The 57,859-nt window shown below is 37.4% G+C and overlaps 1 protein-coding gene across 2 annotated transcripts; it reads left to right on the forward strand.

Moving 5' to 3' along the window:
• Positions 1-18,737: 18,737 nt before the first annotated feature.
• On the forward strand, positions 18,738-53,625 carry LOC142350714 (4-galactosyl-N-acetylglucosaminide 3-alpha-L-fucosyltransferase 9-like). Of its 2 annotated transcripts, XM_075402657.1 has the most exons (5): positions 18,738-18,940; positions 24,965-25,095; positions 31,405-31,714; positions 33,746-33,916; positions 53,238-53,625. In XM_075402657.1, exons 2-5 carry the CDS (start codon positions 25,090-25,092, stop codon positions 53,570-53,572), a joined length of 822 nt encoding a protein of 273 aa, XP_075258772.1. In that variant the 5' UTR covers positions 18,738-18,940; positions 24,965-25,089; the 3' UTR covers positions 53,573-53,625. The 2 variants fall into 2 exon arrangements, with proteins under 2 accessions (XP_075258772.1, XP_075258771.1); XM_075402656.1 differs by lacking the exon at positions 18,738-18,940 and having other exon boundaries at positions 24,686-25,095.
• Positions 53,626-57,859: the final 4,234 nt, after the last annotated feature.

The following is a 57,859-nucleotide window of genomic DNA, read 5'->3' on the forward strand; positions in this document are numbered from 1 at the left end:
TCACATTTTACGCTCAATTGCATTTTGTTTTTTTTTTGGAATTTTCAATTGCTTCAAGTTTATGGTATACACTATTTATAAATGGTGAATCTGTGTATATGCGTGGGTTTTTTTAGCTCAATTATTAAGTGTAGACTTTTTTGCAAACATTAGGTCGAGGTAAAATCCAGCCCTAATTTTGGGTCGAGCTAAAGTCTTCTAAAAACTTTTAAGTCGAGCTTAAGTCTTTCATAAACTTTTAGGTCGAGCTAAAGTCTTTTGTTAAAAATCTCTGTCGAGCTAAAGTCCAGCGTGTCTTAAAGTCCAGGTAAAGTCTTTTCATAGCTCAAATGAGTCGAGTACGGTCTTTTCATAGTACATTTTGGTCGAGCATTGTCTTTTCATAAGTCTGTACCTAAACCTGGGCTACGAGTTTACAAATGCTACACCCTCCCGTTCCGTCAGCTTTTCATCAGTTTATTCTGGAATATAAGAAAATTTTGTCTGTCACGAAATTGATCTTACAGTCCCCGAATGCAATTTTTGGTGTCATCACTTTGAATAGAATCTAAAAACTCAGTACCTTGTATTAAATAATAATTAACTAATTTTAAAAGCCTCTAATTTCACCCAAAACAGCTAATTTTATGTCTATAATTTAAAAGAGTTGTTCAATGCATGGGTATTGTCCAAAATAAAATCAAGCATATAAATTCGATCTTGTCAGGTATTTTTACTACTCATGTTTTAAGACCAGAATTGTAAGCGTGCATGGAAATGAGTTGCGCTAAGCTAAGTTAGTTCAGTTTTGCTTCAAGTTTGGATATATGCACTCACTTTCCACGATGCAGGCTTTTGATATCAAAACGTGAAAAAAATTTATTTTGTAAAAAAAAGTGTAAGCCACAATTCGCAAATTTTCACACTATAAGTAACTAATTTCTCTGTCATTTTCAGTTTTTAAATACCGATAGGAGAGAAAAGTCAATCGGTGTGTAATTTGAGAAATCTCCCTCTGATAATGATGAATATCAGTAGTTTTGCACCAATCTTTAACACTATTGACAAGAACCGAATTTGGTCTGAATTAAATACTAATAAAATTGGGACAATGCAGTTTTAGGAAAATTACATGCTTAAAATTGTGGATTTGGGTTACGTTTATCAGTGAATAGTTGTTACAAATTGTAAGCCTTTTTACTAGATGTATTTAACTTTTTTCCGCGTTTTGTGTAACTTTATCCATGAAAGTGAAATTGAAATTGTATATGAAACACGAAAAAAGCTGTTATAAATGTCTGCCAATATTTTAGAACCAATCAGGTTAGAATTTAATCTCACACACCGTTGCTGTTATTTTGAGTTTTGCCATTGTTTCTTGATCCTCGTGTACTCATTCTCTTTTTTGGTTTCAGAAGTAGCGGGTTAAATAGCCTTTCTAAAGGTGGCCACATAAGAAAACATATTTAAGATTTGCAATCTGTAGCTCTTGGTTTTATACTACTTTTCACACTCTTTTCTGACCGAAAAGTGAATTTTGTGTTTTACACATATTTTTTGTTCCTATTGTAGGCCCTAATTTCAATAACGGGATGCCCATTAGTTCTCGATAGAGGTAAATTTCAAGCTTCTAATTGCTTTCCCATCATGGGTAAAACCACAAACGGTACCTCTTGGTTGTAAAAAGTTCAGTAATTTCTATCTTTTTGGTAATGATTTTTGTTTTATTTGTCTGTGTCTATTAATGACTAGTCTTACTGGTTCTTTCTAACAAGGAAAATTTTAAAAGGGTCAGTTTCCACTCAACGGGATTAACGCCTTTGCCACTGCTTGTGTGCCAAAAAATTATTGAAATTTGGGTTTTGCGTGGTACTGCGCTGTCTTTGAGTTGCATTAACGACAGATCTTGTTGTCGCTTTAGTGAAGCATAGTTGAAACTTCTATCTTTTCATTCCATATCTAAATCTTCTCACAATTTTTGCACTGTTTACTTTCGCAAAAATTTGATGATTGTTTGAGATCTGCCAGTTTTTGTGATTCGATATGATGTCCTGCCTCTGAAGCTCAATTCTGACATTTCTGCATGGTTCTCTGAAAAATTAAAAATAAATTTTTGTTTTTTTTTCTATTTTCATTTAACAGTTTGAATAAATTTTACAATTTTTTTTTCGAAAGTGTAATTTTTTTTCTTATACGCCTATCTTTGTTGTTCTTTTTTTGTTTTTTTCCTTGACCTAATTTTTCAAATAATGACTCAGGCACCAATTACTTTCTTTTGAAAGATTTTTTAATTAAAATTTGTTTTTGTATTTCTTTGTTTTTGTTAGATGCATTGTGGACAATAAGGTGCATATAAAACACTCCTCAAGGCAGATACCTATGCCTTTTATTTGCCAACTTTTTTGACTGGTTTTTCTTGATCTGTTTTTATACTTCGTCGGCGTATCCGATGTTCTGTTTTTCTACCCATCTGCAGCTAAAGTGGTGGCCCGAAAAAAATAGACATTGTTTTAGAAATAGTTTTATTTGTAGAGTACAAAGTATTCGTCAGTTACTTTTTGTCCATTCTCGAAAAATATAAAAAAATAATTTTAATGGTTTTTTGTCATCTCTAAAAACAATCCATTAACTTTTAGGTTATCTCACGCATTTTTTTGCCCTTGTTTCCTTATCTTTTTGTATTCTTATTGTTTAGTCTTAGGATTATCAGGTCCCATTGGATTTATAAAGATCAAACAATATAACTTTTTTCTTCGAAGATTCTTACAAGATAGGTTTTTCTTCTACCTGAAAAATTTGCGTTCGGTACCCATTGGTTCGCCAATAATTGATTTGAAATTAAAAACGTCGCATGATGTAATTGTGTGCTTATTTTTGTCGTCACAAGAGAAGGAAGTAGAATAAAAATATCAGAGAAAGTTTCATTTAAATCAATTGAAAAAACTGTCCTTCCGTTAGTTCCTGGATCTCCGTGTTTTTTTTTTCGATTTCGCGTGGTTTTCTTGTTCCTTGATGTTTTTCCTCCCTATTGGTTCCTCTTGGTTAAAAATGGTTCACTATTGAAGAGGGTTCCTTGGCGAAGATGGATTTTTTTTATATTTTTACCAACTAGAACGCAGAGAAATGAGGGTCTGCTTAAGACGGAGGCTAAATATTAATGCAGATTATTTAGCGCTAAGGATCTTTTCAACAATTGCCCCCCCTTTGGTACCTAGTAGAGAATCGCCTCCGCTTTTGTGCTATACTTTACCACAATATTACTTGGCCTACACTTTAGATAGCGGAAAATTAGTTTAAGCGCAATTGCGGACCGCTGTTCATGGCCATGCCTCTCATGCGCTGTGGGATGTAATCCGGAAATCGCGGGTCGGTTATCGCGGCGAAGCCGCGACGCGCGCGAAGCGCGCCCACCGACCCGCCAGTCGGAAATTCTTTTCGCTTTGTATTCAGGTTCGGCTAATTGCTATACCACGGTGTATTTTATTCTATTCAATTTAATAGTATGTGCATGCGTGGAAAGTTAATAGTCGTCTCTGATTGGTTAATAAATAGCTCGCTTAAATTCTACTCAAGAATAGCCCCCCTTTTGCAAAAGGGGGGCAATTGTTTAAAAGATCCAGCGCTAATAACAACTAATATATTCAAAGCCGTCAGCCTTTTCTACGACTTACTGATTTTACTGATTTCTAATTTATAATATAATTTGTAATATAATTTATTTATAATTTACTGATTTATAGTGAAAATCAACTGCTGGCAAGTAAAAAATGTTTTGGATAAACTCCAGAGAAGCTAAAACTGGTGGCAAGCCATATTACCACAAGTCTAATTGGTATTTTCCTAATTTCATAAACTATTTCTATTAATTTGACTGAATCCGTCTAAAAATTAGATCCTACCTATGAAGAATAGGTCTTTTCAGGAATAAGAACAAATGTGTCCAATCAATTTACGACTGCAAGTTGTTAATTTTTGGATAATAATGAAGTAACACTTGGCAGTTTTATTAGATAGAATAGGCCACCACAGCTTATATCTAATTTTTGGATGATGAGTACGTGCTGTTTTTCAGTTTTCCTCGACAACAAATCTCCCAATGATTTCAATTCTATCATGCCTATCTTTTCTTCTTTGAAGTAGTATTTATAGTCCAATTCATGCGGTCGGTCAAATTTGTTTCTCTGATTAATTCATTTCAACTTCTTTTCTTCAACTTTTTAGCACAGATTTTTGTGTTCGGATATTTCTTGTTGATAAATGGCACTGCTGCATTTCATGTTCACTTTTTTCTTAAATTTTTGTGCTCATTTTTCCACTTGCCACGCCAAAAGCATAAATTTTGTCAACTACTTTTTTTAAAAAAAACTCATTCACTATCATTCTATGGTGTTCATAAAATAGTGGTCATTATATTTTTCTCTGTTGTATCGAAAGCTTTCCTCGTATTGTGTTGAATGCTCTTTTTGCTGCCCGATTTAATTGAAACAAAGATGATTTGAAGGTGTTCTTTTATCAGTTCAGTAATAGAGTCAACAGTTTCACGTGCAAGTGAAGGAAACGTCTACCTTAATACTATTTAATGTATTTTACTATAATATAGTCAAGAGCATTTTGTAATGAAAGAAAAAAACAAACTTCCATTATACGTTTGATTTTATAATTTTTCATTGGCAATTATATTTTAATCAACAATTAAATGCTGTTTAGTAGCAATATACAACAAAAGAAAAGTCAAATAGATAAAGATTACCAATATCAGAGAACATTAACATGAAGATCGCCTCATCAAAATTACTAATGTACCAACTCGACTGCATATCTGGCATTCTTCGCACGCTTCTTTTCCAAACATGCTTATTTAAATTTAGTATGCTTCAATAGATAATAATAGCTTCTATCGAATAAAAACCATATAGAATAAAAAGGTTGTATTGAATATTTAAGTCAAGTTTAATCAGAAGAATAAAGAATGAATCTGTTGGATACGAGCTTTGTTTAAAAAAACTCAATTTTTATTCATACGTCTCTAATACGTTGATTTTGTTTGTTTCCTGTCATCATTTAAAATTAAAGTTGTACACAAAAACAGAAGTTATTTATTGTTTTGTTTACACTGCCTTAGGGTGTTTTTTTTTCAAAAATTACTTAAATATGACTTCCATAAACATTAAGCGTTTAAAAATCACTCTTGTTTTTGTCTTCTTTACTTTTGTCTTCAATGTTATTCAGCTTAAAACTTACGTCAACAGACTGTCTCTTTTGATCCCAGACGATTTCAAACGTTCGAAAACAACAACAAAAACTTAGCTTTTAATCTTACAAGCCATTTGATTTCGAATACGATCTTGTTTATGAATATTTGGTGGGGTATGGTTGGGACTCAATTTTGGCGCATTTTCTGTTTAACACTTCTTTTGTAAGAAAAATGTTAAAAGCCAACGAAATAATTGATCAATCTCCTCGTCTTCAGAATCCACTTTTTCAAAAGGGAAAAGCAAGCTCTCTGCATTTTTACTTTTTTCTTTTTTTTCCCTGAGATCAGCAAGTAATCATCGTCTTCTTATGGAAAACCTTCCAGCTCAAAGTTTAAAATTGAAGATTTTGCTTATACCAAAAATCGAAATCTCTGAGGCAATGATTTTTTTAAATTAAAACTTTGCTGTTGAGTGGTTAATTAGTTTGTTCAGATTCGGAGCTAATCATGAATATTGAATATATTTACCTTACCTATAGAAAGGAACGACGGAATCAAGCAGTGAAGTTGGAGTGAAATAGTGTGTAAATTTTTGAAGTAAACAAAAACAAAACGTACTTTGCAAGCTCATTAAGTTGTCAGGAATTCTACAATGAGATAGAAGTACCGAGTGTATCGCATGCAGTGAGAGCAATATGATTAGAACCGAAAATAGGAATGCAATTCATAGTAAAAACTAGGAAAATTTTGATTTGTCAGTTCATCCCTAAATCCTGAAATTGAACTTCTAAATGCCCAATCGTGACCAAAATTTAACAGCGTATTTACTGTCAGCAAACGCTTGCTGGGAGGGATGAAGTTATATTTACCGGTCAAAATGGACAAAATTATTCAACAAAAATTCCACTCAAATGAGGCACAGACAATAAAAATCTACTTCTAATCAACTGGTTGAATAAAGTTAACTGATTGAGTAGTGTAAAGTTAAAGTAAAAAAAATTTAATTCGTCAATTAGATGTAGCATTAAATATTGTTGATAATCTGCAAATCAAATTTTTTGAAGACCTTTCTTTTTGAATTGAAATAATAAATTAAGAAGTTTGTTTGAAGTTTTTGATAGTTATAAATGGAATAGTATTGGTTAGTAGTTTGATAAACTTACAGTACAACAAGATATTAGTTACTTGGGTTGATGAGAGGAAATTTCGATGAAAAAAAACAGATTTACAGAAATTAAATTTAGCCTAATTTTCACAGCCTAAACCCCACCCCTGTAAAATGACACTTTCTATGGTTCAATTGAATTGATTGTGTACCCTACAAACTTGAGCTCAATGGGGAATTTAGCGATTTTTTTAAGTTGGGAAGCTGTTGCTTCTTTTTTAAAAAAAAATATAAAAAACCAATACTGGTAACTCATGTGAACTCTTATGGAAGACAAAACTTTTTATAAAACGCTTGTTAAAATAACAAGGCGGCTCGTTAATGTGCGTTCGCACATGATGTTCCGACCCGAGCTCATCTACATTTTTGACTAAAATGTCAACCAAATCAAGAGATAACAAAAATAGATGTTTGAGTTTAAAACAATCGTTACACATTCTATCTACTAATTGAATTACTAATGCCATGCTTCATTACAGCACCAACGTGACCTGACATTGAAGAGACTAGAAAAAAAATAGCACCAACAAAATTTTGGCGGCAAAAAATGAATATCTAAATTTAAAAGCACCTGGTAACAACGTCAAAATGCAGTCAGATAAAACCTTAACTACACAAGTTTACCTTTTACTAACTATACAGCAGATGAAAAGTTTTCTTAACGAGACTAGGTAACAAGCCGACAAAAAGAACGAACAGTGAGGCGAAACTTAAAAATTAATCAACATTTTTTGCACCAAGAAAATTCAAAAATCTTAAAAAACATTGGTTTTTAATTAAAAAATCCTTGATAAATTACTAAAAAGTCATTACAAAACCAAAAGCACCCGTCTGTGGTCAGACTATGCCATAGAAACAAACTAAAGAGAAACTCAAAAAATTACAAACGATTTGCGAAAACACAAACCTTCGCTACCATTAAAATCAATACCTATCATCTGAATATGTATTTTTAATTCAGTTGTTATTTCTGCTATTTCAGTTGAAGGATTTATACTGAAAGATTAAATAAGTTTACTTGGGCCACATTTAAAAACCATTGGGATCTGTTATTACGCGATTGTTCTGAAGGAAGAGAAAAAGAAACGCAAAAAATGGCCATTCAATAAACGTTCAGAAAAACGAAACAACAGTGGCACATAATATCAATATATATGTTATTTCTTGAAATACACGAAATTCGATGGGACATCTGATTGATGAATAGAAGTTAAATTTGACGAAAGGAACCTATTCGCTATATACTGAATGTTTCGAGCAACATCATTCATTCAGTCCTCAATTACAAGCCTATGAGATCTGTGAGCAATTTACGGCTACCTAAAGAACAAAAACAGCGAATTCAGGAAAAAAAATTGAGCGACAAAAGGGTCGAAGGCATTAAAAAAATGAACTTTTCACTAAACACTCTTCAATTTTAAATTAATTTTTCAGGAGCAATGGGAAAACCTTTTTTATCAATATAATTTCAAAAAATCAACAAATATAAACAAATACATTAGACGCACGAAAATTGCGGGAAAACACGTATTATCAACGCCATTAAATCCATTAGCCTTCAACGGAAGCCAGTATATACAATAAATGATGCCTCGAGGGGACAATAAGTTTTTTTGCCAATCGTATTTCATCAATAAGACCTTACAACAAGTTAATGACTATGAAAACAACAACAGAGAGAGGCAAAAACCACAAATTCAGTAGAAAAGTGCCTGAAGAAAATGTCGAAGCAACTCAAATCATAAGCTCTTCCCTGAAAACTTTATTTATGATCCGTTGAACTTCTTCCCTAAACCAATAGGGACTCTCAGCAGTAAGATGATGTGATAAGATTTCAAAAGGATCGAAAAACAAAATAAAGTACCCAAAAAAAATATGAATTCTCGTGGCATTGATGTTTTAAAACTAATAGGTAGAAGATAAAACCGCTAACCAGATTAATTTTGGCTATAGTAGAACGGAAATGGATTCTGTTAGAACCAACAATGACCAAGAGTATTCACGAAAAAAAATTAGGAATGGTTGAATTTCAAAAAAGTTTCGAAAAATTATTTTTAAACCCTTAACAGCCAGTAAACTCAATCTTTCATCGGAGCTCAATGACGATGCTCAGATATAACCCATAGGGAGGAAAATGATGTCGGTCATGCATAGATAGTTAAAAAGACATCACAATAAGTCTTATGACAGAAAACAATAACAAAAACAGCAAAAACTAAAATTCAGTAGAAAAATGCGAGAAGAAAGTGTCGAAGACAATTAAACCATTAGCTATTCTCTGAAAACTTTCTCTGTGATCCACTGAACGTCCTCTCTAAGCCAATTGGATTACAATAATCTTTGGATAATGTGATAAAGAGTTCAAAAGTGACCAATAATTCAAAAAATCCAAAAAAAAAATTTAAAAAAATTGAAATCTTTGTCATTGAAGTCATATAACCAATAGCTAGAAGATAAAACAGCTAAACAGAATATTTTTAGTCGCAGTAAAAAGCAAGTGGGTCCAGTCAATACTGAAACTCACTAACAGTTCAAGAAAAATTTAGGAATTGTAATTGTTCAAATAAAATTTTCGAAAAATGATTTTTATTTTAACAGACATTAAATTCAATAGCTTTCAACGGAAGTCAATAAAAACGCTCAAAGATGCCCCGGTGGCAGTACATTTATGTTTGTCATGCATAGGTATTCATTATGAGATCACAGTAAGTATAATGACTATTAAAACAACAAAAAAAAACAGGAGAAAACCAAAAAATCAGTAGAAAAGTGCAAGAAGAACGTGTCGAAGCCATTTAAACCATAAATTTTTGTTTAAAATTTTTATTGGTCATCCACAGAACATCGTTTTTAAGCTAATGGGAACTGTCAATATTTGGATAATGTGATAAGATTTCAAAAGTAACCAATAATACGTAAAAATCCAAAAAAAATTTTAAAAAATTGAAATTTTTTGTCATTGAAGTCATATAACCAATAGATAGAAGATAAAACCGCTAACCAGTTTAATTTTGGTTGCAGTAGGAAGGAAGAGGGTGCTCTCACCCCTGGACTGACTTACAATTCACTATAATAAGATTATGATTCTTTAATATTCAAAAAAAAATTCGAAAAATTATTTTTTAAGTCTTAACAGCCATTAGCCGCCCCCTCAATGAAATAGACATGTTCACTTAATGCTCATTATGGAACATATTGCACTGTTAGTCAATGAATCCCTACCATAGGACTCCAAAAAAAATAGTAAAACTTCAAAAAGAAATTCAAAATTTCATTCAAAATTACGAAAACTCAGAATCGAAGCCAAAAAAAAACATGAGCAATTCCTTGAAAACGACGTTTTTTGTTCATTGCGCTTCATTCGACTATAAAGGAGTTTTGTCATTAATAGAACGTCGATATAAAATGTGACTTGTCTCTAGGTGACTTAAAAAAGCAAAAAAGAGAAAAGTTTTATTAAAAAAAGGGCTCTCAATTAGAGTTCGATTTTTTTTTGATAGTGAACTTCCCTATGAGACCAGAACTAGTCTTTCTATCGCCTTGCATTCAACTTTTAGGAACTCAAAATTTATTCTTTTTATAGAAATTTGAATTAATGTTTTCGTAAAAAAGATCTTAGTTTGAAGAAAATTGTACTAAAAGTGAACAATCATGCTAAAGATCCCATTGTTCACACAAAACTTCAATCCTCGATAACTCCTCGAAAAAAACGAAATTCAAAAAAATCTTTTTACTTTTGAATTCTACGCTGGACCAGCTTTTTAATGATACCACTCACATTTCTCTACGACGAATATATCGATCGGCCAAAATTCACTGAACAAAAAAAAAAAAAACCCATTTGAGTATATAGTTCCTTCCCCCACAAGTGGGGTCGGAACAATAAAATTCGCGCACACACAAATATTCAATCTAAGCAGCATTTTACTAACGAAGTATTTGCAGATGAAACAAAGCAGTTGAAAAGCACGCAAGTGCTCGTAAAAAAGTTATGTGCTTAAATATTGTTGAACACCTGTTGTAATCAATGTCTCAATTGAGTTGTTTCGGGAAAAGAATGCTTTTTGCAAAATTTCTAAGATTATCAGGATTGATATACTGGAATTAAATGATTTTGAAACGTACCTCAAACGTTCACATGGCAAGATTGGTCCTGGGTTTATTTCGACATCACCAGATTTTAGTAGGTGGTACATATAAAAATCAAGAAGAACGCTAGAATTTGTATGTTAATACACGTTTTTTGTGGTTACATCTTCTATTGAATTTGAGAATTCGAGAAGCTTATCAAAAATGCCAAGAAAACTGTCCAAATTATTCGCTGAGAGTGTGAATAGTTTTCAAACAAAGTTAACTAGTTTAGCTCGAGGCGGCAATTTGAAATTTGTGAAGGTATTTCAAAAATTTGACGCGGAAAAAAGTGTCTCTAAGTTGGAGAATGGTGGTGACTTTGTTTGCTGATCTTGTCTGCAATAATTAATTTAACCATGAAAAACTTTAGGGATTTCTTTTTTCGAAAGAGGAGTTATACTCCCTTTTTGTCAGATATTCAGGGAAATGCCCCTCTGCGATGAACTGGGTAGTTAGATAACAGATGCGTTCCTCTAACGCGGCTTCTGCATCCTTTTTTTCTCAATGCAAATATTTTTGAATGCAGATGTATTATGACGGTTATTTGATCACATTGGCAGCTTTTACTACAATCTGAGTTCAGCTGTTGGTTTTTCGCGCCCCTATATCTATTCGTCACCGCTGAAAAAGCAACGTCTCTAAATGTTCTTCTCTCAAATTTTTAACTGTCTCAATCGTTTTATAATCTTTGGTTTCTCTCACGTTTTTTGAAATTTTTCTTGGCTTTGTTTTTTCGCGAAATCGTGGGCGAAAAACAATTATCAGAGATCTTTTTGTATTGATTCGGGGGCGGATTGTTGTAGAAGGTAAAGGGATCCAAATACTATCGCAATTAGGTCATCACTCGAGAAAGTGCGACCCAGCACTGTCCGCTCTTGTTAACACACTACATTAAATTAATAATTCGGACAAATTAACTCTCTTAGTTTTAATAAACTTTAGCACTGACGCAAAACGTGGCCTATTACACTTTTAAAAAATTCTAACATAAATTTGACAGACAGTTTTTGGTATTACGTAGTTCTACGAGGTTTTGGAAAACAAAAGCTGCATGAGTTTTAATTAAGACTTTTAGCTTCTCAGAAAGAATTGAAGCCACTACAACTTATTGGCAATATTTGCAGGATATCTATGATCCATTTTAAGACCGAGGTTCTCAAATGGCCTCAAAGAAATGGCCTCAAAGCCAAATCGATCAATAACGTTAGAGTTGCGTTACAAGCAAAATTTTATGCAACACTCAATCAATGCCAAACTGATTTCTTCAATTTGATCAATATATATGCTTAGTAAATATAATTCAAATGTAATTATCATACATGAAGAAAAACTGAAAATAAAAATCGAACTACTTCTATTATCATCAAAACAATATTGCGACTTTTTAGTGACTGCAACAATTCATTGCGCAATTGCGTCAAATTTATTACGATTGATTTCCGCATCAAACTTCTGTTTATACAGAATTTTCGACAACACTTCTATATGATTAATAGATCTCCTCTGAGATCAAAATTAAACAGCAAAATGACTAACAGCAAAAAAGGAGCTTTAATAACTAGCAAGAATCAGTTGAAGATCGTTAAAACTATGTTTTTCAAATGACATGAGATGCAAATTAAAGTTCGGTTCTTGAGCACAGTATTAATTGCTACTCTGTTTTGTTTAAATAAATCAACTCCAATGATTGTACAGCATTAATGCCACTCTGACTTAATGAAAACTGTGTTGACTTTGCATTTCTCAAATAGAGCAATGATTCTTTGAATTTCTCAAATAGAGTTATAGAGCAATGAAACTGTTTTTTTCTTGAATCATTCAATTGTCAAAAGTTTCTGAGATCTTGTTTACAAAGTAACGCAACTTTTTTAAAATTACCAATGCGTAAAGGTTGGGTATAGATTTTGAGTTAGATTTTTAAAGTGGAGCCCATCAATAAAATTTATAATGTTTTGTTTATTCTTGCATTCAAACACTGAACCAGCAAACGTCCACAAAAAATTAGAGTGTTTTTATCAGTTGTGGTTGAGATGCTTTTATCAGTAAGAAATTGTAACTAATTATTTTTTTTGAAATTTCGAGTTATAGGACTGGTTCAAGCCGATTTTTTTGTGATTGAGCAAACTATCAGTTTTTGATACCAACTGAGTATCAAATAGTTCAACGGTAATCTACAGTATAACAGATGATAGAGCTAACAAAATTTAACTTAAAAAACGACCGAAATTAAATTGCTGAAACTAATTGGGCGGTGCGAAGTTTTCCTTGTCTTTTATAGGAGAACCGCCGTTACAATTGACTCGGGTTTATGTGTTGCATTGTCATTTTTGCTCAACCAGGGAAAACGAACGTCGAGTTTAGTTTGATTTTTTGGAATTGTTTAATTTGGATGTTTTACTCGCTTTGTGTTGGTTGCTCTTTTTGCAACCGGATGTACTGAAAACAACGGTGGTTCAAAGATATTCTGCATTCATTTTCGTTACTGAGTTAAATTTTCATTAAAAAGTGAAAGAAAGATCAACATAAAATAATATGCTTTTGTAATGTAAATGAATTGTTTTTAATAAAAGCAAAAAAAAATTGATTCTTTTCTCGGAAACTTGATTTTCCGTTGAGCAATCGAAAAAACGTCGAAGACCATGGCATAAATTCAGTATCATGTTTCTTTTGGTTGAATCTTGATTCCTCAATTTTTCATCAGCACCTACATTAGATTTTGATTAAAAATTCTTTCAAGTTTCAGAGATAAAAACAAAACCTGTTGCTGCAAAGTCTTCCGGCCAAGAAATTTTTTCTGAGCTGTTTCCCTTGACCAATTTTCAACATTCAAATGTTTCAAATCCTTCTTTTTGTGTTCGCTCCAAAGAACCCGAAAAATATCTTAAAAAAGAAATATTGCGTAAAAGCCAATTGTTCAAATCTGTAAACAGAATTATTTATATATTTTGATTACAATAATAGGATAGAAAGTATAATGGATTTCTTGAAATCATGAATTTGATCTCATTTATTTAGTTATACAATGATCTTTCAACAGCGGAAACAGTTTTGTTTTCCATCGATCTGCACTTCATCCAGGGTACAGACAGCATCTACTCTTGCAGAGTTCTGAAAAACAAGATGCACATGCATTCAGGCTTGCACAGTACTGATTTAGTTCTGTACAGGTTAACATCAACAGATTATTTGCACATAGGTTGCGCAACTATTAATGAGAACTCTAAACGAACGCTCTGTATTTGTTTCCGCTGCTATTTGTTTAATCTACTATCAAAGATATAATAGATCAAACACTTGGCATCCATTTTTCTAGTATAAGTATTATCTTTTTATTGTAATTAGGGTAACTTCATAAAGTCGGGGGAAATGAGCAGTTGAAATAAAAGAGAAAACCCAAAAAATTGGGTCCCAATGCCATAGTTAATCCACTTAATTTCTCAAATAGAAAGATCAACTGATGAAATGAGCAAGCGAAATGTAGCAAGTGTATTGGGCTAAAAAGTAGATTTCACAATCTAGGTGAAAATTTCAACTTTAAAAATAGTACAAAAATACCAATAAATCGTACTAACTTTTTAAAAAACGTTAACTGTTTTCAGCTCTTTTGAGGCATTACATTAAAAATGTGTAACCTAAATGAATTTGCGCTTAGTAGAAATTCCTAACATACGAGCAACAGAACCTACAAAACCAAATTCAGATATATTGGAATAAAATTGAGAAGAAAAGAAAAGTCAAGCCGATTGTTTCATTTTATTCCACAAATTCTTTAACTCCTCAAAAATATATCTATAGGTATTCCACAAAACTATATCTAAAATTTTGTAACGCACCACAATTTTTGCATTAATTTTTATGCACTTTCTCGGGGCGCCTGACAACTGATACCAGCTGATGGCAAGTGACACAGGGGGACCCGGGAAGGTCAAATGTGCCAATATTGGATCGTTTTCAGGTGTTTCTGAGCCGTTTTCAGCCATTTTCAGCCGTTTGAAGCCGAATTTTAGCAGAAAATTGACAATTCATTTTTTTTCAGAATTACCAAATGTCAAGCATTCCATTTATATTAGTGATGTTGCATTTTTCAGTTGCTCATAATATTGAACTTAATTTAAGGCTACAATTCTTTTTTATCCCAATTCATTTATTTACACATTTGGTTTGAATGATGGTAAAGGCGAAACTATTTAAATAGACGTTTATCTGGTGAGAAGGACGGTTATTGTAAAGAATTTTACATTGGTATGATTAAGTGTTTATTTGTATAAAATCACTGCAAGAGTCCTGCAAGAATAAAGGAACCTTTTAAGGTAACCGTCCGTTTTGAACGAGTAACGGGGGTAAAAAAGCTGGTGTTCTCCTAGAACTTGTTGTTTTTGAACTAATCCCTCTTCAACAGCAATTGATCTTTTGTCTACGAGCATTACGTCAGTCCACAACCTTTCTGAGGCAGTAACCTTTACGCGTGAAGCTCAACTTCATTTCTCAATCGCAGTTTTATCATCTGAACAAGGCGGTTATCTTGTCAATGCAAAACCAACTTCGGACTTCAGGGAAAAATGCCAAATTCCTTTCCATTGTTTTGTTTACGACCACAGAGCCAAAGATTTCCCAACAGCTTCCATAAACAACTTTTCAGCAATAATTGCATAATTGTAAAATTGCAGCAATAATTGCATTTAAACAATAATTATTATTTAGTCATTTCAAGACTATCACTAGAGACTTTTTATTACGGATGGTTGCTATGTACAAATTGTCACTTTTGAAAACAATGCCACGTTTTTAGAATTGAGATTTCAGTTTCAAAAACGACATTGATTTTCAGCTGGAAAATACTCCAAATTACGAGGTAAAACAGCCTTTTTTGTGTGCAGTAAATGATAGCTTGCAGTAATCTAATGTTAAAGTATGTCGGATTGTACTTACCAAAATGGCCCTTATTTACCTCTCAATTTACTTAGTCCCACATCGAGGTGTGCGTTAATGATCAGACAATTAAAACTCACAGGGGGGGGGGGGGGGTAAAGTGCGTTTTTAATTACATGGTCGAGTGCCATATTAAAGTCTGCCATCATCACTCAGATTGTCTTTTCATATTACAGCCGAGTAGCATTCTCAGTTCCCCCTTTTCGGTAAAAAATACTCAAATACGGCGAGGTTAAAAGCCTTAGCGAAAACAAATTTGATAGGCTCTATCGGCTACACTTGGATACACTTGGATTTAGACTTGCACTTCTTAGCCAAGACTTGTATTTAGACTGGCGAGTGTAAAAGGTGACATGATCATAGCTCTCAATCAGTACTGATATAAGAGTTGTAGTTAGACGTGCCCAAATATTGGTTTGCCGTTAGGTCCGGATAAGGATATAAAAAGTGTTTCGAATGCTAATCTGAGGAAAATTACTGGCCTCTTAAGTTAGACAACCTATACAATGAAACGGTCAGTGTTGTCTGGAATTGATCTCAAAAAACAGGAAAAACTTTTTTTGTTGAGATCGAGTATTTCCGGCTATTGTCATCCAAAAGTCAATCTAATAGCATTTGTGTTCGTCATTGGATAAATTGACACAAAACATTATCTACTGTGAGGGCAAAAACCAACGAGAAGATACCAATTGGGTCAAGATGCCTATTATAGCCAATATTGTACCCTCTTTTCAATTTTGCATTGTGAAATTAGTTCAATGGACCATTTTTGGTTGGCGCGGTCAATTTTTTAAATATATTTTTTTCTGTCTCAAACTTCAACAGAGAAACAATTATATGCATCAAAATTAGTTTTTCTTCTGAGAACGAAAATCATTTATTAACAAATCCGAAGATCCAATAGGGCTCTGTTTGGAACTGTTTCTTGAACTTTCCATTGCCTACTTTTTTGTTCACTCTCTGTAAGGGTTTGAGTGAACAGGAAAGCAGTTTAATTATATTATTCTGATTATAATTTATTATTCTTACTATTACTCTTGCTTATATCGTTTTCCTTATTTTGCTGTACTAGGTACCAGAGCATTCAATATAGTGCATTATGCGATACATCCCATTTGCAGTAACCTCATCATACGTAGTACGTTTTTGAATCATCTGTTAGTCTGCCTGTCAGTCGTCCATTGATTGACTCTCATCATGACAGGTACTTGACCGCGTCTCTGTCTGTTCTGTTAACAGTGAATGCAATAACACCAATCTTAGAACTACTCGTTGGATTAAAGTTGTTCACTGAATATCTCTTTAACTCTCGGAATTGTATAAGTGCTTCATTTAAACATAAGAGGACGCAGATAGTTTTTTAAAGGAAGGATAATTCTATGTCTCCAATCACTTTCGGATAAACAGAGAAGTAACCCACTAATCCAATGGAAACAGTAGAAAAGCAAACACAAAATGGCTCTAGTCGCAAAGACAAACATTAAACTAGAAGAACTCTTGAAAGAAAAGCCAACGGAAGTCATATACTCATCTCAACCTTCGGTGAAGAACCCCTACACAACCAAGCACAGAAAATGGAATGAGATAGACTAACAAGATGTCACCAAGCGATAGCCAAATAGACAAGGTAGGCGTTCTCAAGACTTGAGACATCTCAAGCTAAGTCATTACTCTACCTCAAACTAGGAATCAAAGGACTAAAAATGCATGCACAAAAAATTTCCTTAGAAGAACCTCGAGACAAAAGCAACCTTAGAAATATGGGTAGAACTGGAAATCAGAATTGTTCAACCGCTATCTCCTACGCATCCGCAAACAAATCGAAGCCCAAACGGTTTAAAAAACACGCTTCCAACCTTAGAGCCTTCGCCAAACACTGCTATCTAGGAAAAATTGAGGACGATCGATTGCGTGACATTTCACCCCGCTAAAATGCTAGACCAAGGAAATCAAAAAGAATTACTGAAAAAATTTTGACGCCGGAAAAAAACCACTAAAGACAGTCACAAGCGTAGAGGTCGGTGCTAGAAATCAACTCACAATACAGTCCAAACAAACAACAAACTCGTCAACGGCCCAATTCTTCAGACGGTTGGAATCAGTTATGAGTAACGCTAGTGCTAGAGAGCCAGGTACAGGAGAACAGATAAGACCGGCTTGTGTAACTAACAGAGCAAACAGCCACAATTGCTGGAATTCAGGTCAACCCTGGCAGACAAATCCCCGGAAAAAATGCCACGTCATTGACCAAACATGCAGACAATGCAGTAAGCCCAACAACTAAGCCTATGTCTGCAGGTCGAACATTGGAGAAACACATCAAAGAACAGCCCAAGAATATCAAGAAGAAGATATCACACAGCAGTCACAGGACCACAGGACATCAACCTCAACCCATTAAACTCAGATATACGCTCATCGATTTTGTGGTAAGCCCGGTAACAACTACAGGCGACTCAGGAACAGCATCCAAATTACACATCCAATAAAAAACATTAATTATTGGGTAATGGTGGACTTGGGCAGCTTCGCAAGCCTTGTAACAGAGCAAATGGTCAAAGGAAAAAAGGGAAAGGACAGCTACAATGGATGAAATCGGAAAACATTTTATAGATCAATTATTTGTGCAGTTTCCTTAATACCACATCAAAAACCTAGGGACACAAATTTACGACACACAAAACTAGGTATGGTGCGGTCAATTTCTTAAATATTTTTTTTCTGTATCAAACTTCAACAGAAAAACAATTATATGCATTAAAATTAGTTTATTTTCTGAGAAAGAAAATCATTTATTAACAAATTCAAAGATCCAATAGGGCTCTGTTTGGAACTGTTTCTTGAACTTTCCATTGCCTACTTTTTTGTTCAATCTCTGTAAGGGTTTGAGTGAACAGAAAATCAGTTTAATTATATTATTCTTTTTATAAGTTATTATTCTTACTATTACTTTTGCTTATATCGTTTCCCTTATTATTGCTGTACTAGGTACCAGAGCATTCAATATAGTGCAATCGGCGATGCATCCCATTGGCAGTAACCACATCATACGTAGTACGTCTTTGAATCATCTGTTAGTCTGCCTGTCAGTCGTCCATTGATTGACTCTCATCATGTCAGGTACTTGACCGCGCCTCTATCTGTTCTGTTAACAGTGAATTCACTAACACCAATCTTAGACTTGCTCGTTGGATTAGAAATGCTCACTGAATATCTCTTTAACTCTCGGAATTGTATAAGTGCTTCATTTAAACATAAGAGGACGCAGTTAGTTCTTTAAAGGAAGGATAATTCTATGCCTCCAATCATTTTCGGATAAACAGAGAAATAACCCACTAATCCAATGGAAAAATAGAAAAGCAAACACAAAATGGCTCTAGTTGCAAAGACAAACATTAAACTAGAAGAAATCTTGAAAAAAAAGCCAACGGAAGACATATACTCATCTCAACCTTCGGTGAAGAACCCCTACACAACCAAGCACAGAAAATGGAATGAGATAGACTAACAAGATGTCACCAAGCGATAGCCAAATAGACAAGGTAGGCGTTCTCAAGACTTGAGACATTGCCGACAGAAAAGCTAAGTCATTACTCTACCTCAAACTAGGAATCAAAGGACTAAAAATGCATGCACAAAGTTTCCTTAGAAGAACCTCGAGATAAAAGCAACCTTAGAAATATGGGTAGAACTGGAAATCAGAATTGTTCAACCGCTATCTCCTACGCATCCGCAAACAAATCGAAGCCCAAACGGTTTAAAAAACACGCTTCCAACCTTAGAGCCTTCGCCAAACACTGCTATCTAGGAAAAATTGAGGACGATCAATTGCGTGACATTTCACCCGCTAAGATGTTAGACCAAGGAAATCAAAAAGAATTATTGAGAAAATTTTGACGCCGGAAAAAAACCACTAAAGACAGTCACAAGCGTAGAGGTCGGTGCTAGAAATCAACTCACAATACAGTCCAAACAAACAACAAACTCGTCAATGGCCCTATTCTTCAGACGGTTGGAATCAGTTAGGAGTAACGCTAGTGCTAGAGAGCCAGGTACAGGAGAACAGATAAAACCGGCTTGTGTAACTAACAGAGCAAACAGCCACAATTGCTGGAATTCAGGTCAACCCTGGCAGACAAATCCCCGGAAAAAATGCCACGTCATTGACCAAACATGCAGACAATGCAGTAAGCCCAACAACTAAGCCTATGTCTGCAGGTCGAACATTGGAGAAACACATCAAAGAACAGCCCAAGAATATCAAGAAGAAGATATCACACAGCAGTCACAGGACCACAGGACATCAACCTCAACCCATTAAACTCAGTTATACGCTCATCGATTTTGTGGTAAGCCCGGTAACAACTACAGGCGACTCAGGAACAGCATCCAAATTACACATCCAATAAAAAACAGTAATTATTGGGTAATGGTGGACTTGGGCAGCATCGCAAGCCTTGTAACAGAGCAAAAGGTCAAAGGAAAAAAGGGAAAGGACAGCTACAATGGATGAAATCGGAAAACATTTTATAGATCAATTATTTGTGCAGTTTCCTTAATACCACATCAAAAACCTAGGGACACAAATTGACGACACACAAAACTAGGTATGGAACGCCGCCCAAGCGGCCATAACAGTAGTCCCGAACGAACACTGAGCTGCTATAGGCCGTTGCCTACTCCGGGCACTAGGAGTCTAACAACAACAACAAGATCTCTTATCGTAAGAAAATTAGAATGTATTCTCTGTCGACTAATTACCATCACAAAAATTTAACCAAGAGATAGCAAATATACCTACGACCATACAAGAAGAACAATTCGCTAAAAACACCAGACGTTTTTCTCAAGTTTTAAATCGCAATTTATCCCAGTACGTCAAGACAAGGACGCCCTATACGACTACATCTAAAAAACAGGCTTGGGAAGAACTAAAACCCTCCAAAAGAACGAACATATCAAAAAACTAAAAACATTCGACGATGATTTTGATTTTACCGATACTCATCACAGTAAATCGAGGCAATTGAATTCGAAAACATCTAACAGACTCAAAACACCGCCAAACACTACGAATTCAACACAAAAGGTGGTCAAGCCAAAGAACATACAAGGTCAATACTGGTTTTCACGATCTGGTGGACATAACACCCAAACTCCAAAAAGCAATAGGTGAAACACTAGTAAACATAACAGACGCATTTTGCTTCCTAAATGATATAACAACAGTAAAAGGGGAGGAATCCAAAACCGCAAAGATAAAATAATCATAAGTTTAGACCGACTTGATAAAACAAACATCGCCATAAACCTTGAGAAATGCCCTTTCGCAAAGTCCAGCATCACTTGGTTCTGTTTTAAAATGAACAGTACCGGCAACAAGTCAATACCAACCAAGAGACTAAACGCAAAACCAAAACAAAAGCCACTAACGACACGTTAATAGCTAATGTTTTTCATCGGTATTGTACACCATCGGTCAAAATTCATGCCAAACTTGGCGAGCTGCTGCCGAGGCTTCGGTGATTTACTCAAAAAACGTACCAATTTCATACAGAAGACCAAAAAAATCATGCACCAAAAAAAACTTGAACAAATTGAACACAGTATAGGCAAACTCACAGATACGATGGACTACGACATCACGCTTCCTCAATAAAGCAGCAGAAGCAAGTCAAAATATGAGCATGATTTGTGTAGTATAGCCTACTAATCACGCTTCAGCAATAAAGCAGCAGAAATGAAATAAAATAAGAGCTTGAACTGTGTAATATGGGCGCTCAAGCACTTTAAATTGTATTTATACGGACAGATTTTCTTGGTCCAGGTAGACGATTGCGCCTTACAATGCAACCTATGGGAACATTCAACAAAAACACATCAAATCGGACTCACCCTGTTGCGCGACAGACGCATTTCCTTTCAATTTTCAATATAAGACATTGCCGGCTCAAAATGGGACCAATAGACCATATGTGTAGAAGTCATAACAAGCCACCAAGCAAATACCACAACAAATTCGCCACAACACAAATCATGCGTTGAGATTGAATAGAGATTGAGAGAAAAAACGCAGACCGAGAAAACAAACTACCACAACAGAAATACAGACTGCAAAGCGCAAAGGTAGGCCCAGAAAACAAAACACGCAAATGCCCAACGTTTCCACCAAAGCAAATATGCACTGGAATCTTCGAAAGGCTCAACCAATGACAAAAACCTGCCAAAGAGAACAAGACCTAGATGCAGATCAAACAAAAGCACTGTTCTACCACCCGACAATTCCACATCAAACAGGAAACCAGTTGAAAGGCCTCAATTTATAAACATAATGTTTCCGCACCAAACATTATAACATGCACAACCCACCCAACGATCGATCGTATAGCAAAACTGCACAGAAATTGTTAGCATGACAGATATTCACGTCCCCAACAGACAGAAAAAATTACAACAAACAATGTCTACAACGCATTTGTCAATTCTCTCACATTCCACTCAACATCAACAAGTCTTAATCATTTGTGAACAATTGAATAAAAAAAATGGGCAACTCAAATTCTAAAGTGTAACTACACAACACTGCTCCAACATCCCCAAAATAAACAAATGTTTACCATAACAGGCCATCTAAGCCCTAAGCACAGTACCTCACGCGGAAAACCTAAATACAAAAGCCCACTGAACAAACATATAACCATCCCCAACCCGGAAACCACAAAAATCACGTAACTAATTCAAGTTGTCTTTAGTACCAGCTTCATTGAAGCAATGACCAATCGTGACAGAGCTTTACGGAGTGTAGGAGCCTGTATCCTAACGGGTGAAGCCAAATATACAACAACAAGTAGAGAAACCTAAGCACACACACACAACGGCTGCGTACTAGCTGACACTGAGTTAGCAATCCTCAATTCGACGAAGGAACTGGTCATTGAGTGCTACATGCCACAGATCCAGTAGCATGTGGGATGACTGAACTCGAATAAAGGCTTTGGTGGCCCTTCATAAACAGTTAGCTTGTAACCCAAACGAAAAATTGACGCCAGTATACCGAACTCTCTAACAATTTAAAAAGTATAATACCTAAAATTAAATAGGCACCTCTGCTACCCTCTTCGGAACCAAAAGCAGAAATCTAATTAAACTTTGGTGGTTCGCTTATAGCCAGATATGATTGAGAACTCTACTTCACAGCATGCATTGTTCGCTTCTCTATATTCCCTACACTTAAATTTTACAACAACTTAAATGGACCTAACATGAAAAAATACAAAAAATATATCATCGAACATGGGTTATCACGCAATCAATCAATTTTGCGCAGGCCACAATACTAATATAATTATTAGTAATGACCATTTAAAAAATTAAAAAGTTTCAAAACAATCTATAAGGTGTTATACCTACAACTAAATAGGCACCTCTGCCACCTTGTTCAGAACCAAACGAAGAAATCTAAATAGACTTTGTAGGACCCTCAAAGCTGGTCATTGTTGAGAAGTCTAACATCTAGCATGTATAGATCACTTCTCTAAATTCCCTACACTTAAACTTTACAATAACGCAAAAGAACCCAACATGAAAAAAGTTGAAAAATACACAATTGAACATGGTGTACCACGCAAACGATTAATTTGGCGCACAATTATAATGTAATCTTTGCCCCCGCAAACGAAATCTGTCCGACTGGAGCGCCTTATTAGAGCGCCTTATTAGAGCGCCTTACCCAAACAGTCAAACGACTATTAGGTTGCATTAAATCAGATAATTGTCGGAGATCGTTGAAGGTAAAAAACACACCTTATCAAATATCTTAACTCGTCTGTGGGAAAGAGGTAACTAAAGTGTCGCTATTCAAAGCCCACTTCCGAAGCAAAGCAAACACAACCCTAACTAACCTTACCTCTAAGCCGAACTAAAATAACTTCAATTGAACCAAAAACCTTAAACTGCTATTTGGACGAGAACTTCTTCGGAGAGGACGACGAAAATTGAACAAGGGAGGACCTAGAAAACGATGCCAAAGTCAAACATTACAAAGAAACGAAACTAGCTAAAGCTCGACACTCCAAGCACAAGATTCCATGCACTTTTAAATTGTCTTCTTTATCAATCGAATTACTTCTGGCCAATTCAAGCCCCCGACTACCAATAGCACGCTAGACTCTCGCCGCAGCAAGGGATAAAACGCATTTTGAAGCCATACACGAGGCCATCCCTGAAGGCACATCACTCGATAAAACAACTGTTTCAACCCTCAGAGTACAGGTCCCCAGACAAAGAGACACTGTCCTTAGCAAATCGGAGGTGGCAATGGTTGGCACCACCGATCAACGCAATATCCCACTCATAAACTTTGCAGCACGCAAGACCGTACCTGAAGAGCTACAAAACCAGCAAATCATTGGGGGAAAATCTATCTTTAAGCGAGGTACACATCCATCAGTCCAACCGTAAGTAAGAAGTCCAACCTGTATTACAAAAACTGCACTAACATACTGCCAAAGAGAAAGTACCTTCAATTGCCGAAAAAGCGAACCCACGCAGAAAGAAAGCAGCACAAGAACTGGCCCACCTCATCCCAAGAATCACACAACAAATTCCATGACAATGACAGCGCGAACTCCGACCGAGTTGATCAATCCGATAATACCGCAGCACCCACTGAAGCCCGAACAAGGAGAAGCATCCGAATCAAAAGCGGAGTCAATCGCTTGGGCACCAGCGCAGCAACCCCCGGTGCATACTTGGATTCGTCGGTCGAAGAACAACCAGCAAACAAAAGACGATTCACAGGCGTAGAACCCCCAACAGCAAGCAAGCAGCAGCCTTCGGTAGAAACTACGCCAGCCCCTCCACCCCCCCCCAGAAGCTTACTATTTAGCTAATTCCCCTCAAAACTCTTTCATTTTTTGTCTTTTTTTGGTGCGGGGGTTAATGGGGGTAATTTGGGGGTATGGTGCAAGAGTAGGATGTATTTTTGGGGGGCATAATGATGCATTACCCCCTTACCCGCCTTAACTTACATCGTTTTGCCCCCTTAAAATTATCCCCTAATCTTTTTGGGGGGGGGGGGGAATTTCGACTCGGGTATGCGAATTAAATGTTATGTTGTTATATAGCTCGTTACCACGTACAAAAATAGCACATGCGCATGTTCTGTAAAAAATGTATGCCCACTTAACGTGCTGGGGTGAAAACAAATGCTCCCACGTTATGCTTGTGTAAAATATGTATAAAGTTTTCAGTTTTATACATACTTAAGCAAATGAAAAGTTAGAAGAGGCAAAATCAATTTTAAAATTTTCTTGAAAAAATCTCTTATGTAGAAGCTCAACAAATGTAAAATTTCAGCAAAATTGCGCTCAAGTTCAACTTAGCGTGAAAAACTCGGCATATCAAAAGCATTTCATGCCGTTAGGTACACACAATTTACACAATTTTAGCGCATTGGTCCGTTTTCGAGAGGAGGTAATATTCTGAAATCACAAAACGTATTTCAATATCTCTGAATTGTATAGACATAATTAGTTACAGGTGAATGAGGCTGTTTATTGTTTCAGAGGCTGGTCATACGCGATTTTTGCCGTTTTACAACGAGGTTGGTGGACTGGCTGCTCGGCCCCGAGAACAGTTTTGGATATCAACAGCTCTTGAGAGCAGTGCCCATTTGGGAAACGGAAATCACATGCAGGTACGCAGACCAAGCAAAAACCTAGCACAATTCATCAAGATCATGACTACTTTCGCGCAAATTCAATAGAATTGGTTTAATTGAGGCAAGAACAAGTATCCGATCGTGTTGATTTTTGTCAAAAAAATGCAGGGGCGTGACAAAATTTTGGGCAATTTCAAGTTTTAAAGAAGCAAAGATCCAGATCATTTTGACATGTCAACCCTAGTCGAGACCAGATAGCTATCTTTTAGGCATCGGGCAGACTCTGGCAGATTCCCACAAGAATATGCATCTTCTGGCAGAAATTTCTGGCAGATTCTCACAAGATAAACAGTATTCTGCCAAATTCTTACTCGATAACCATTTTTCTGAAAGATTCTTACAAGACAAACGTTTTTTTGCCAGATTCCTACAAGATAGCTAATTTTTCCTGCAAAGTTTAGCCAATTTCAATCAGATTCTTACGAGATTCTTTCAAGATACGCACATTTTTTTTCTTGAAGTTCCTACGGCAAAATAGTGCTCTAAAGTAGTTTAGGTCTCAAAATAAGGGCAATCAGTAGAAAAACACTTTGACAGTCTAATTTTTAAAAAAATATATCCAGATTTTCAGTTACAAACACAACCAAAATTATCGATGTTCGAACTGTTAGTTAAATATTTGATTTTGAAACAAATAAAGTGTTCACGTTTTTTCAAATAGTTTTGTCAACGAGCAAAAAAATAAATGCAAAAAACTTACACAGTATTTGAAAAAATTCTCTGCAATACAACGCGCGAAGCGCCTGTGAAAAGAACGGTAGCATAACTTTAAATTTCTTACGTTTTTAATTCTAGCAAACCGAATATTTCTTACGCTTAAAACTGATCATACCGACCAAACCAAGATTTCTTAAGCCCAAAACCAAGCGTATCGGACAGCTCTTTAGAAACTTATTGTAACTTTTGTTCAGTATTCTGGAAGCATGTACAAATGGTCTTGTTATCGTAGAGATTTTCCGATGTTCTCAATCTAAAATGACTTCTAAACCTGAATAATGCCAATGTAAAATAGTTATTTGAATTCGAATTTAAAAAAAAACAATCGGTGTTAGATTTAGGACATTCATTTAATGAATCGGGGACAACTCTGGGACACAATTTCACTGCACTGCTTTTGTTGTGATTTTTGCGTAGACATAGAAACTTCCTATGAAAAAAGAGTTTTATTTCGACAGTATTAATGTACAAAAAGTATTCCTGCAGATGGGCTTTTTTTGTGAGAGCTAAATCGAAATCAATTAATTCTTTGAAAGGAAAAGATGAAGGATAGCTACTGCATTTATGTTTTTGAAAAAGATGTATATCGTCCTTCTCTGTTTCTTTTCTAACGTATGGCTTCCGAATAGATGAAAATTGGCACTCTGATATAGCAAAACTTTTTGAAGGTAACATTCTTCATTCTCTAGTAGTTCAATTTGTCTTTTGAAAGATCAAGAAACCAAGTACGCTCACAAAAACTAGTTAATTGCAAGACGTCATTTTGTTCATATCTGTTTATGAAACATGTTACTTTTTTCATTTTAATTTTTTTTTTGAAAAATCGGTTAAAGGTCCATGAATACAAGGCTCTAAATGTTACAATATTATTTCATTTGATATCTGTTTCATAATTATCAAAAGTAAAATCAGACGTTCCGAGAATATTGCAAAAATTTAACAACTTTCCGCTCCATCTGGCGAGATTCCTTAGAGACAAACGTTAGAAAAGCAAAAATCGTGGAACCCAACGATCCAACCACCGAAAGTTCTTATAAACTTTTTCCAGGTTAGCTGGACATCCTGTGTTCCATCACATGATGACCATTTTGATAAATGTCTGAAATGTTCAATAAATTGAGCAATTTTTAAAATGAAATTATGTTAGGCATGTAATTAGCCAAAAAGGCTTACTGCCCAAATTATATCAGTATTTACTTTAGACCAAGTTCAAAGACTTCATTTTGCTTGTAAACAGTGCCCTGGGTAAATGCAAAATTACTAATTGTCTTCTTAATCGACTCAAAGCATCGACTTAGATAATTAGATACTGCATCAGCACAAAAAGGCAATTTTTAAGCAAATTTGAATTTAGTGTAACTAAACTCAAACACTCAGAACTCTACGCTAACAACTCTGTACATGCTTACAACCGTAATCTTAAAACACAAGTCGTGAAATTAGTTGACAAAATCGAGTATGTATACTCAATTTTTAAACAAAGAATTAAAAATCTAGAAACAAGAAAAATTTTCTAAGCAGTATAATTCAAGCGGGTAACTGTGTAGATCTCAGACAAACAAAAAAGAATTAAAAAAAATTAGTGGTTCTCCAGTTGAATTACTATTCATCAAACGAACGTTAAAAATTTATGTGTTTAGCTATCAGTGGTTAAGTATTTTTTTTCCTTTTACGTGTTTTTCTTTCTATCTTTTTCCTAAGAGAGACGCAATTGCAACGCGGAAAATCTGTACGCAGAGTGAAAAATGACGCGCCAGTAAGCCCCATTGAGATCAGAGCTCGACCGGAACGAACTTTTAAGAATCTTGCAAGATTAACCTCGTCTTGCAAGCTCTTGCAAGAGTAACATCCTCTTGCAAGATCGTGCAAGATAATCATCCTTTTGCGTGATCATGCAGAATTAACATCCTCTTGCATGATCGTGAAAGATGAATATTATCTCGCGTGATTGTGCATGATTACATCCTCGTGCATCACCACTTCTTCTTGCAAGAGTCTGACACAATATTTGTGACACATTTATATACTGCCTCGGCCAGGGTAGTCAGATATTCCATTTACAAACTATTTCAATTTAGATATTTTTAACTGAGTACGATTTCGTTGCCACAAGTACGCTTTGCACTAACTCAGTAACAATAAACTGTTGTAGCACCAATTTCACGTTAATGCATAATAAAAATTTTGCTAAATTAGAAACATTTTGCCTTGCATATACCCAGGTCTAGGTACAGACTTATGAAAAGACAATGCTCGACCAAAATGTACTATGAAAAGGCCATACTCGAATCATCTGAGCTATGAAAAGACATTATTGGACTTCAAGATATGCTGGACTTTAGCTCCACTCACACTTTTCACAAAAGATTTTCACTGGACCCAAATTGAGGGATGGCCTTTAGCTCGGCCCAATGTTCCAAAAAAGAATATAGTCCAGGCAAGGTCTTTTTATTGATCCATGTCGAATTTACCATAACCAATTAGAGTCGCACAATTAGACTTGGTTATGAAAAGACTAATTGTGGACCCATGAAAAGACGTTGCTCGACTCTTATTGGTTATGGAAAGATTTTAGCTGGACTCATGGAAAAACCTTAGTTGGACTTTAACTTGTTGCTGGACTTTAAGTTGTTGCATAGTCAACATTGGCCCCAGCCTCTAGATTTTTAAATTCTTTTCGAGAGTCTGTGCCTAGACCTAGGTATTGTTGGTTAAAGATCTTTTTAGTGACTTAAAGACATGATTTCATGGTCTTATTGCTCTGTTTTTGTTGCCATTTCTCAAGGATTAGCTGATTTTTTTTTGTTCACGTGAGACTTGAAACTATTCAGGAAAATTTCACCTGTACTAGGTTTCAGATCAGATTCTGGTGTCTGTGCACCTGGAATTTATCAGAACGGGAAATTCGCGTTAAACTTTTAAAATGGTCGAACGGCGCCAAAGAAACATCCTGGGTTGACGTATCCGCCGATAATAATTGGTGAAAATATTTGACTAAAAGAATCATAAAATACTATTAAATGATTACGGTTAAAAAGTGAATTTGGTTGTTTGCTATTTACATTTGATGGCTGAGCTCTTAGAGGCTCTGAAATCTGGGTTTTAAAAAATAGAACAATTCCTTACACGATTTTCGTAAACGTTAATATATCAAAACTGTCTAGCAGTGTGCTGGCCAAGATTTAACGGTGACATTACAGCTATTTATATAGACCTAAATAAAAGTATATCTTACCTTATTTTACCTCTATTCATAACATGACGTTGCAGACAAACTTATGCTCACAACAATTGCAGATGCCCCATTTATTAGGGGCTTCGGTCGAGAGCCGGGCATTCGCCCAACAGAACATTGGGAAAAGAGACGCGAATTTGTCGTATTAACCTATACACTGCAGCAAGAGACAAAACTTGCTCTGGATTCATCCACCGTTCAAGACGTGGACGAAAAACCGAAGACCAAAGAAATAAAGTAACTATGTAAACATTTGCATTGAATGTCGGCCCGCCAACGACGAAGATATTAGAATCCGACTTCCCGAAGAGAAACCAAGAGAAAAGTCAGCAGCATAGATGACCGACAAGGAGAAAGATAAATGGACAGTTGAACTAGAAAAGGTGAGGACAAAAACAAAAGCCAAAACCAGCGAACAAAAAGAGGGCAAAACACTTCCGGATTTTCGGTTAAACTGCGGTCAGAAGAAACAAAAAGAGAAATTAAAGCAAAATAACATCAAGAATCAGTTAAGTCAAACTTGAAACAATTCATCTCTTCGAGGGACAAAAGAACTAAGTAGTCAAATTTGATCAATACCGTGATTTGAACTAGACATTCGAAGAATCCAGAGACACTTGGACACAACCAGCAACAACTAAAAATTTCGGAAATTTTGGAAATCTAAACTGAACCAATATATAATTTATAAAGCCGAGACATTCTGACAACGCTGAACTACTATAACTGAGGTGAGGAAACACATTCGGCCACAACAAAGCATGCAACGCAATAGACAATAAAGGATCTAAAAGGGGAAAATGGGACAGTTTTACAGAGAATGCAGGAGCAGAAGAACAAGAGAAAATATTTGAAGAAACTTTTTAGCCACCAGAGTCAAATTGTCATAAAAGGTCAGCAGCTTGAACAAGAAACCGCAAACAAGGAAATTATAAAAAACAATAACAACTCAACCTAATACTGGCAATCAATCAACAAGATACATCCTACAATTTGCCAACCAATACCCAACAAAAAAGGAAGAGAAGAGAAACAAGCAATAATTGGAAAAGACTTAAACGACGTCGCAATTGGGGGCAACAAACGAAAAACCAGTTGAGATTTAGCTTGAATTAAAAGAGGGAATTTAATTCATTAGTAAAGTAAAATTAGACACCTGGAATCCATTATCAGTTTTACGAAAAGAGTCGGCGAACCCTTTATCAAGTATCAAAACCATCTTCCACGTATTGCTTTAACAGGACTTCGTAGATTTTGGCCGTAATACAATAAAAACCACCAATTTTAATACTTTTAATCTTTAAAACTACGCAATGGCTGAACCATAGACTTCAATGTCAATCCTCTCATCGACATAATGTGAAACTATTAATTAATAACTTGGTCCATGCATTCAAAAAGACGAAATAATCAAAAAATGTGCTATCAGATGAAAAAAATTTACAGGCCGATAAACAAAATTGAGTGTTGTCCCAATTCAGCTACAGCATAACATGAAAATTGTATTCAACAAACTGGTGAGCTTTGAACACGTTACACAAAAACAGAAGTTGGCGGAGACCATTTCATAAATTTAGTTGACATAACTCATCTGAATGAGGGAACAGTAAATAAATTAGTAGCACATCTGACTTAAGAAAGAACATTGCAAAAAAGACACAACGCTAAAATTACAAGAAATAAAAACTCAATCATCAGCAAATTTGCGAAGAAAAAGGGAAACATCTACCGCTATGGCAATCTTCAATCGAATTGAAATATGACTTTGGACAAATAGAGCTACACTCCAACACTCCGAAGCAATACATAATTACAAATTTAGGTAGCAGAATAATAACAGGTCATTATCGTTGCGTTATAGGTTTCCACGTCTGGGCCGAATTTTCAGTCATAATAGTGAAAATAAAAGACAGAACAGAAAAATCTTAGAAACTGCGGCCTCGCAAAACGATAGATATGTTGTGAATGTGTTTCACCTGAGAATCCCCCCGAGAACAACAATACCAAGATGTGGGAAACATCATTACCTGTTTGTTCTAACGTACATTAGACTATTGTTCCCTTATACTCATCATAAACCGCTAATCTGAATCATTGCATAAATTCGTAAATTTTGATGGAATATTTCAGTAGGGTATGGAACGCCTATTAGTTTGAATTTCTCACATATAATCTAATTTTGAGTAGCTCTGAAACGGTGCTGCAACAGGAAAATTGCCTCTTTGCATTCGTTCGGTACGACGCTTTCTACTCTAATTTGTTTAATTATTCGAAGCTTGAATATTTGGTACTGAAAACAAATTTATTACTATATTTATTGTTATTATTTCCAGGCAGTGAAGCATCTTTTCAACTGGACGGCTACCAGTGGAGAAAACGTTACTTTTCAATTTGATTCTTTCCTTATGAAGAAAAGGGAACAGAAAAAGTTATGGATAGAAGTCGAAAAGGAAGTGAAGCTACATTTCTCTAAGAAGGAAAAGTTGGTCTGCTGGGCTGTCACAAACTGTAGAAACACTTATACTGACAGAATTACTCCGGCGAAGGAACTTGCTAAGCATTTACCAGAGAAGCTTCAGCTTTTTGGATCAGGTTGTATCCGGGGAATGAATGAACACGCAGAAGACCACGGCCGGATTACAGGTGGTGTTGGATTTTTGCGTCCCTTTTTGAGCTTTCATACTGGCCTTTCTATTATGACCACTTCAAAACAATCTATTAAAGGCTGGCTTTGTTTATTGTACAAGGTTGAAAGGTCGATCATATGTCGAGGGAGGACTGGGGGGCGGGGAGGGGGGCAATGAACTTGGGGTAGCGGTCATCATTTTCCAAATGATGCATTATCAGATTAATAATCAACATAAAACATTACATGAACGCGTGGTTATTTTTTAATTTACATTTTTGAGATTTACAAAATCAAAGTCTTTTCATACTCAATATTGATTGGCCATGGCCTTTTCAAAAAGTCGACCAACTAGGGGGGGGGGGGGGGATAGCATACAAGAGCGTTGAGGGATTCAAATGTGGCATATTTGGAATCTATTTGGACGACTACGACGTGTCCCAGGTCCTTTTTGGGGATTCTAAAAAGTTTTCACCATTTTGCTTAGTCGTGCAATCGTGCAATCGTTTGCTGCGAAACCAGTTAAGTTTCTTAAGTTTCAGGTTGACTCAAAAATTTTAATCTTGCACAAGTCCATGGACAATATTTACGGGTGATAAACTCTCGGACCTATTCTGTTTCACTGATTGAGGAAACAAAAATACTTCTTTAGCCCCGGAGAGCTTCCAAATTAAAAAAATAGTTTTTAAAAAAGTCTTCATAAAATTACAGCCTATGAATGTGGAGCTTTAGGGAGTTTAGAAGTTTCTGTAAACACTTATGCGTAGGGATGCTTGATTTGACTGCCCATGAGGGCAGATAATTAGAACAACGTTACACAGTCTACTGGACAGTGTTTGTTGTTCGTAATAAAAAAATTACACCCCGAGGTTTTTTCTGTAGCTATATAGGTTACTGTGATACGAGTACTAATCAAAGAGAAAAAAAAGGTTGAAAACCAATTCTGAAATGTTTATGCTACTTTTTAAAATCCAATGCTGTTTTTACTCTGTACATACATCGTTTTTTGTCAGAATTTACACTATAATAGTTTTAAGAAACAAGTATGAACAGTATGAAACCATATATGAACCTTGTATGAAATAAAAAACTTCGACCCAAGTTTTAACCTAAGGTTTTTGGTGGTCGAAGACTTTACAGTATAAACCCAGAAAACTTTATTTGGTGTTTCTTTAAAAAAAAGAGGAGGAAGTTGATGAGGACATAAACTTACTGAAAATACAGACTAAAAAAAAGTATTGATTCGGCGCTGATTTACTATGGTACTATGATGAGAACATGACAACATAATCATAATGAAAATAGAGACTAGAAAAATATTTTGATTCAGTGCTGATTTTCTATGGTACTATGATGAGAACATGGGAACTTAATCATACTGAAAATACAGACTAGGAAAAAATATTGATTCAGCGTTGATTTACTATGGTACTATGATGAGAACATGAAAACATAATCATACTGAAAATACAGACTAGAAAAAATATCGATTCAGCGCTGATTTACTATGGTACTATGATGAGAACATGAGAACATAAACATACTGAAAATACAGACTAGAAAAAAATATTGATTCAGCGCTCATTTACTATGGTACTATGGTCCGGGTGATAACTGAAAGCGCGTTACATCAGACTTTTTAAGTCTTTGTGACATGCTAAAGAACAACTAAATACCCTCAGAGACTTACAAACATAATTTTACATTCATAGTTTTTACAAAGTTCACTCCTCCATAATTTGAAGAATTCTAAAAATTGAACTTAATAAAATTAACGATCAATAAAATTTTTCTGTTTCTAAGCACTCAAACCGCCAATAACAATGTTGACGGAAAACAATGTTTTCTTTTAAATTTATTTTTTTGCTACGAAAAAAGCCTCGCTTTATTAAACAGTTGGTTCTATTTTAAACATACGGTTCCTGCGAAACACTATATTCTGCAACAAATTCTTTTGTTTTGAATTTTGTAAATTTTTTTTAACATTTGAATTTTGTAAAAATGCTATTTTAAAAGGCTCAAAAAAACCAATGTAATCAAAATTCCAGCTGATTGGACAGAAGGCATTAGGCGAACTATCGACAAGTGCATGTTCTACTTGGCATTTGAGAACTCAAACTGTACAGATTATGTGACAGAGAAATTCAGCAACCCTCTCATCAGTTACGCAATTCCAATTGTCAATGGATTCAAAAAGAGCTACGAAAAACGCTTGCCAGGTAAGAAGAATTCACTAATTATATCTGTTCCCATCGGCACAAACAAAATCACATCCATATATATATATATATATATATATATATATATATATATATATATGTGTGTGTGTGTGTGTGTGTGTGTGTGTGTGTGTGTGTGTGTGTGTGTGTGTGGTGTGTGTGTGTGTGTGTGTTTATATACATATATATATATATATATATATATATATATGTGTGTGTGTGTGTGTGTGTGTGTGTGTGTGTGTGTGTGTGTGTGTGTATCTGTGTGTGTGCATGTGTGTTTGAGAGTGTGTGCGCGCGTGTGTTTGTGGATGTATGTGTTTGTTTGCTGTTTTTACCGTGTTTCCGAGTTACTCTGAACTGAACAGTGTGAATAGTTGATCTGTTTTTTTCTGGACATAATTACCAAGTTTTTGGATGTAAATATGCTGTTTCTTTTCAGTACTGATTTTAGGTTTATATTGAAGTAGGCACTTGTTCCACTACTGAGATACTTTTGGTGGTCAGCCCGCCAATTCACAACAAAAAATATGATTGATGGAAGAATTATACAACAGAGAGTTGAGCTTAAGGAAAGACATTAAGTTTCCAAATAATCACATCTGATTTACATCCGATAATTCAAAAAGTGAAGCAGCTTAAACTTCTAGCTTTCGAGCTGAATCAGACTATGAATGGTTCATATTGACCTTGCATCAGTAAGAAAGTTGTGAGCGTGGTGAACAAAAATGAATAGCAGAAACAACGAAATTATATTGCGCTGTTAAATTACTTTGCTGCAGTTTTAAAATACGTTATTAATATTTCTTGAAACATTTACACATTTTTATAACCTTGGTACTACGAATAAAAGTTTTTAAAGTTTCCTCTCATGCAATCAGTTTGATCGTTTAATTTGTTATTATTGAATCATAGCGAAAATTATTTCAAAATTACGTAGAAAAGAATAAGATCTTTTGAATTTAATTTTAAAACATTTCCTTATTTTTATCTGATTTTTTTATCATTTAAGATTATTACAATTTTGTTTAGATTCCCTTGTTTTCAGGAACATAAAATTTTACACCAATAATTAAAAAGTCAAGTTATTTTTAATACTGCTAATCCAAAAAAATGTTTGCTTACTGAAGTAGATCTCTGTTTACATTGTGCTACAGTTTATTTGCTTCTTGGCCATCTACTTAACAAAAAGTAGATTGTAATTTCAGTAAATTCTTTATTTTTAAATTTTCATCGGTAAAACTATCGTTATGCTGTAATATAGTTATGAAGTCTACATTAACCAGGTCAAGGTACAGACTTATAAAAAGGCAATGCTCGACCCAAATGTACTATGAAAAGACCATACTCGACTCATTTGAGCTATGAAAAGATTTTAGCTGGACTTTAAGACCTTCTGGATATTAGCTCGACTCAGATTTTTTGCAAAAAAAAGTTTAGCTGGATACAAAATTTTACAAAAGACTTTAGCTCGACCCAATATTGGGGCTGGACTTAAGCTCGACTCAACGTTTGCAAACAAAATTGAGGAAAAGTCCTTTCATGGGTCCATCATTGGAATTTTCATAAGAATGCTTTTTTGCCATTAAAATTGTCCGTGCAATATTACATATAACGTAGTCAGCATGTTTGCTCATTCGTTTTTTCGATTCAGAAGAACCACTAATCTCTCAAAAACAAGCATTTTTTAAAAAAAAGACAGTTCATAATTTTTGAGGGGAAAGCAAACTGAATAACGCCGATATTTTGTCATGGCTAATGGGACTAGCACCAATGCACTTAAGTTAGCAGGTTTTATTGAATTAAGTAATGTAGTAGTATACTCGAGCTTACATGTCTCCTTGTCTTAAGATTGGACGAAGATCTTAAGGCTTTTGGCAGTTTTCTAACTGTTTCCTAAGTTAGGTTGTTTTAGTGGGAAGCTATTTAGTTGTGCTCCGGATCGGCTTCTGTATGTACAGAAGCGGAAAAAATGAAAAACATTAGATTTTAAAACAAAACATACAGAAGCAGAAGAAAAATGAAGAACTTTAGATTGTGAAATAAAACAGACTTATCAAAAGACTAATGGTGGACTCAGGAAAAGACCTTTACTCGATTTCATTGGTTATGAAATAAATAATGGTTGACCCATGAAACGACCTTAGCTGAATTTTCTTTGTTATGAAAAGACTTAGGCCCGACGCATGAAAAATATTAGCTCGACTTTAACTAGAATCTCGACTGTGTAATTATAGTCAATATTCCCCCCACTGGACATTTAAAGTCTTTTAATAGGTTGAGGCCTGGGCCTGTGTATGATATAGTGAAGTTAAATTGCGTTAGATAAGTCTCAATACATTCCACAAAAAAAGTAAAAGGTCGAACTGTCATCTCCCCGGTCTGTAGATTTTGACATATATGCACCTCTATATTGGTAAATATGTTTTGCAGTAACTAGTGTTACATTTAATCAGGGTATTGAGATCTTTATGAAGAAATAAATAATGCATTGCCCAGGTTGCTGTGGCCCAGATTGAAGTGACCGCTGACGATCTTCGAGCGCATACATGTTTTATGCACGCTCGAATTGTATGGTCTGGAAAAGGCTTCAAGTACACTTCGGCCTGGTGTCATACGTGTACCTCAATCATTATTTCAGTGCCGTAAAATAAATATCAAAACAGATTTTAGTTCAAATTCTTTTGCCCTTCATTTCGATGTTTTTCTTTTTGATATTGCTTATTAACTGCGGTCTGAGTTTATGTCTGTCCACCCATCGTTGGTTGACAATTACTTGGAACTTTCAATCTTTTGCAATCATCTTTTCAAATTTAGTTTCTTGGTTTTACTCCCCAAAGCTGCAGCCCAAAACAAATAAGTACTTCGCTTTTAATTCTTGTAAAGAAGCCGTCATGTTGCTCCGCGAAAACTGTACTTAATTAGAAAAGTCTGACATGGCGCAGTCAGCAAACAAGCAAACACCTCTGCGGAGTGAATTTGTGGGGACAAACCAACCCCACACCTTCCTCTTCGTTGGCACAAAGGGAGAGTTCGTTATAAAAGAAGTGTCCTTAATTAAAAGAAGAAATTGGTAGATGCGGTAAAAGAAGAGAATCCAACGGGTCGACTCCGTGAAATATGTCCAATCGTCTCCAAGTAACAGATAAAACGAATCAAATTAAAACAGTGGGGATGACATTATGACGGTTGTATTCGGCGCTAGTGTTGAAACGATTACTCCTCTTAACGTGCCAATCAAAATATGGGAAATATCTCCTAACACACTAGTTGATACAGGAAGCCCAAGCAGTATTCCGGACCAGTCAATCGCAACGCCAGGAGTGAAGAGAAACAAATAAGCAATCTTGATGAGCGCAATGAGCAAGCTTCAATTGCGCAGGTTCTCAAATGAATCAATTTAGGTCAAGAAAAAATCGGTACCCCTGTTGGCGCATCGGAGATGCAGAAATCACAAAAGTAGCCGACGGCCTCAGGCAACTAAAGGGCAACGAACTCATTGATCAACTTGCGCTTGTAGTTATGCAAATTCCACCTACAAAAGATAACCAATTAAACAATATTATCACCCGCTGTGCAATAGAAGAACAAGTAGCAAAGCGTTTTCCTAATCCCCTTACTCGCATTGGAAGATCAAGAAATCAAGCGGATATATCAAAACCTCGTAAACACTTTCAACCCAGGCATTGAAAAGGAAGACGCAGTCCAGTTAACTAACCAAATAAATTAAACTTAGAAGTCATTATATTACTATTGAGAAAAATATCATAACACTAACTACTATCAGCATTTTACTTCCCCTATTGTAAACACAGTTCTTAAACACCCTTTAATAAAGTTAGCACTCGACTCACAAAATTTTATTAAAATAACACACAAAAACAAATATCAATTGCCGAGCTTGTAAACGCTAATCAAATTAATAATCCAACAAATTAGTGATCCCGCAAAACAAATCATCATTTACTTTTCAAGTGAAATGCGTGCCGTCTACTGTTAGAACAGTTAACAGGAAACGAATAATAGCCAATAGATTACACGTTCTCATTTCCAATTTCGTGTGATGAACACAACATTGTGAACTAATAGTAACTTTTAGGAGTAATTTGATCTCTTGAATGATTCCAAAAATACATTTATGATCAACATTTTAATGTAATTACTGATCATACAGACCTACTTTGGATACCCAAAGAAAACTTCCCTAATTAATCATAGAATAGCAGTCTAACACGTTGGTTTGACCGACCGTTTCCATTTCAATTTTCGATCAATTATTTACCAGGTGCAAAAAGGGGTCTTGTGGATTATATTTCTGGACAGCTAAACAAAAAGTCAAAAAAATGTCTGTATTTGATGAAGAATTTCCAAATGCTAAATTGGAATTGATTTCTGTATCTGCAAAGTCATTAGATTTAAACTCAATACCATCCGCTACCCAATTGCACACTTTACTAAAATTACATGATAAAAATCTACAGGTTAACATATCAAATAACATTAAACAAAAACTAGTCACTACAAATAACACATTTGCAGCCCATTCAAACAACATACTTTTAACTTGTCACTCGCTCAGCAAATTCGAGCCTAAAATCCCAGCTTTATTTTAACCAATTCTAAACGAGCTAATTCCACGCCGCAAATGCTAACTCACGCAGCATGCGCTCAGCAAAATCTCCCTCAATTCAAAAATTTTAACCAAAATAAGAATAATAGTACATTCGCTAGTCAAGGAACACAATTAGCAAAATCTTCATGACATTGAAACCTCAGAGGAAACGAACCTCAAGCGTCTGATTTGGGGCATCATCCAATAGCGCAAACCCTCCGTCAACCCCAATACCTATTTTGCCGGTCGCATCAACTTATTTGAGTAGACTGCTATCTAACAGCCCCCAATCTCCATATTTGACAATATAGTGAGGAAAATTTTTAATATGAGCTTAATAGCTGCACCTACTAGTTAAATTGGATTCTTAAAAGATTTGTGCGATTGTGTCCTAAACAACAACGAAGAGTGATTGAAAGTGATCAGTCCCTATACACATTTGTACTGGCGTGACCTCCATGTATAATCCGGGTGCCTCTGAATTGATGAGAAAGTAGCAATCCAAAGCGTCTTGTTTTCAGTGATGGGACCCTTGCAATCAACACGAATACTTGGGTTATGATCTCTTTGGCTACACATTGCCGGTAGACATACATGAACAGAGACATTGTTAAATCAACGGAATGTAAACCTTGCACATCAAATGGTAAGAGTCTTAAATCGGTAATTCCCGCCAAGCAATTTACTCCATATATACCATATGCGGAATCAAACCAAGAAGCGCTAATTGATTTTAATGAATTCATTTTTGATTTTTAAAAAAAGGGCAATGATTTCTAATTTTTAGCAGAAGTAGACCAATTTTCTAAACATTCTACAGCATGTATCTTCATAGAAGTCAATGGCCCTATTGTAACTAAAATTCCAGACATGTATATTGAAAATCTTGGATTACCACGTACAACGCAACCAGATCAAGCCAAAAATCGAGTAGAAAAATTTTGTAACAAGGAAAATTTTGCTATCTTTGAAGCACATGTCAATGATCACCGTTCAATCGGATTCCTAGAAAAACTAATACAGACCAATGAAAACAGACCTGCACGTATCAAAAAAATCTGCTACAAATTCGAACAACATAAAACACGCGAAAATATTTTAATACACCAAATGCGGATATAAAAATAAACAAATGTCGCACCATTCAATGCACAATTTAGAAGAGAAGCTAAAACCCCTCTAAGCGTAATATGTACTACTCCTAAACTGTCAAATTTCTCGTACGAGGGTATTATAAAATATTATTTAGATATAGTTACAGCCACCTCAGAAGCCATTCTCCCGAACAACAAATCGGTCAACGGCTACCGCACCAATATTCAAGTGGAGAATGGGATGACAAAAACAGCCGCGTAGAGAACAGGAGGGAGAAAAATAGTGAAGATTGCGAACCACAATTTCTTCGCTCGAGTAACCTTTGTCGCCCAACCATTTATCCGAAAATTGATTTCAGTTAAAAGTGTCCCAAAATGCATGGGGAAAACTGATTGAAGAAGACGTTGGAGGGTCTTTAGTGTGAGCTGGCCCCGGGCTCAAAAGCGTCACAGTGAGCTCAATTACTTCTAATATCAAGCAACCAGGTAAAAGATTTGTAGCATTCCGCAATAGCAGTATTGCCAAACTTGGCACATAAATTGAACGCCAGACTCCTCGGAAAATGTGCCCTGAAAGAAAAGGAACGAGAATTGGAGATATCTTGTAAAAGAGGAAATTCAAAACCGCAATAAAAGAATTCACACGAAAAATTAACGGAGACAAAAATTTCAGCACAAAATACTTGAACTCGGCAGCGCAATCTCCTCATCTTTTTCACAGCCATACTAGAAAAAAATCTCCCACAAATGACCCATTGCCTGCAGAGTTGCTACAACCGGCTGCACCCAGTGCTCCTACATCAACTCCACAACATCTCATATTTTCCCACGCTAAAGATGGAAACAGCAAAAAAAACGCACGTGGACATCGAGCCCGAGACATCGAAATTGAACACTCGCCATCAACTTCAGTTATTGAAACCATGCAAGCAACTGCGGAGCAGGCCCCTATGAAGGAAACATTTTTACAGTCATTGGACAGGTTTTGCCTACTGAACCGCGATTGCCCTTTTTACCTGATAATAGGAGCCCACACCCGATGATGCCACTTCAATGACAGTCTACAAAACAGCTAATTGAGAATTCTGACCTGCATAAAAAACAGATATAAAAACTTAAAATTTTTAACTATCACCAGCTATCATAACCAGCAAAAACATTGATTTTGCATAAATAGTCTTATGTTAAATTATTAAATTTCCAAATATGTTTGTATTTTTAAAACTTTTCAGATGATAAATTTTAGTCACAAATTTGAGGGTGTGGCTTACGTGCACATCTATCATTAATTAGTTCAGTAAATTTAATGTGATGTCGTATTTTAGCTCAAATTCATTTGCCAATCATTTCAATATTACTTCTTTTTATGTTGCTTTTTTCCCGCAGTCTGAGTGAATATGTGTACAACAATGTTTAATTTCCGCGTTGTTTTAATGCTTGGTTATTATATTTTGTTTGTTGACAAGTACTTGAAATTTCTATACTTCCGCAATCGTAATTTCGAATTCATATATTTAATAATTCTCTTGATTTCATTGGACAGGTTTTGCCCGCTGAACCGCGATTGCGCTCTTTTCCTGATAAAAGGAGCCCGCACCCGATGATGCAATTTCATTGACATTCCACAAAGCAGCTAATTGAGAATTGTGCCCTAAATGTACCAAAAAATATATTGTTTTTAAATTACTGACTATCACCAGCTATCATAACCAGCAAATATATTGTTACTACATATTTAACCGTATATTAAACTATTAATTTTCCGTATATGTTTTTATTTTTGAATCTTGTGTTATGTGCAAATTTAGTCAGAAATTTAGCGGTTTGTCTGCAGTGCCTATCATTGATTAGCTCAGTAGATTTAAAATAATGTCGTACTTTAGTTCAAACTCATATGCTATTCATATCAATATTACTCCATTTTTTATTGCTTTGTTTCCCGCAGTCTGTTTATATGCGTGTACACCCATGTTTATTTCCCGCGTGATACTTAAATGTTTGGTTCTTATATATCGTTTATTGGCAAGTACTTGAAACTTCCTTACTTCTGATTTTGTCATTTGGAGCTTAATTATTTATTTCTACTCTTGATTTCACACCGCAAAGCTCAAGGCCAAAATAACAAAGTACTTTTTATAGCGAAATCAATATTTGTAAACAAGTAGTCATCTCGATCCGCAAAAACTGTACTAATTAAGGAAAAAAACTACTGATGTAACTAGAGTGACCGCTTGCCATCCTCGGGCGCACACATGTTCTAGATGCGATTGAATTAAGTGGTCCAGAAAAGGATTCCAGCGCACTTGCGCCTGGAAAATGGTCTGAAGGTTCTCTGATCGAAGATGAATTTGGTCTAGTTGGAAAAATTTGGGGTAACTTAGAGCGCACACTAGTCTAACCAGAGGTCAATTTGGTTTCACACTATTCTGATCGGAGGAGGTCTTCGAGCGCACTTTAATCTGATCAGAGGACGTTTCCAATGCACATTAGTCTGATCGGAGGACGTCTCGAACGCAATTTAGTGTGACTAGAGGACGTTTTGGACGCACTTTGATGTAATCAGAGGGGTTGCCGGTCGCACTTAAGTCCCATCAAAAACTGTTTCGAATACGCGATAGTCTGATCTGTGAATGTTTCGATCGTCTGATGAGAGGACATTTTGAGCACAGTTCAGTCTGATCAAATGACGTTTCCGGCATATAAGCGTCAGGTAGACGGACGTTTCGGGCGCTAAAAAAGTAGAAAAAAATACTGACGGAAACGATCTCAGTTGAACTAACCAACAATTTTTTGAGATTTTCTATTGTGATTTGGTAGTGTTTCCTCCCTTTCTTATCTGGGCGGAGGACTGGCAAGGGCGAAGTTGCAAACAAATAACTATAGGAGGTGTACTCTGCAAATTCTATAAGTACGTCAAGTATTTGCCCTGCTCCGAAATTTCTGTGAACTATGTTTGCATACTTGTTTGACCAATCGTTAATCTTAACGATGTTCGAAAACGGATTTTTGTCAACGCTGGCAATACGGTTTCATCATAGGTCATACATTTTTGAGTGCACTTGAGTCTGGGCAATGATCTGGAACTCTCCTTAATAATGGTCTGATACTTGTCTGATCAGAGGTCATTTCGGCCAGGAACTCGTGTGACCAAAGGTGGCTCCGACCGCGCTATGAGTTTCGAGCGCACAGTAGTCTGACCAAAGGCCACTTCGGTCTGGGACTGTCTTATCAGAGGTCTCTTTTGTCTGGGATGGTCTGATCAGAGACGATGTTGGTCTGGACCTCGACCTGGGTAGTTTTTTCCCGCTTAGTAGTTGTAAAGGTGTAAAACAACACTCTTTCGGATGCTCAATTCAACTCATTCATCGTCAGTCTTCCAAATCGATATATAAAGCAACGTATAATTATTCTCTAACGTATTAAGTCTAGTACGTACATAGCAACAAGTGAGAGTTTAGACGGCAAGGTTTTTTTGATGCTCTTTTACTGGTTTTTTGTCTGATGTTATTGACGTCAGAATCGGTTCATAATCGATCAACAACCGTCTAAAGAACCTAAACATATTAAGCCGAAAACCGCCTTATTCGATGCGTTTCATGGTATTATATACTTAAAATTAGGTTATACGAACTTTTCCGGAACTTTTTGTGTATATTAGACGCAATTCTATACGTAATTCATATACTCGATTCTGATTGGATGATATATTTCTCGCTTACATCTATTTAGTTACTAACATCCTCCGGCCCAGAAGAAGATGCTGGGAGAATGGGTACTAATTTTACAAGCCGGCAAACGAGCGATCCGGAGGACGTGCGCAATACGGCGGAGCGTGCGACGCTGTCGGAACCGTAACGGAGTTCAGTGATCCGAGCAGTGGGGTAGTAACCCCTTGGGTTGGTCTTTTCAACTACCCATACCAAATCACCGGTCTTAAGGTCAAGCTCGGCAGGCGTCTGCCACTTGGAACGTCGGTTCAGCGCTGGTACGTACTCTTTGATCCAACGAGACCAAATAGCGTTAGCGAAAGACTGCGCGCGGGCGTAACGCTTACGGTGATCAAACTCATCTACACCAAGGATGGAAGGAAGACTACGTGCTTGGTTACCGAGGAGAAAATGATTAGGTGTTAATGCACCTAGGTCGGACGGGTCGGCGCTTACGGGCGTTAACGGACGTGAATTAAGTGCATGTTCGACCAGACAAAAAGTGGTACTTAAAACCTCATCTGTGAGGCGACGTAATCCAAGGATTGTGTAAAGTACGCGCTTGAAACTACGTACTAGCCTCTCCCAAATGCCACCTTGGTGTGGCGCACTGGGCGGGTTGAACCTCTACTTGATGCCTTTGTGGGCAAGTTCCACGGCGATGTTGGTGGTGTTCCACTTTTCGATGTTCTCGCGTAGTTCTTTTTCCGCGCCAACAAAGTTAGTGCCATTGTCTGACCAAAGAATGGCTGGTGTACCCCGACGGGAGACAAACCGCTCCGCTCCCATTACACACGGACTGGCGTCCATGGAAGGAACAATTTCGACCTGAACGGCACGAGTAGTTAAGCATGTGAAGAGGAAACCTCACCTCTTCTCGGTAGTTCTTTGTACAGTAACAAAAAACGGGCCGAAGTAGTCGACCCCGGTGTTCGTGAAGGGAGGAGACTGGTATGCGAGTCTTTCTACTGGGAGGTCAGCCATAATGGGTTGAATAGTGGCAGCGCGGAACATTCTGCACGTGACGCAGTTGGATTTAATTGAACGCAGTGAGGATCGTAATTTAAGGATGGTATAACGTTCTTGTACGTTAGCTCGCAGGTAGTCAAAACCTTGATGATGATGTTTAACGTGGGTGTGATTGAGGAACAACTTTACAAATGCATGGCGTGCGTCAAGAACGATAGGATGTTTTACATCAAAGTCAACTTCGACCAACCGCTTGATGCGGCCTGCCAATCGGATAAGACGATTTGGCCCAATAAAGGGAGAAAACGAGGCAATACCGCTACTCCGTTAAACGGTTTTGTTTTCGAGGAGATCTTTTCTCTCCGCATTAAATGACTCCCCTTGGACAAGATACTGGAGATGACGCTCGGCTTCTTCAAGCTCCGTGGGGTCTATGATGCTACCATCGGCATTACGGTAACATTCGTGAGAAGGTAACAATCGGAGTGCGTACGCTGTTATCCGTAACAACTTCTGATAAGAACTGTACTTATCGAAGGGAATTAGTTGCGGGGGCGGTTCTTTAGTTGACTTGGTTACGGATGCGGCCAATGATGTAATTGTTTCATCAGTTTCCTTAGTTACTATACCGAGTTTGATGTTATTAACTACTTCAGTGCTTGGTTCGAACGGGAATTCCTTGGTTCTTAAGGAATCTGGACCCCTCACCCAGCTACTTGATTGCAAAACCTCAGCGGACATACCACGAGTACCGGCATCTGCTGGAGTATCGCTTGAGGCAACGTGGTTCTATTCGTCAACGCTAGCGTGTTCTAAAATCTCGCATACGCGGTTTGCAACAAATATTGGCTGCTTGCTTGTAGAGTTGAGCCACTGCAAGACAGTAGTGCTGTCAGTCCACATATAAACTTTGTTGACATGCACAGTAAGGGCTCGACAGATATCTTGATTCAACCGAGCGGCCAGTAAAGCAGCTTGCAGCTCTAGCTTTGGAATTGTCATCACTTTCATAGGTGCTACACGAGCTTTACCCAGGACAAATGCAAGCTCTGTTTTTGGCCCACTAGAAGTGTTTACTTGAGCTCAGAGAAATGCAACAGCGCTGAAGACCTCTTGGGAACTATCGCCAAACATTTGTAGTTCCAGGTGTTTAAAGTTTCCCGAAAAGTAGCTCCTTGGTATGGTGATTTCGTCAAGCTTGGGTAGTTCTACACTCCACTCGAGAAACTTTTCTACAGTGTCTTTTGGTAATTCTTCATCCCAGTGCTGCCCGCTGACACGCCAGATGTCCTTTAGTAACAATCGGGCAGCAACAGTAAATGGTGCCACTAGGCCGATGGGATCAAACACCTTAGATACTAGGCTCAATACCAAGCGTTGTGTTAAAAGCTTAGTTACTGTACTTGAGGTACCCCGATTCACAACTAGAGTATCATTGTTGTGATCCCATTTCAACCCAAGCACGTGCGAAGAATCCTCCTTAGATGATGCAATTACTTTTGGTTCGGTAGACTGAGTTGACCCATCAATTCGATCAGCCAGATTTGGTACATTGCTTACAAACTTAGTAAGCTTGAAGCCACCTAGATGGAGAAGATGCACCAACTCCTTCGATCTCTTGAGAGCCCTCTCAGGTGACTCCACCGAATCCAAGTAATCGTCCATGTAGAAAATTTCTAGGACAGCTTTGGTTGCTTCCGGGAACTGATTAACATTGTCTCGGGCCGTGCGTTGCAGTGCATAGTTAGCGCATGTGGGAGAGTCTTTTGCCCCAAATATATGGCGCGTGTATTGATACACTACAACATTTGTTGTGGGGTCCTCCCGCCACAAAAAACGCAGTGATGGCTGGTCACGGTCAGGAACACCCACTTGGAGGAACATACCCTCAATATCTGCGGACACGGCGAAATGATGTTGACGGAACCTAAGTAATACGTAGATTAGGTTTTGGAGCAGGTCTGGGCCAGTGAGCAAAGATTTATTCAAAGAAGTACCGTGGAACTTTGCTGCACCATTTAATACCCTACGCACTTTCCCCGGTTTGTTCGAGTTGATTACGGGATGATGTGGTAGGTACCTTTCTTTATCCGACCGCTGCTCGACCTTGTGGGCATCAGGGACTGTAATCAAGTAACCTTTTTCCAAGTCTTCACGGATGGTATTAGAATATTTTTCTTTCAACGACGTATCTCTCGAGGGGCGCTTTTCGAGAGACTTGAGCTGGACCAGTGATGAAAAGTAGTTATTCGGGAACTGGATGTTGTCATCAGCCCATAACATACCGACATCGTATCTTTGGCCGTTATGAAAAGTTGTTGTTTCAAGTATTTCCTGCGCGCGAGCATCCGCTGCGGATCGTGGGTCAACTTGCTTGAACGCGCCGTACGATTCCATATCATACCAAGATTTAACCTGACAAGCTAATTCAAAGTCCTGTTCCATATTGGCTTTGAAACACGTCGAGACTAAACTTGAACTTGACGGGAGTGGGCCACTTAAAACCCAACCTATGAGCAAGCGGACAGCGAACGGTGAGCACTTTTCGTCGGCTGAAAAATACTCTAACGGGCGGATGGCATGGTAGACATCTTGTCCAAGTATCATCTCAATTTCTCCATTGCTATATCTTACTGGATCTAGAACTGACAAATGTGGGTAACTTTCTTGCATGGACTTGACGTCAATGATGTCAGAACCTACGTTTAATGTTTCCCTCACGTAGGAACGCACAGTGAATGCTTCGAAGTCTTGGTCTCTATGAGGTGTCACAGTCAATTGAACCACCTTTGTGTCTATGAGTTCTTCCGTGTTTATACCCTTGACGGTCAGTTTTAATGCGGTACCCTGCAAACCGAGTCTAGCTGCGAGACTATCGGACACCCAAGAGTTACTGCAAACGGTATCGCATAAAACCAACGCCGTAGGACTAGTACCAGAAGAATTAGTAACTTTCAGTTCCGTGACCTGAAGGAGGCCTTGGACATCCGTCACGGAAGACGAAGTGGTTGTTTTGCTTGGTTGCTGTTGACCAGTAGATAGCCTACTTGTACCTGCGTTCGACTTCGAAGTATCGATGTTGTTGTTTGTTGAGGGTTTAGCTGGAAAAACCCTTTCGGCTCCATGAAGTAAGGTGTTATGGGAGCTGTTGCAACCATCTTTTCTACACTTACGAGGACTTGGGCATTGCCTAAACATGTGTTTATCACGCAAACAAGAGAAACAGAGCTTTGCCTCAGCCACGACCTTGGCTCTCTGCGTGGGGGTCTTTTCCTTAAAGACACGGCATTCCCACAACCGGTGGCTGCCTTTGCATACAATGCAACTAGAGATTGATGTTAACGAAGATCTCTGTTGTGGCTTAAGGTTACTCTTGTGTTGCGTATTTGCAGCAAATGCCTTCGAAGCAATTTTTGATCTTGTTACTGAGTTGATGGTGTCTTCAGTCCTTGCTTTAGTTGCACCATTCTTCATTAAATCGTGCGCTTCGGTCTTCTCTTTTAACCAATCGTTGAAATCAAGAAGAGTAGGTTTCACCCAATGCTTTTTGACCGTGAAGAGTGACCATGACTCCTTCATATTGGGTGGTAGCTTCTGTACGGCAGTGTTGAGAAGCGCAGCACAAGACTTGATATGCACCCCGAGTAGTTAATGATGTTATCGCTATTGTGCATCTTCAATGGTGGAAAGCTGTTGAATTTGTCCAAATGTGCACTTACGACCGCCTGTGGTTGGCCAAATTTACGTTCTAAGGTCCTCAGTGCGTCTTTGTACATTGCGCCGCAGTAGGCGAACTCAGCTATACCTGTTTTAGCTTTACCTGTCACGAGGGTCTTAAGGTATGTCAATTTTACATCATCAGTTAAGGACTGAGAGTCAATTGCGCTTTTAAACTGACCATACCATTCGTGCCACTGTAGAGGATCCCCATTGTATTGGGACAGCTTCCATTCGGGTAGCGGGTTATTCCTCTTGCTAGTTAAGGCGTCAATGAATGCCTTAATCAAACTTGCATTTTCGGATGCTGGCGCTGGAGGCGTGGGATGCGGTGGGCCACCCCAGCACAAAGGTATCAGAGCAGTATGCCCGTATGTTGGATCTATAACCGGCGTGACAAAGGATGGCGCGATGTTAGTAGTTGTACTAAAGGGGTTAACAGGGATGCTACAAGTTGCTGCGTAGTTGCTATTTGGATTATGTTGTGCACTCATTTGCAAGATGGGATGGCTGATAGCGGGGTTAGCTGTGCTTGGGGGTAGGTACGGTTGAACATTTTTATAGACGGTAGCATTATTTGTCGTCTGGTTTACGTTTGGGGGTTATTCTGAGGAAAACTCAACAAGTTTAGATCAAGGTTACAGTTCTGGCGAGGTCTTTGTGCTGTAGGGCACGGTACCAGGCGGGTTTGAGGTGATTGGACAATGTTTTGTTGTGGAATGTTGGGGACGGGTAAGTATGTTGCTGTGCTCGCTGGAATAAGCGACGGAATCACGGGAGGCTGAGGACTAATTAATTGTTGAGGCGGGATTACGGGTGGCGGGTTCACGAGTGGGTTTAAAGGTGGAGGGACATTATGCGGGGAATGGGCAATAGGGACTTGTGTTTGGTGTTGAATGTTACTTTGAGGTGGATTCTGTTGTTGCGGAACATGAGGCATTGACATATGTAATTGACAAGGCACACTGGAGCTTTTTGGACCCAAGAATTGATTTATTTGTGGGTTTGTTGAAAAATCAGTACAAAGATGGCGTTCGTTGGTGCCATAGCGGGTGACGGTGGCCGGGGAGGTTGCATAGGTGGCTGAAGTGGTGGAAGCGCAACATTTTGTACGTCGACTGATACTTGGTTCACCTTACCACTGCCTGGGGGACTATGTGCCTGCTCGACTCTTTGATCAATGAGTGATTGCTGCAGTTGAGCCTGGAGATATTCCTGATACAAAGCTTCCTGCTGGGCAACAGAAATTGCAACTCCTAGCCGTGTGTACTGAGTAAGCATTTCAAGATGATGTAAGTTATCGGCAACATTACTTGGGTTTTCTGGAGGATTACTAGGGGAAGTGTCTTTAACAGGAGGGTCGGCGGTTGCTGAACCAGGACGAGAAAATTTTAACTCACTTGAATTACCTGCTGGAAACAAATTTACCCAATCCTGAACAAATCCCTGACATCTATCTGATCCCCTATCTTTAAACAAATTCAGTTCACTTGAGTGGTGACTAAACAATGAATGATTATCCATTAAATCAGCCTCATCTAATTTAGCTGCTGCAACACGTTGGCGGTGGTCTTCCTCCAATTCTTGAAGTGCCATCTGTTCCATTTGTATTTCAAGCTCCTTTTTTCTCATGGCAGTTTCGTGTTTTTGTTTAGCGAGGCGCATGGCAGCTTGTTCTTGTTTCTCGGCCTCTTCGCGTTTTAGTTTTGCCATGAGAAATTCATGTTAACGCTGGCTAGACATTGATGATGTTGTTCGGCGTGAACTTCTCTTAGATTGGCCTTGAGGATTAGCGCCCTCACATACGGTGTCTCGGTCAGCAACTGAGTCAATATAGCTTCTAGGCGCAAGCAAGAATTCATCATTGTTCTTGGTTACATCATCCAACCATTGCTCAAGGACAGGGTAAATTGAATCTGGGTTCTCCGCTTTACTGGCTAAGTCAAATAGTTCTTCATTCTTATGCACCAGTTTACTGAAGACATCCTTCAACTTAGAAACCAAGCGTTCAACTTTAACCTTCCTGTCTTGACGATCTATGGCATCTGTGATGTTCTAATGGATGTTACATAACTCAGATTCTAGATCAGACCTTGCATTAAAGAGCTTTTTCAATATTTCTTGCTGTTCGGCCATGATATCGAAATGGCTAATTTATCAATGAAGAGTAACTTTCAACCAAACACGTGGAATGAGGGTTATACCGAACCCAAATGACGACGACTTGGTAATCAAGACGTCGAAGAGCAGAAAAGAAGTTACCGAGTAATGAATTACTCGGCGGAAGTGCGTGAAAAATTAGAGAGGGCGTCTAACGTGCTTGAAAGCAACGTGAGACTAAACAGGAACACAGGCAACCGGGGAAAAGGACTGGGTGGACGAAGCACGACGAAACGGGAAACGAAGCGGATGGGGCGGGAAGGACGGGCGAACGACGCGCAAAGCAACAGGGAACGGAACGGAACTGGCGAAAACGCGGGTAGTAAACGGGTAACGCAACGGACGGGGCGGAAATGCTGCGAACGACGCGCGAAGAAACGGGAGAGGAGACGGACAGAACGGAGGCGTTGAGCGGGTAGCGCTCAACGAAACGGAAAGGCGGGACGGAACGGGCGGGAGACGGTTATACAGAGAGCGGGGATGTCGGGAAACACTATGCTAGCAGACCACAGCAACAAACTCAACCAAACAAACTAGCCGTAACTCCAGAACAAACTTAAGTCACACCCTAGGAAGGAGGAGAGCTGCTACTGCAAGAGACAAAATAGCATAAGTCATTATGGGGCTTAATATATACAAATAACAAACTAATTTACGGCAAAACAGTAGTATACTAAAAGGATGAAAAGAGCAAGAATTTTACTAGCCGTAACTCCAGAATAAACATAAGTCACACCCTAGCAATACTCAAACCTAAACAACCAATCAGCATATCAACAATGTTAAACAAACTACAGCAAAAATTAAGTAATATGCAGCGCTTTTGTAGTCTATGAAAGCTGGAAAAGTTCAGAAACAATCTAGCCGTAACTCAAGAATAAACTTAAGTCACACCCTAGAAGACAAAAAACCAAACCAACTAACAATCATACGCAAACATAGAGCAGCAAAAATTAAAATACTACAACAGGAAGGCTAGTAAATTAGTAAAGTTGAAAAGTCAAAGGACAATCCAGCCGTAACTCGAGAATAAATTTAAGTCACACCCTAGAAAGCTATAAGCCCTAAACAACAAACCAGCATACTAGCATACTCAACATACTACAGCAAAAACACAAATATTTCATCATATACGACAACATACTACATAGAAGGAACAATCGAAGCCGAAAAATACGAAAAAAAATCTGAACGACCGGGTGCGAAAATGAAAAACGAAGTTATGGGAGAGCGACGCTTTAGGAAAATAAACGGAACGGAAATTTGACTGTACGATATTGAATCGAGACCGAGAAAAAAAAGGAAAGTGATTTTTTGTTGTAGGCCGGGGGTTGTGAAATGTTTCACAACTCTTTTTTGTGTATTGAGCTTCACTCAATGAACGAAACTTTTTTTGGGAAAATTGATTTTTGACAAATCTGTCAAAAAAAATTATACTTTTGTCCAATTTTTTCAAATATTTTGTCAACTTTTTGCAAATTCTTGATAACGGAACGGTAATCCAGTAAGCTGGATGGTTTGAAGCTTGATAATACGGTTTGAACAATTTATCATTATTTTGAACAATTTATCATTATTTTTTTGAACAATTTATCATTATTTTTTTCTCTGTTTTCTCTATTACAGAGATTATTTTCTGATACACGAGCCAACTTGATCACTTTTTACAAATTTCCAATAATTCGACCAAAAATTTTCAAAATCGATGTTTTTTCGTCTCAGAAATTGTGTTTGTGGGCCCCCTTACCAATTTTTTCTACAAAGATTAGTTAAATTTTAATACATCATGCAATATCCCAAAAAGTAGTTCACGGGTTGGGTTTTTTGCCGTCTTAATTTTTTTAAATGGATAATGAGTTTACTGCAAAGAATTGTTTGGTTTTGTCTTACAGTTCCGGTTGGAGTCGCTGCTTTGTAGGTCACATCGCCAACTGGGGTCCCATGATTGTTTTTTTGTGCAATTACGTAGTAACCAACCATCTGCAAAAGGACGCTCCATCTACTGACTCATTTTTTCATACTGTTAGAGGGTAGGCTTTTCTGCTGTTCTGTGAAAAAAAAGATTCTGTTCTCCAAATTCAGGCTTTTCGGTAACACCAGAGTCCAATTTCTCTGGATTGCAAGGAAGTGTGGCTGTTATTGACTCTATTGTGTTGATCATTCCCAGGAGAAGTGGAGGAGGAGGCTGAGGGTGGCAGCGGTCCTCCCATTGGATTGCCCTGTCGCGGTTTCCTTCTATCACTCAATTTCTCCTTTTTTTGCTGAAGTATTTCACGGTCACCTGAAGCTCGCCCCCTTTGTCAAACACTAGAGGAAAAGCCTTCTTCTTTTTAGCAGTGGAGCATAGCATGTGAATGGGTAATCAATCAACAAGCGAACGGATGATAAAGTTCGCGGCACTATGATAAAAGTCTCGCTGTCCCTTGTGGGGCGCCACTTGTAAAGGTGTAAAACAACACTCTTTCGGATGCTCAATTCAACTCATTCATCGTCAGTCTTCCAAATCGATATATAAAGCAACGTATCATTATTCTCTAACGTATTAAGTCTAGTACGTACATACCAACAAGTGAGAGTTTAGACGGCAAGGTTTTTTTGATGCTCTTTTACTGGTTTTTTGTCTGATGTTATTGACGTCAGAATCGGTTCATAATCGATCAATAACCGTCTAAAGGACCTAAAAATATTAAGCCGAAAAACGCTTTGTTCGATACATATCATGATATTATATACTTAAAATTAGGTTATACGAACTTTTCCGGAACTTTTTGTGTATATTAGACGCAATTCTATACGTAATTTAAATACTTGATTCCGATTGGATGATATATTTCTCGCTTACATCTATTTAGCTACTAACAGTAGTTAAGACAATAATGTTATTCATATGGTAGAAAAACAAAGATTTAGATGATTAAACAGTGCAAATATTGGGATTTGTGGTCATTTCAGTCAACTCTGAACTCTGTCAACCATTCACTGCATTTAACTCAATTCTTAAAATTTCAGCGACTAGTTTAGTTTTGACATTTTAACCGGATTGAAATATTGAATCATTTCAGGTTCCTATATATTCTATAACGACTTCAAAAGTGGGAAAGAACTGAGCGATCATTTACAATACCTGAGAGGGAACTGGACTGCTTTCATGGAATACCATAAATGGAGACAATACTACACTGTTCAAGATATAGATGAGGCGCAAGATGAACTTTATTGTGATATATGCAAGAGATTAAAACAGGAAAAAGAAAGCGGATTTGAGAAAGCTTACACCATACCTGACGCACCCAAATTTTACACAAAAATGCAAACTTGCATTTCTCTAGTAGAAACGTCAGGAAGGCAGTTCTGTCTCTTGGCCCCCTCACTGCCTAGACTAGAACTCAACTTATGAAAAAGCTTCATAAAGGTTCATTAGGGGATCGTTATTTACTCTAAAAACACGGACCTGAATCCCAGATAAAGTTGACCCTAAATCTTTTCATGCGCGAATGCCTTTGGAATTTTTACTATATAAATTTGCCAAAAATAGTTTTTCATGCCATTTAATAGTGGTTGAGCATATGTCGAGGGTTTTCCATATGTCGAAGACTAAAAACCAACCCACCCCCCCCCCCCCCCCCCCCCCCCACAGCACTTACCGGGTCGAGGTTTTTGGGTCAATTTTTGTAAGAAATGCAGTGAATGCGGTGAATTTTTGTAAGAAATGCAGTGAATGCGGTGAATTTTTGTAAGAAATGCACTGATTGCGGTGAATGCGGTGAAAATAAATATTTCACCGCATTTCACCTTATTACTAACCTAAATTCACCGCAAAATTCACCGCATTTCTTACAAAAATTCACCCCATCAATTTTTGTGGCAAAATAATGTAAGAAATGCGGTGAAAGCGGTGAATGTGGTGAAAAAAAATAATTCACCACATTTCACCGCATTTCTTACAAAAATTTAACGGATATGATTTCCAAAGTTAACTCAATCTGATTTAAATTCTTAAAAAATTTCATAGATGTACGTGACAGTTGGCGAAGAGAACTAAGCAGTTGAAGGCATGCAAGAGGTCAGAGGCTCGAACACGTGTGCGGAGGATTCATTTTTGTAAGAATACTGAGAACGCGGTGAAAATAAGTAATTCACCCCGATTCACCGCAAAAAGATGTAAGAAATACGCGGTGAAATTCTTTTTTTCACCGCATTTAACCACATTTCTTACGAAAATTCACCGCCAAACCTCCATCCGGGTTGTCTAAATGTAATAATACTGATAAAAACAAACTTCGGTCACCTATAATGATAGTGCTCCAATAGAGACCTTGAGAAGGATTTTGCACATCAATTTCTTGCTGAACTTTGCTGACCCAGGATGAAGTCCTCGAGCCAAAACTGGAATGGGCCAGACGGACATGAGTAGCGGACAGGTGGGTTCAGACAGAACAGACTCGAAGTTATATATGGGTCTGACAGAACCAAGTTTGGCCACCCTGAGCCAGACCGAACAGACCCGAGCCAATCGAACATACTTTGGTTACCCTGGACAGGACCGAGCACATTTTGGCAACCCTGGGCCAGAGTGAACAGACTCAGGGTTGAGCGTGTACCATACCGACTTAAACATACAGGACCATACTAAGAGACTTATTACTTATGCATTACTGTTTTTGGGCCCTTTACAAAAAATTGTGAAGTCCAAGAGCAACGCAGTATTCAGTAATTAACAGTCGGTGTTTGTTTAGTAATCAAACTTTATGTTGCTAGCTGTTAATGATCAGCTGCCTCTTACAAAACTGGTCATTTCAGGTCGCAAATATTTTTTTCAGAGCTCTGGCTACTTTAATGTGCTGGACTTCTGTGCTTTAGTTATAGTCCAAATAGTTTGTTTGGACGCTGGAGCAAACTCGCTTAAAATTTCCTCGCTGCAGAGTGTTAGAAAAAAGTGTTTTTGTTCCTAGCTTTCATACCCAACCTTTTAAGTATGAGCCAGACCGAGCAGGCCGAACAATGGGTATTGGCGAAACCAAACAGATCGATGCATGTTGTGAGCCTAAGCAAACGGACCGAACTTAGGTATGGGGCTAGACCAAAAATAAGAACGGGCCAGACGGAAAAGATCTAATTCAGTTATTGGCCGGAGGAAGTGGAGCGATCAAAGTTTTGATTCAACGTGCTGTTGCCTTCAGTGTTTATCCTTTACGAATGCCGGTCTTGACTAATTTGGTCCGTTTCACGTCACGATCCGTCGCTCCGCTGAGAGAAGGTGGGGTTTTCTGCTCAGTTGTCTCACGACCAGAGCAGTTCATGTTAAGATTGCACATTCGATGGATACAAATTCGTGTGTGATGGGTATTGAACACTTCATTGCTTGTCGTGGAATGCCGTTGGACATTTTTTCGACAACGTCACTAACTTTGTTGGTAAAGAGAAAGAGCTGTTGCTATGCTTCCTAAACTTGGACAAACAGAAAATTGCTTCGGAGCTGGCACAAAAGGGAGTCAAGTGGAAGTTTAATCCACCTGCTGCACCGCACCATGCAGGTGTTTGATAAAGGCTAGTGCAGAGTTTCAAGCGAACACTTTACGCAACCTTTGGCAATCGTCGGCTTACGGACGAAATACTCCTCACTACTGTTTGTCAGTCACTAAACAACCGCCCATTGATTTCCGTAAGTTCCGATGCCAACGATTAGGATGCATTAACGCCAAACCATTTTCTTTTGGGGAGTCGCAGTTCTTGCCTTCCTTCAGTCACCCCTGCCGATGACTTCAATCACCGAAAGCGATACGCCAGATTGCAAGCTTACACTAATGCCATTTGGAAACGATGGTTAAAAGAATATCTTCCCCCATTGAATCGTCGTTGCAAATGGAAGACTCCGTCCGGCGAAATCCCGAAAACCGGTGACCTAGTTTGGATAATCGATAGCGACAGCCCAAGGGGCTATTATCCACTGGCCGGCATTTTGAGTCTACGTTATGGTAACGACGGCATCGCACATTCCGCTCAAGCTCAAACAAAATCCGGCTCATTGATTAGTCCTATTGTTAATTTGATACCAGTTTTTGAATCATGAGTTTTGGGGACTGAAGATGTTGCTGACGCAATTGCGTGTAAGCGTAAATGAAAGAGCATATTATTTGTGCGTTCGCACAGATTGTTCCAACTGGGATATAGCTTAATGGTTAGGACCTAGGCCCCTTAATCTAGAGGTTGAAGTTCGAACGCCGGTGGGACCAAATCTCTTTTTTATATATAAATGGAGTCCAGAGTTCAAATTAATAGAATTTTTTGACCTATTCTGACCTTGAAACGAGCATCAATTACGTTTGGCCGACAACCTTGCTAGTTGTCTGATGCAGTAAATCGTACGTACGTTATGAGTCTCATATGTTGAGAAATACGAAAAATTGGATTTCCTCTACCGAAACAGTATTTTGCTTGCTATACCGACTTTGTTCCGATACATTGTCGATCTCAAGAAATTAGGTCTTGAATTCTTATTAACTTTGTTTTTATTAAGACTTTGAGTATTGATCTTTTTGAAAGTTATCGCAACGAGAGCGGACAAATTTGGTATTCGAATCTTCATTGGTCATAATGTATGTATGTTACATTAAAGTTTGCGTCCGACAAGACCACTGAACTCACAAGTAGTAGTTCGTGTTTTTTGTTACGACGTGCTTTCCTTCAAGCGCGTGTTTTTTTTAATTCTTAGTTCTTCAGCTTCAATTACTTTTTGTGTCTTCTTCATTTAGCTCCATGTCCCATTCTCATCTTTGGCGTTTCAAATTTTTTGACAGATGCATTTTGAAATTTGCCAATGTGCACCAAAAAGGCTAAAACATGTGAGAAAACTGCTGGTTGAGTAGCTAATACGGCTAAAAAAATTGAGGTACTTCAAAAACTTATAGTGTATCTATTTCAAAATTTTACGTGAGACCAAGAATTGAGGAGTTGAGAGGTTCAATCTCAAACGTTTTGCTCACTGCAGTAGATCATTCTTCAAAGTTATTTTCTAAGCTGGTAGTTTATTGTGTCCCACTTTTGAGCAGGACGCTACAAGCTTTCAAACATTTCAAACCAGTGAACACGTTTACTTTTCTGAATTCTCCATTTTGCCACTTAACAAAACCATCCAGGTAAAAAAATGTCAGCAGTACTTCTGTTATCCTCTAACTTACTCCACTTTATCTAAGCTTGTGTGAGTTGACAATTGGTTTATTGGCAGATACAAAAGTGAGCAGCCAATTGTTCTCCTTATTTCAGTTTATATCCCAGTTGAACTCAAAGTTTTATGGTCAATCATTTGCTAAAGTGGGACCAGAAATTTTTCTATGTAATATTATTTTTCATTCGGTCAACCTCAGATTTCAGCAGTCTTGTTGCCGACCTAAAGTCATTTGGTAGAGTCTGCTCATAGACAATTGAAAAATTCTATTTCTTTAAACGTCGCCATCGAAGAGAGTGATTTTTTCGACCATTTCTTCAATTTCTTCAATCATACCATGTCTTTCAGTATGAGGAATACGCTTCAATGTCCTAAAATTTCTTTTGATCTCCCAGTTTTATGGTGAATTTTTTACTTAAGTCGCACAGGAAATTTTTCTATGTAATGTTTTTTTCTATTCGGAATGATTTACTTGGTCTACTTCAGATTTCAGCAGTCCTGTAGTTGACGCACAGTCAT

This window comes from Convolutriloba macropyga, chromosome 12 (assembly GCF_964194025.1).
Source record: "Convolutriloba macropyga chromosome 12, txConMacr16.3, whole genome shotgun sequence".
Taxonomy (NCBI): Eukaryota; Metazoa; Xenacoelomorpha; order Acoela; family Convolutidae; genus Convolutriloba; species Convolutriloba macropyga.

Excerpts from the sequence above, each read along its gene's own strand:
- LOC142350714 (XM_075402656.1), top strand. The coding sequence starts at position 24,943 with ATGAGGCTGTTTATTGTTTCAGAGGCTGGTCATACGCGATTTTTGCCG. Across the intron at positions 25,096-31,404 it reads GAAACGGAAATCACATGCAG|GCAGTGAAGCATCTTTTCAA; the intron begins GTACGCAGACCA and ends TATTATTTCCAG. Across the intron at positions 33,917-53,237 it reads CTACGAAAAACGCTTGCCAG|GTTCCTATATATTCTATAAC; the intron begins GTAAGAAGAATT and ends GAATCATTTCAG.